Source organism: Procambarus clarkii, chromosome 65 (genome assembly GCF_040958095.1).
Source record: "Procambarus clarkii isolate CNS0578487 chromosome 65, FALCON_Pclarkii_2.0, whole genome shotgun sequence".
NCBI classification, from domain to species: domain Eukaryota; kingdom Metazoa; phylum Arthropoda; class Malacostraca; order Decapoda; family Cambaridae; genus Procambarus; species Procambarus clarkii.
Window position 1 is genome coordinate 20,803,991 of NC_091214.1, and position 58,811 is coordinate 20,862,801.

At 41.1% G+C, this 58,811-nt stretch overlaps 1 protein-coding gene across 4 annotated transcripts; it reads right to left on the reverse strand.

The window, feature by feature from the left end:
- Positions 1-13,885: 13,885 nt before the first annotated feature.
- On the reverse strand, positions 13,886-57,057 carry LOC123771075 (serine/arginine repetitive matrix protein 2). Of its 4 annotated transcripts, none has more exons than XM_045763388.2 (4): positions 56,938-57,057; positions 17,596-20,339; positions 15,586-15,684; positions 13,886-14,641 (listed from the first exon to the last, which is right to left on the reverse strand). In XM_045763388.2, exons 1-4 carry the CDS (start codon positions 57,017-57,019, stop codon positions 14,447-14,449), a joined length of 3,120 nt encoding a protein of 1,039 aa, XP_045619344.2. In that variant the 5' UTR covers positions 57,020-57,057; the 3' UTR covers positions 13,886-14,446. The 4 variants fall into 4 exon arrangements, with proteins under 4 accessions (XP_045619344.2, XP_045619343.2, XP_045619342.2 ...); XM_045763387.2 differs by having other exon boundaries at positions 13,886-14,644; XM_045763386.2 differs by having other exon boundaries at positions 13,886-14,668.
- Between the last annotated feature and the right edge of the window lie 1,754 nt (positions 57,058-58,811).

Consider the following 58,811-nt stretch of genomic DNA (forward strand, 5'->3'; position numbering starts at 1 on the left):
TGGCTCTTGTGGTGACCTTTCTTGGCTCTTGTGGTGACCTTTCTTGGCTCTTGTTTCTTGTTATGGCTCTTGTGGTGACCTTTCTTGGCTCTTGTGGTGACCTTTCTTGGCTCTTGTTTCTTGTTATGGCTCTTGTGGTGACCTTTCTTGGCTCTTGTGTCTTGTTATGGCTCTTGTGGTGACCTTTCTTGGCTCTTGTGGTGACCTTTCTTGGCTCTTGTGGTGACCTTTCTTGGCTCTTGTGGTGACCTTTCTTGGCTCTTGTGGTGACCTTTCTTGGCTCTTGTGGTGACCTTTCTTGGCTCTTGTGGTGACCTTTCTTGGCTCTTGTGTCTAGTTTTGGCTCTTGTGGTGACCTTTCTTGGCTCTTGTGTCTAGTTTTGGCTCTTGTGGTGACCTTTCTTGGCTCTTGTGGTGACCTTTCTTGGCTCTTGTGGTGACCTTTCTTGGCTCTTGTGGTGACCTTTCTTGGCTCTTGTGGTGACCTTTCTTGGCTCTTGTGGTGACCTTTCTTGGCTCTTGTGGTGACCTTTCTTGGCTCTTGTGTCTTGTTATGGCTCTTGTGGTGACCTTTCTTGGTCTCTGATGATGCCTCTTTTGTTTGTGTTCAATGTCCTGACGGAGAGATGACAGCGGAAGAGAGGGGAGAGGGGGAGGGAGGGTGAAGGGGAGAGAGAGAGAGGGGGAGAGAATGAGGGGGAAAGGGGGGAGGAGGGGGGGGGGAGGGGAGAAAATTTAAGGACTATATTTTTAAATATTTCCAGAGTTGGAATTAAGTCTGACCTTAGTGACGGGGGTAAGTCCAGAAGAAGGGCTTGTATGCTCTTCAAAGGCTTGAATCAGCCCTGTTATAGCCTGTAAGTCTGAGTTTAAAGACTCAAATATAAGGAGTCTGCCCATTAAATCCGCTCTTCAAGACCTAATTCCCTTACCATTCAAGCTAAGTCATGACTACACACCTTACCTAACCCCCTAAGATTACCTTTCCAAGATCATACCTTAAAATGTAATATTTTCGAGCGGTCAGACATTAACCAGACCCTTGACTGAGTGACGCCCCCACCCTGCCTCTCCCCAGGCAAGATGACACTCCACATATCCGGTACCTCTGCCCTGGTCCACGGAAATCCCTTGTCAAGTGTCATGTCAGTTGTCAAGTGTGGCATGTCACTTGAGGGTATCAGAAATGGGTTGTTTACGTTCTAGAGTCTCTGGTGGTATCTGGCACTCGTCATTCTTATGGGTTGCCAAGTGGTGAAATTTACGACGTGATTTTGTTACTATGGTGCAAATAAAATAATAAACACACACACACACACACACACACACACACACACACACACACACACACACACACACACACACACACACACACACACACACACACACACACACACACACACACACACACACACACACACACACACACACACACACACACACACACACGACTGCCTTTAGGCAGTGATGTGGAGGCTAACTCCATACACAGTTTCAAGTGTAGATATGATAGAGCCCAGTAGGCTCAGGAACCTGTACACCTGTTGACTGACAGTTGAGAGGCGGGACCAGAGAGCCAGAGCTCAATCCCCGCAAGCACAAATAGGTGAGTACACACACAGGTCGTCGTAGCCTAGTGAACAGCGCTCCGGGGTCGTAGTCCTAAGGGCCCGGAGTTCGATTCCCGGCTGAAGCAAAAACAGGCACATTTTCTTTAACGTGATGTCCTTGTTCACCTAGTAGTAAATAGGTACCAGTGAGTTAGACAGCTGCTACGGGCTACTGACCATGTGTGAGGGAAATATGTAGCAGAAGATATGATATGAGAGAAATAAAAATAGGCCGGGAATCAGTACATTAGACAACCAACGGTCAGAAAGGCGGGGTCCAAGAGATCGATCCTGCAGGCACAAACAGGAAACACACACACACACACACAGCCACAGGGATGAGTACATAGATGCAGAAATGTGAGAGAGAACTTGTTGAGTAAGCTAAAGCCTAATACCTCCCACCAAACAAGCCTGTGTGTCAATAACAATGTCACAAGATAAATTTAAAAATTATAGAGAACATTACAAGTACTTCCCCTTCTCACCTCCTCCTTCCCCTTAACGGTATGGAGCCTAATTACCTCTAGGAGTGTCCCCAAACAGTAGGAAATCAACTTGAATTATGCCCCAGGAACCTGATGCCCAGGGTATTGAGTGATGTGACTATGATGCCCAGAAAATTGATTGATGTGACTCTGATGCCCAAGGTATTGAGTGATGTGACTCTGATGCCCAGGATATTGATTTATGTGACTGTGATGCCCAGGATATCATGTACTTTTAGGCGAGTACCCCCCGCCCCCCCCCCCCCCCACAAGTACCCCAAAGAGCCAGAGCTCAACCCCCGCAAGCACAACTAGATGAGTCCACGACTGTTTAAAACAATATATTATAATAATACAAACACAGCAAACATACACCCTGAGAAAAACCCCACTCGCTATAACACGAAACAGGAAAAAAACAAAGTCAACTCACCTCCAAACAGGTGAGTGAATGGTTGCTTGACGCAGGAGATGAGGAGAGAGAGGAGAGGGAGAGAGAGGAGAGGGAGAGAGAGAGAGAGAGAGTGGAGAGGGGGGGGGGAGAGTATCAGGAGATAAGGTGAGGAGGATACTCACTATCGCGTATACAGAGTATCCTGATCACGCCCACCTCATGTAAACACACACACACATTACTCTCCCTCGCGTGTGTGTGTGTCTCTCTCTCCTCCTAGGTGATGCTGGGGCGCGGTGCAGACCTCGGGGTATCCCGTGCCCACTGGTGATTGCTGCAGGGGCTCCTCTTAGATGCGTCTCCAAGCCCGAAATTTCATCTCCTAGGTTGGGGCGCGTCCTGCCTGCCATCCTGCCTGAAAGGTTCTCACAGCGCTCTCTCACATCCCCCTCATGCCTCATGGGGATTGATTCAGCGTTCGTATGTTACTCACTCACTAGCGGCCTTTATCCCCTACTATTTACCAACATAAAAGGCCATAACCACGCCCAGAAATGCAAACGCACATGGCTCTTTCACGGTCAAGGCAACTCCGATAATGCCGACATTGGGAGGGTATGTAAATCAACTCACGTCACATGTTTCCTAAGGGCAACGCCGCGGTAGCGAACACTAGGACAGGCTTCGAGGGTATTCTGTCATCGAGGTTTCCAGTCCCGCCATCAGACGGTGAAAAGCTGGCCTATTTAAGGTTGGTTTTTGTTATGACTGACCCGGTGCAGCCCAGACTGGCCGCGCGCGCCGACCCCAGCCAGCTGCTTTCCCCTCATGCGGTACGACACTTTGGGCAACCTACTGCGGCTAGGGAAAGATAGTTGTGATGCGCGGATACGAAACCGGTTTTTATCTCTCACTTTAAACTACTTTGAAAAGTAACAAGGCTCGAATGTAATAGTATGATACTGTGGGGATGTTCAGTATAATTAGGAGGAGTCAGTGGGTCGCCATGACGGGCTAACAGTGTGAGTGTAATCGTACAGCAGTCAGCAGGGTTGAGATTGCGATCTCGTACACAGACTGTTAAAGCAGAACACAAACTCCAACAGGACAACAAATCACATTGCCCGCAGTAATAACTGAAGCACGAGGCCAACATGAATATGATTTGCAGTTCCATCTCGTATTAATTACCACGCATTTATACTTTAATAACGAAATAATCAATACCTGCTACAAAATCACAGACAATAATTTGCCGTATTAATGTCCAGTCTTTCATTTAATAACTAACTGGTATAAGCTTAAAATTAAAATGCAATTGTGGATAACAAAATATAATGCACGATAGTTGCATAAAATGGTACATAGCTTTGAATAATTATGCAAATCAAAGAGGGATCCCTGGAAGCCCAAGCGATACCTGGCAACCCTTGGCTACGCATACGCAGACAGCAGACACATTGATCCGAGCCCAGTAGCCCGCCAGCTGCTGTGGGGGGTGTTACTCTTTTACTATTTCTTTCCTTCTCTTAACTATGTTAACATATCATACCTGAGTCGAATGGAATATATCAAATACAAAATTAGGTCAGCACGACATTATTAATAAGCCGTTTACGCTAATATGTCGATCAATATGATGATTGAGAGGAGAGGTACATTCCACCCACCAATTAGTCGACCATATGGATCCCACTAATAAAAAATAAGGGTTCGCATCCCGGCGCCGAGGACCAATGGAGCCAGGAGGCGATGCCGTAATATATACCCTCAATAAAGGTCCTATATATATATATATATATATATATATATATATATATATATATATATATATATATATATATATATATATATATATATATATATATATATATATATATATATATATATATATATATATATGTAATATATATATATATATATAATATATATATATATATGAGAAATGCGTTCTGGCTACTAGGTACGACATATATATATATATATATATATATATATATATATATATATATATATATATATATATATGTCGTACCTAGTAGCCAGAACTCACTTTTCAGCCTACAATGCAAGGCCCGATTTGCCTAATAAGCCAAGTTTTCATGAATTAATATTTTTTCTCTAATTTTTTTCTTATGAAATGATAAAGCAACCCATTTCATTATGTAAGAGGTCAATTTTTTTTTATTGGAGTTAAAATTAACGTAGATATATGACCGAACCTAACCAACCCTACCTAACCTAACCTAACCTATCTTTATAGGTTAGGTTCGGTTAGGTAGCCGAAAAAGTTAGGTTAGGTTAGGTTAGGTAGGTTAGGTAGTCGAAAAACAATTAATTCATGAAAACTTGGCTTATTAGGCAAATCGGGCCTTGCATAGTAGGCTCAGAAGTGAGTTCTGGCTACTAGGTACGACATATATATATATATATATATATATATATATATATATATATATATATATATATATATGTCGTACCTAGTAGCCAGAACGCATTTCTCAGCCTACTATGCAAGGCCAAATTTGCCTAGTAAGCCAAGTTTTCATGAATTAATTGTTTTTCGACTACCTAACCTACCTAACCTAACCTAACCTAACTTTTTCGGCTACCTAACCAAACCTAACCTATAAAGATAGGTTAGGTTAGGTTAGGTAGGGTTGGTTAGGTTCGGTCATATATCTACGTTAATTTTAACTCCAATAAAAAAAATTGACCTCATACATAATGAAATGGGTAGCTTTATCATTTCATAAGAAAAAAATTAGAAAAAATATATTAATTCAGGAAAATTTGGCATATTAGGCAAATCGGGCCTTGAATAGTAGGCCAAAAAGTGAGTTCTGGCTACTAGGTACGACATATATATATATATATATATATATATATATATATATATATATATATATATATATATATATATATATATATGTCGTACCTAATAGCCAGAACGCACTTCTCAGCCTACTATGCAAGGCCCGATTTGCTTAATAAGCCAAATTTTCATGAATTAATGTTTTTTCGACTACCTAACCTACCTAACCTAACCTAACCTAACTTTTTCGGCTACATAACCTAACCTAACCTATAAAGATAGGTTAGGTTAGGTTAGGTAGGGTTGGTTAGGTTCGGTCATATATCTACGTTAATTTTAACTCCAATAAAAAAAAATTGACCTCATACGTAATGAAATGGGTAGCTTTATCATTTTATAAGAAAAAAAATAGAGAAAATATAATAATTCAAGAAAACTTGGCTTGTTAAGCAAATCGAGCCTTGCATAGTAGGCTGAGAAGTGCGTTCTGGCTACTAGGTACGACATATATATATATATATATATATATATATATATATATATATATATATATATATATATATATATATATATATATATATGCCGTACCTAGTAGCCAGAAAGCACTTCTCAGCCTACTATGCAAGGCCCGATTTGCCTAGTAAGCCAAGTTTTCCTGAATTAATATATTTTCTCAATTGTTTTTCTTATGAAATGATAAAGCTACCCATTTCATTATGTATGAGGTCAATTTTGTTTTATTGTAGTTAAAATTAACGTAGATATATGACCGAACCTAACCAACCCTACCTAACCTAACCTAACCTATCTTTATAGGTTAGGTTAGGTTATGTAGCCGAAAAAGTTAGGTTAGGTTAGGTTAGGTAGGTTAGGTAGTCGAAAAAACATTAATTCATGAAAATTTGGCTTATTAAGCAAATCGGGCCTTGCATAGTAGGCTGAGAAGTGCGTTCTGGCTATTAGGTACGACATATATATATATATATATATATATATATATATATATATATATATATATATATATATTTATATATATATATTATATATATATATATATATATATATATATATATATATATATATATATATATATATATATATATATATATATATATTATATATATATATATATATATATATATATATATATATATATATATATATATATATATATATATATATATATACTGTATATATATTTATATATTTATATATACCTTCAGGGCAGACTGAAGGCATCTGCCATATTCCACGCGTGACAGATAATAGCAAATAAGACATAATGGGTTATTTAATGCACGTAAATATGGTAAATAAGGAGAGAAAATATCCGTACAGACACGTGCAGAGTTCATGACGGCACGCGCGCCCCAGCACGCGCGCGAACCCGATACCAGTTGTCTCTATGGAAAAAAATTGAATAGCGTAAATATAACATTAAATTATATAAACCACCAAATAACTTATCAATCATCTAACTCAAATACAGAAAAAAACATAGTTTACAACATCGACATGTATACAAAAAACAATCACCATTTATAATTAATTAAAAAAGATATATAGAGTAGGGGGTAACTAGCGTAATTCTTTTTGAAAACTGGCGTATATTTCAATTCAACACTCGAGTTTCTTCATATAGAAGTTTATTCTCTCTGCATGTTATACAATCATGGTAAAGTAAATGGATGTCTTTGAATGACTATGTCATCTTCAGAGTGTCTTTCCACAAGCAAGAAACTTGGTGATTTTGGACAAACAAGAAACATAGTGACTTCAGACAAACAAGCAGCAATTAACATTTCAACAAGTGGAATGTACTGGAAGAAGTGGGAAGCGACCTCCATTAACTTCATGATCACATACAAAACAAAACTTGAACGTCATTTAAGTTTAAAAGTGTCCCTGATTCAAAAAGTTTGTCCATTTCTTGTACGTTTTCTTTAATTTCAACATTTTTTAGATAAGAGAAAATTAAGCAAGTCATACATGGTGAACTTAACTATCATGTTTACAACTATATAGTGTATATATATTTTTTTCATTGAGTTTTTATTTACATGAATATTAAGAACAGTAAGTCAGCCGCTTGTCAAAGATTATTCCAGTTTCCAAAAAAATGGTTATAATAACACTACTGTTGTTTTGATTTGACACAGGAGTGAGGCTGTACAGCCTTTAAATACACAAATAAATAAATATAGTGTACACATGAGAGGATATGCAGTGACTTAATATCTATGGGTCCACTCCCATACCCATCCTGTGGGTGGTGGTGGACTCCCATACCCATTCTACGGATGGTAGTGGACCCCATACCCATCCTACGGGTGGCAGTGGACCCCCATACCCATCCTACGGGTGGTAGTGGACCCCCATACCCATCCTGTGGGTGGTGGTGGACTCCCATACCCATTCTACGGATGGTAGTGGACCCCATACCCATCCTGTGGGTGGTAGTGAACCCCCATACCCATCCTGTGGGAGGTAGTGGACCCCCATACCCATCCTGTGGGAGGTAGTGGGCCCCATACCCATCCTACGGGTGGTAGTGGACCTCATACCCATCCTACAGGTGGTAGTGGACCCCATACCCATCCTACAAGTGGTAGTGGACCCTATACCCATCCTACGGGTGATAGTGGACCCCATACCCATCCTACAAGTGGTAGTGGACCCCATACCCATCCTACAAGTGGTAGTGGACCCCATACCCATCCTACGGGTGGTAGTGGACCCCATACCCATTCTACAGGTGGTAGTGGACCCCATACCCATCCTACGGGTGGTAGTGGACCCCATACCCATCCTACGGGTGGTAGTGGACCCCCATACCCATCCTGTGGGAGGTAGTGGGCCCCATACCCATCCTACGGGTGGTAGTGGACCTCATACCCATCCTACAGGTGGTAGTGGACCCCATACCCATCCTACAAGTGGTAGTGGACCCCATACCCATCCTACAAGTGGTAGTGGACCCCATACCCATCCTACAAGTGGTAGTGGACCCCATACCCATCCTACAAGTGGTAGTGGACCCCATACCCATCCTACAAGTGGTAGTGGACCCCATACCCATCCTACGGGTGGTAGTGGACCCCATACCCATCCTACGGGTGGTAGTGGACACATCGAGTGACTAGTTGGTGGACCCAATACTCATCCTGAAGATACACTGGCAGTGTTGAAGGCAGCAATGTTCAGTGTACAGGTTCCCAAGTAGGAAGACTTGAGAGGCAAGACCGACGAGAGGCATCAACATCAGAGGCTCTAGTGTCACGTGACAGACTTGTCGTGGTGAGAGGCAATGTCTTGTTATGTTATCCCGTCGTTGTAGAGGCTCTTTAGTACCCCGAGACGGTCTTGGTGGCCTTCCTTACTGTCTGGCTGCGGTCGTCTGAGGTATAAGACAGTTATAACCTTATAAATCTCAAGGTAAACATACAGCTCTAACAGGCAGAAGAGGCTTGAGTTGTAGAGGGCGTGGAGGAAGGAGCTGGGAACCGCCTGACATCCTGTAAGACTCGACTTGAGACTTATACTCCAGGCGCTCGAGGAGTACCTTGGGGAGACGGAGACAGGAAGAGCGAGGAAGGTGACGGGAAGTTTTTGTTCTGAGGACGAGAGGAGCGTCGAGGACCCGCCCAGCGTCACGTGGTGATCGTCGAGGACGACACTTGTGCTGAATAATATTCTGAACAATGTCATCCTGGACGTTAATAGTTATTATAAAGCATAAATGTTCACACTTCAATAAGTTAAAATCACTTAATTTGTCATTATCGAGCAATATCTTAAGTCTATTGAAAGTAAATATTTAACATCATCCAGTGTTGTGTCAGGAACTTTGGGTTGTTGGGTTTGTTAGTCTGTTATTGTATATATTGTATATTGTAGTTGTCTGTTATTGTATATATTGTATATTGTAGTTGTCTGTTATTGTATATATTGTATATTGTAGTTGTCTGTTATTGTATATATTGTATATTGTATATTGTAGTTGTCTGTTATTGTATATATTGTATATTATAGTTGTGGAGCGGTCATTAACAGTTCTTGACTGACGGACGATTGCTACTTCACTGCCGATTATATTGCAAATGTTGCTCTGTTGTACCTGTTTCCTCCAAAGGATACCTGATCAACCAGGCTGTGACTCATACGTCAGGCTACGAGCAGCCGCGTCCAACAGCCTGGTTGATCAGCCTGGTTGGTTGTCCAGCAACCAGGAGGCCTGGTCGACGACCGGGCCGCGGGGACGCTAAGCCCCGGAAGCACCTCAAGGTAACCTCAAGGTAGGTTGCCATGGGGGGTGTTACATTACTCCTTCACTATTTCTTTCCTTCTCTTAACTATGTTAACATATCATACCCGGGTCGAATGGAATATATCAAATACAAAATACCCAATACCCATCCAACAAGTGGTAGCGGACCCCATACCTCTCGTTTTGGGTGGTAGCATGGACCCCATATACATCGTGTTATTTGCTGTTATTGCCCGAAAACGCTATGCGTGCTAGTGGCTTTACTAGGATGTAAAATCGTTATCATTACTATGTACTCTCTTAACTTCCAATGTACCTTCTTGTATATAAATAAATAAATAAATAAATAAATAGTTGTAGATCCTTTATCTATCCTGTTTGCAGTAGTGTACCTTATAGACATTACAACGTCACATCGTTTTCTCTTAACGATCCTACAATTCATTCTCTTTAATATTTTCAAAGCATATACTATTGTATATAATATTGTTTAGCGAATGTATCATTATTATATGTAATAATTTATAGTGCGCTTATTATAATTTACTGATAAGCACCAAGATTTCACCTAAGTGCTGACCTTTAACAGGATGCACTGTAGTATAGTGGTTTAAATTATGGGTTGAAACATTAGTTGACACCAAATGCAGACTTAGTACTCTATTTTAGTAATGAGATCATTCATCTGTCAACAGCTATCACCTTCGCTGACGACTTCACTACAATCTTAATTAATAAGCCTTAACAATCATCCAAAATACTAGAATAAGGAGCCATAGGTGGTAGCTATACCACAGGTGAGCTATACATCTTAATTAATAATTTTAATAATAATTATTATTATTCAACTTTGCCTCAAGTCAACTAGATTTTCTTTCTATAGATTTCAACTAGTAATTTTTTATCCATCCTCTGTGCTCAATCCCGCAAGGTCTCCATGCCGTCTCCTGTATTCTACAAGGCCGAATTACTGATCTAGGATGAATGAACTGTATAATTATTAAATTTATTGCGTTAGTAATTATTAGTTAATAATTATTCGACATATATTACCCAATACCCATCGGCTGTTTGAGGGTGTGGGTGCAGAGTACATGTGTGGGTACAGAGTACGTGTGTGGGTACAGAGTACATGTGTGGGTACAGAGTACGTGTGTGGGTACAGAGTACTTGTGTGGATACAGAGTACGTGTGTGGGTACAGAGTACTTGTGTGGGTACAGAGTACGTGTGTGGGTACAGAGTACGTGTGTGGGTACAGAGTACGTGTGTGGGTACAGAGTACGTGTGTGGGTACAGAGTACGTGTGTGGGTACAGAGAACATGTATGGGTACAGAGAACATGTGTGGGTACAGAGAACATGTGTGGGTACAGAATACATGTATGGGTACAGAGTAAGTGTGTGGGTGCAGAGTACATGTATGGGTACAGAGTACATGTATGGGTACAGAGTACACATGTGGTGATACAGGGTGCACATGGACGGACGGAAACGTCGTCGTTTCTCCATTGTTTGTGTGGTTTGGTCATTATATCTTCAGCCGCATTATTTTGACTTATCACCTGCCCAAGATGGCGAAATAATTGGCCGACTAACCTGTTTAACTCCGCCTGAGTGCGACTGGTAATGAGCGCCCATGTTAACGTGTGGGTCACCTGACGACTGATGACCTCAACTACCCAATTAATACTGTCGTTCCGTCACGACCTCCTCGCTACCACTCGCCTCTGATACATTCTTACAATCATTCTTCTCCTTTTATCAGACCTCAAACGCGTTCAAATATTAACGCCTCTTCTAGACTTTACATGTACTAGGTCAACATTTTCATCCTGTAGGTCAGTTATGGAGTTGAGCTTAAAACTTATGTTTAGAGTCATATCTATACAGGGGTAGATTTTTCACTGCTTAACTGCACATTTTGCATTTAATTGCATTGGTAGCTAGTAATAGGACACTTGTTAAGTTGTAACTGCTATGTATGACAATGAGACTGAGAAACCTTCATTGCTGCAGTCAGGGTTTTTATGGGAGGAGGCCAGCATTGTCTTTGGCACTATGCAAGACTCCATCAACCTTACTCACACTTTCAAGTAGATTTGTCCTAATGTTTCTTTAAAAAAATCGTATTTTACAGTATTTTAGCATTATAATTCACTTATTAATTGCATCCCTCTTAGTCTTTGCTGTATAATGTTCCAAGATTGCCACCTTTTGATAATTACTTGCTTACTCAATCTTTCGAATATAATTTTACATATTATTCCACAATGGAAGTCCCAAGCATCTACTTTTGCAAAGCCATAATGAGTAAATACGTTCTACTGCTCTTCTGTTTAAAGCAACTTTTATTACAACATCTTGGCAAGTATTACTGTTCTCTTGCCATTTTTACTGATGGCTCTAAATCCGTAGTTTGGATTTCCAGCTGTTTTCACTAATGCAACTTATATGTGTACACCATTCCTCCAAAAAATATTTATTTTTATTATTAAACCATATGCGAGTGTGTGTGCTCTTTAAGAAGTGTACTTTTAACCCCTTTAGTCCTCTGGTAATGATAAAGCTGTCAAATCTACCATTCAGATCGGCCTCCTGTTCTTGATGCATCATATTCTTTACAGATTACTACCCAATAGTACATTTAGCCTTATTGACATCATGATGAAAGAAATACATATTGTTATTTAATACATTAATAAACTCCACACCATGGTATGTTATATTTGCTACTGATGTTACCTTTGTGTCATCAAAACTGAAAATTGAAACTCTCTTAACCAACATGTACATTAGCCATAGTAAGTTGCCCCATGATGGAAAGGAAATCTGCCCATTTTTGTCTATATTGCCATGCTCCATTTGTCACATTTGATTCCAATTTGTATTTTTTAATTTCAGTTTCAATTTGTATTTTTTAGTTTTAGCAATTCCCTTAATCAGGCATCATTACATACATTCTTTAATAATCATTCTTTTCCTTAAAGTCAAGGATTCATTTGACTACCTGTATTTTTAAGGTTTGGTTGTTTTCTTATTTTTACTGTAGCTCTCACAAGTTGTGCAACTTTCAGTGTCTAGATCTTGACTCCAAGGTCCCTTTCTTCATCAATCTGCTGTAATGTAATGCTATTAATTTGGTAGTCGTGGTATGGGTTGTTATGTCCCATATGCATGGTCTTGCATTTGCCAATATTAAAAAGCATTTGCTAGCTTTCTGACCACTTGTGGAGTTCATGTAGATCTCTTTGTGAGCCTTTAATATCGTTATCAATTCCCACTTTACCATAAAACTTTGTGTCATGTGGAAATTTGATAATGTGGTTTGTAATATTTTCGTCTATGTCATTGATGTACTGTGTATGACAAAAAGGGTAGGTCCCAAAATCCCTTGTGGCACCCCACTTATCACATTTTGCCATTCAGATTCGTTTCCATTTAGCACGACCCTTTGTTTTCTTTCCTTCAACCATTATTTTATCCATTCTAATATTTTACCATTTATTCCATAGGCCTGTAATTTCCTTGCCAGTCTTTGACCTTATCAAAAGCTTTACCAAAATCCATGTGTACTACATCCACGAGAAGGCCTTTGTCTGAGTAGCTGGTTACCTTTTCCAAAAATGTGAGCAAATTTGTAAGGCAGGATCTGTTTTTAACAAATCATCATATAGACTTATAGATCATACAATGAAATTAAATTGTTCTAAGCATGTTATTTTATCTAATTTAGAGCAAAATAGACAGCTAAAAAGAGTAATAATACACAGTACTTCTAACCAAGGTGAGCTAAAGTTTTGTTTTCTGGCAGAAGACCCCAAATAAGGTTATTTGTTTTTATGTCATTTTTAATAGATTATTCATGCTTAATCATAGCCTCGCGATTTCAAGACAAGAAGTTCTTCTATTAAGCTATTGCCCCTCACATCAGTATTGCCTACTACCTACTATTAATAAAATCTAATTAATCTCCACTTCACTTTCACATTTTTCCAGTGATTGGTTCCATTTTTCTTGAACTTCATAATTGTATTTTCTAACTACATTCTATTTGAAATAAACTTTTTATACTCATCCTCAATGTTAAAAATGTTTTATTTTTAATGGGGTATGATAATTGCCGTCAACTGGTGGATCTAAGGAGTCACCTTAAGGTAAATAAATAAATAAATAAATATTTAACAATTAGTTCCTGGGAAGAGGGGTAGGAACCTCTTAAGCTTCTCATCAGGTGATAGACTTGAAGGATGTCATGGAGATTAAGTGCAAGTTCCACATTTTGTCAACTGTGAGGTTGAATAAAACAAAAGTTACACTTTGATCTGACCAAAGCAGATGGTACTGGAGTTTAAATGCTCCAATTTATTCCTTTCAATTTGTTTTTAATTTACACATTAAAACTTTGATTCATGAGCATATTACCGGTACTTGTAATGTCAATGCTCTTGTCAGAAAAAGTGTGTACTGTATGTACTGTAATTGAAATAAAGGCTATCCATGCTAAATTAACACTAACATTAGCTTTGGTCTCGTGTCGTCTAACATAATTTCACAACATACATTCATTAAAGCAAATAGTATGCAACATAGCAGAATCAATGGATTACACATCAATTCTGATATGACCAATTGCCCATTATTACCTGTTCTATTTTAAAGTGAAGGAATATATGTATTTATATGGATTATGCCATTCTGGAATTTCTCTTTAATACAGCACAGTCATTAAAGCTTAGTTGAAAATCTTGTAACGCCTGATGTGTTCATTTTTAATTAGCAATAAATGTAACACAAATCAATATATTACTGTAAAAAAAAATATATATATATATACTGTATATGTAATGATAAAAAAAATAGTCAAGTTCCTACTATCTGATTACCGTTTTCTTGATTTTATTTTGAACCTGACGGCAACTCTGTCGAAAATCTCTCTTCCACGCTGAAATCAAGCCAGATCTTGCTCTATTTCCATCAGCAACATCATTCCCCATTATCTTCTCCTTGCCATGTGTACTGTTCCTCCTGTGTCTTCGTCCGCTTCCATCCCGGCCTGCATCTGCCTCCTCCTCCCCAGTGAAAAGGACGGAACACTAAGAATGGGTAGGGACAAAGTATATATATTTCTGTTAGATATATTAGGTAATGCTTTATTAGATTTCAAGCTTGTAAGAGTAAGTTATGTTCCCCTTACAAGAAAATTAGGTATTTTAAGCATTAATGAATTGAATTTGGATATTACCTTCTAAATTAATGGATTTTATAAAAGAACCCAAATACTGAATAATTATTTGTGCATAACCAGTACATATTAATATTGTACAGATATGTAGCTTTATTATTTATGCTTCTTAAATCAAGTAATCCACATTATTTTATGAAGCTTTGTCTTTCTAGCTAGATTGTAATATTGAACAATATTTTTGTACTGCTACTGAATAACTTTGTTGATATACGATTGTTTTTGGTATTATATTTCAAGAAGTTGTGATGTATGTTCAGGCAGAGCATCAATATATACATATAAGTAATCAGCTTGTAAATAACGTTCATGTTATAATTTTTAGTACTGACGATCGATGTTTGAGAGAATACTGGAAATGTGTTAGAAAAACTCAAATTTAATCAATCAACATATTTAAGAGTCAAACAGTAGCAGTTTTATAGCTCCCGATTGAAATGATAGATTCCCTAGATTTGCCTAATCACCCCACCCCCCTAGAATGTATATTTAATATGGATGTATGAACAAATTATTTGCTCCATTCTAGCCCAAAGTTCAGCGGTGAGAAACTGCCACCTTGGCAAAGTACAGTATTAAACACAACCAGTTAAACAGATACAGTACAAGTACAGAACCCGGTAAATCATTCTTAATGTAGGATATAATTCCTATTGGCGGAAGTGCCTTAGCACTATGCCTTAGAAAAAAAAGTTCAAAGTATATTGCAGCAGGAATAAAGTTCTATAACAATTTGGTTCATATTGAAAAGTTAGACAAGGTACAAACCATGTAATGCAGCTCTCTCTGGTGGTTATGATTAGAAGTTCCCTTGGTGGAAGTGAATATGGGCGTCGCATATATTGGTTCATCTCCACGTCTTGATCCCTTTTCCCAAAAAAACATAATAGCAAAAATTAAGCATGAGAATTATCCTCAGTGAGTGTAATAAGTGGGCAAAAAAAAATGTTTCTTCTTAATATGATACTGTATAAAATATAGAAAATATAAATTTAAAATCTTAATGTTCATGAAAATCTTTTATATAATTTGAAAATGTTTTACTTTAGTTAAGGGTTGTTGTTATACAAGTTATGAAAAATCAGACTTTTGAATACAGTACAGTATATTGAAAAGCACCTTCCTGAGCAAAGCACTAAGTTGCTTCCTAAAGGAAGATCCTATTTTATCTTTTCAATGAATCTTTAAATCTTGAATAAACCTCAAGAGCTTTAGGATTACAAAGGATAAGAAAGGCCAAGAAGAAGAAGAACATGAGCCGATATAATGAATGAGCATGAAAAAAAAACATGGTACGAATGTGAGCAATGAACAAGAGAGAACAAGAGAACAAGAATGATCAACAATGAATTCAGCAGTGAACTGGGCTCAGTGGAAGCAGATTGTTAGGAGGAAATGAATGACTGACATATTGTGTCTGGTACACCTCACATGGTTGTATGCAGACCTCACATGGTTGTACTCTGCTCTTAGTCTGTACTCTGCCGAGATACTGCTTTCTTTGATGCTCGTGTCCGATTAACTTTACTACAACTTCAAACAAGTGGGAAAACAGGGTATTGTAATAATCCTCGTATTTATTGAATTTAGCTCTTCTAATTCTTTGGGTAATGAGTCCTTCTGTGAGTTTTGATGCATGTTCATGGAAAAACCGGCATCCCAATATTCATTAAGTTTTTTATTATTTATTTATTTATATATACAGTATATACAAGAAGGTTTAATAGGTTTATAGGAGTACAAAGCATTGATTTTTTACATTCTTATAAAGCCACTAACACGGATAGCGTTTGGGGCAGGTCCTTAATCTAACAGATAATTTTAAGTAAGTAATTTGTAGCAAAATTGAAAAAAGTTAACAGGTACATTGTTAGAAAAATTGAAGAAAATTAGTAGGTACATTTTAGTAAAATTTTGGGATTACCTGTATTGACAGGTGCATTGTAGCATAATTTGAGGATTATTTCAAGGTAAGGTAACCTCAAGGTAACCTCAAGGTAACCTCAAGGTAACATTGTAGTGAAATTTGCGTTCAATATAACAACCCTGATATAAGATGATGGCAGTGATTACAATGATGAAGTTATAATCTTAGACACATATTTTTGGGCAGCACATGACACAGTGACAGTGTGAAGCACTAGATGGAAAACTATGAGGATTATTTTCATAATCTTATCCACGTCTCAAGCAATATTTGTATTTACCCTTTTAATATCTGTAATTATCTATTTAAATATTTACAAGTACAATGGGTTTTGTAAGAGGCTTAGTGTGCAAATGTTAAAAGTCTTATTAAGCCACTAACTAGTATAGTCACACTAGTGGTCTCTATTGCAAATGACTTTAGTTAGGTTAACTCATTTCAGGTTTAGATTTTCAGATTTAAACATGTTAATCATCTTTAACTTTATAATTTGACCATATGTATAAGCTTTTAAGATTTTTCCAACAAGATTTGTTTAAGATTTTAATTTTGCATGTACAGTACTTGGAGGCTCTGTAAAAAAGAAGTGCAATTCATGTAATACACATGTAAACTCTGTGATCAAACCATTGTACCATTTACTGTTTACATATAAATGAATTGCTATTATAAATTTAGGTCCGGTACTTATTTTAAATATATTAAAAAATTTACATTAGAAATACAAAGGAATGTTGTTGTTTAAGAACGAAATACTACTCAGAACATAGCCTGTGCTACTCAGAACGAAATGTCCATGTAGCACAGGCTATGGTGAGCCCGTAAACACTACAAAGGGAAAAACTTCTCACCTTATATAGTGTTTCATCACTCATGCTGCGTTTCCGGTAGAGATGAGCAATGTCAGATGAGGTATTCACACAGCAGTAACCAAGTGAGAGTGGTTGATCTGCTTCAAATGATGTGGAGTTTGCTTCTAAGTTGCATGTAGATGTTGCTCTAATAGCTGGGATCAAGGACTTTATATCCTCGTAATCATTGGCAGAAATACTTTGACTTGAAGAGAGGGATTCGAAGTGTGATGTTCTTAATTTGAGTGAATCTGGAGGGCTATTCTCATCATGCATTTGTTTATGGTTGCTGTTCACATCCCAGGCATTTTTAAAGCCAAGATGACTTATTTGGTCATTCAAAGAAGACCTACGGTTTATATGAACATGTCTTGTGGCATCAGGGATGCAAGGGCTATTGACACAATGATTAGTAGCATTTCCCTCTATGTCTGTGCATGGAGGAGGAGCAGGTGGTGGTTTCTTTGGTCTTCTGAGGCTATAGCGAATATGTGCTTGCTTTTGAAATTCTGATGTTATGGCTGCTTCCTCATCTTTCTCAGTACTAGAAAGAGGGTCAACCACTGATGCTCTCTTGGCTTTAGTGATAATATGGGCAGGCTTAGGAGCAATGGATGGTTTAGAAATGTCATGGTCAGTCAAATCACTTTTACTTCTGATGGGAGGCTTGGGAGTAAAATTTTTATTGTTCTTTTTCTTCTTCAATGGAACAGCATAGATGGGTTGTGGGGGAGGTGTTTCAGCTTGAGAATTTTCATTTATTTCACCAGACTCTTTCTCCCCCTGAACTTCTTCACCATTAGAAGTTTTACCATTTCGATATATGTCATAAGCAAAAGTTCTTGGCGGCTTCCTAGGGGGTGGCCCAACTGGTATACATTCTGGCTTTGTATTTTCAGAAGTTTCCAACATTTCATCACTATTGACTTTTTCTCTGAGACATTCAGTGGATTTTGAAGTAATTCTACCTTTTCTGTGTGGCCTATGGTCTTCTGTTGATATATCTATTTCTTTATTAGTTTCTAACTGCACCGATTGTAGCTCACACTTTAATTCTGTGCTTCCCCACTCTTTATTGTATTTTTGGTTACTCAAAGGTCCAGGAATAGGACTATGGGCAATTGCAGACCTTTTACTTAAAGAAGGTGAGCTATCTTGATTTATCATTATCGGGGAATTTTCTCTGGTCTTCTCTAAAGATTGGGATGATAAAAGCGATTCAGAAGATTTACTGAGATCAGGAGACTCTGTGTACCTATGCCCATTAATATCTGGAGTCAATCTAAACTCTATGGGAATTTCTGTGCTGCTTATATCTGATGATTGCAAAATTTCATCAATAGTGCAACTTTTAGTTGGTGATTTATCGCTTACAATTTGATTTGGTGAAATTGGAGATGGTGATGATAGGCTTGGTGGTGATGGAGCTTTTCCTTTTTTATGTGGTGTCAAACCAGCACCAGAAGATCTACGTCTTGGAGGTCTTGCAGGAGGAATTACAAGTGTGTCTCCGCTAGAATGTGATGAACCACTGTCAACAATCGTCGAAGTTGCAGCTCCGGATTTTGTCAGTGCAACGTCTGCAACAGCTTTTGCAATTGATACTGTGGCTACTGCTGCTCCTGATAAAGGTGAAGTTTTCTGTGCATTAGACCTTCGTTTACTGTCTACCAGTAATTTAGGTTCACCATCTATCTTAATGTCTTTGGCATTTGTCTCAGTTTGTAGCTGTAAGTTGTCAGCTTTATCTGGCGAAGAAAGTCGGCCAATTTTCTTATCTTTTGAACGTGGCGTTATGGATTTTTCCTTCTTATTTTTAATTTCTTTCTCAGTTTTTGAAGAAAAACTTAGCTTTCTAAACACTTTTGGTTTTTCTTTATTCTTCATATTTCTCACTACATTAGCTACAATTTTCTGTTTGCCCTCAAATGTTGAATTGCTTTTAGAATCTTGATTATTAAATAAACTATCATTACTTTTCGGTTTTCTCTTTTGAATGAGCCAGTCCTTATTTAATATACCTGTGCTGTCCTTCTGCTTTATGTTACTGTCGCCTTTCTTTTCAACACTAGAGTCTCTTTTAATAATGAAACTTCCATGTGATCTGGAGCGGATATGCCCAAAAAATCTCCCTCTTTTCTCATGACATTCAGTGACAGGCTCCTCCTCATCCTCGTCTCTGTCTTTTTCTTTACTTAATTTCTTTTCCTGAGAATTAAGACCCGTGTCAACTGATTTGAACACGGGTATTCTTCGGACAACACTAGGCTTGACTTGAGTACCACACGTGTCTAACTTGTCATCCGCACTCTTATTCAGTATGCTTCTGTGAGTTCGTATTTCCGAGTGGTTTCTCCTTTCTGCTTGACTATCAATAGAATGTTTCCTGTGAGATAATGCCTTGATAGTCTTAGAACTAGGACGGAGTGGCGATATAATTTCAGATAAAAATGATTCATTATTAAGTTCTTTAGTTGAGCCGTTGTTGACACCAGTTGTCAGGGGTGTATGGTCCTGTTCACCTACCTTAGTGGGATGCAACAACTTCTTTTGAGGCTTTGTTCCATCACTAGATTTGTGTGTGTCCTGGACTGATGCTGTTCTTGCTCTAACTGGAGAGGTGTTGATCTGGGCAGAAGAATTTGCTAGTGGAGTATCTTCATGTAACTGCTCAAATCTTCCCCTCATGGCTTGGACACTTACCCGAGCTTCCACCTCCATCTTGCTAGTGATCTTTATAATATCTGTAAGAAGAAACGGCGTCACTTTCTCATACATTAAGAAGAATATCCAAGTCTACTAAATCATTCAACATGTAATAATTAAACTAAATAAAATATAAGTTGTAGATCTGATGTATACCTTTCTCTACATCATGAGAATTTATATTTGCAGTACTGAACTGCCAGTCTAAGGTCTGTGTGTACGGATATGAAATAGAAACCTATTTGTGTTCACCTAGCAATAAATAGGTACCAATAAATATCTGCCATAGGCTGCATCCTGGGGGATGTATGTGTGTGTGAGAATAGTGTAGTAGATATGATACAGGAAAAATAGGCCAGGGGTCAGTACATAGACCTATTTTTCCTGCTCTTGGACACGCAGTCACTTAGCATTTTAAAAGCACCGAATCACCTTCTGTGGTTGATTGTTCAATAAACCCCTGAACTATATGTTTAACACATCTCTAATCCTGTCCATGGAGGACAGAAGAAAATGTATCTATGCTGGTTAGCATTGTAAATGTGTGGCCACGTCTGTGGTAGAAAAAAAACTTGTTTCAAAGCATTATATGACAGTGCTGGGAAGACGGGACACCACGAGCTTCGCTTTCATCCTGTAACTACACTTTGGTAATAACACACACACACACGCAAATATGATATTTAAATGTATATATGATGGAGCCCAATAGGCTCAGGACTCTGTACACTAATTGAGAGGAGGGACCGAAGAGCCAAAGCACTCAACCCCCGCAAGAACAACCAAGTGAGTACACGCGCGCACTTACAACTCCCCACGCACGCACTCACAAACCCCCTCCTCACCATTCTCCCCTGAATTAGAGTTCCGCAGGCACAGCTTGGCCAGAACACCTGTCACACACACACACACACACACACACACACACACACATACACATACACACACACACACACACACACACACACACACACACACACACACACACAACAGCAGGAAGACTTGTCAACGTTGTTTGATTTTTCGACTTGCAAGTTTTTTCTTAGACTAAAGCCCTCAATGAACGAGTCTGTATTTTCAAGATGCCTTAAACTGAACGATATTTCCAAACCCGTCCTCTCAAATAATACCTAACACATTGACGCTAAAATCCCCAACGGACCAATATCGTGGTACTATAAAATATAACGGCTCAGGAATAATCATGTTCCCTATGCGTGTGTTGGTAGGTTAGGGCTGCGCGATTTAGTACATCGTTTGAAGTCCGTTGTGACAACGTGAAAGGGCAGGTCTGGATATTTAGTGAAAATAATAACTGTAAATGTACTACGGGCTATTCATGCCCGTGCCACCTCTTGGGTTGGATCTTCATCAATCAATCTGTATATATATACACTTTTCCGAGGTAATCAATAGGTGAAGAGAAGCATTTCACCAAAAGTCAACGTGCCCAACCATTTCTGTCCAACCCGGGAATTAAGAGTCGAGAACGACTCTCACTCTTGGGCTCTTATAACTGGAGAATTAAGTAGTGAAACTATTGTAATTTTAGAAGACTGCAAACCGTTAAAGAAAAGCCACTACAAAGCCAGGCCGTTCTCACAATTTAACAATGAAGCTTCCGGTTAATTATATACTTTTACTATAAGCTATACATAAGCGGATGAATCTACACAAACCTATCGTACCTGTCGTGGAAGATATAATAATAGTAATATAGTAGTTTACAGGAATTATATATTAGCAATTGTTGTTGATTTGTAGCCTGAGGAGTCAGTAATTCAACCTTCTGAGGACCTGGATACAAGCCTAACGTACAATAGAGTTCACACACAGAGATCACACTAACGTGATGCATCAAATGAACAAATCGTACAATAGAGTTCTCGACTAATAATCGGGAATTCCGGGGTCGAATCCCGGGTAGAACAGAAATGGTTGGGCGCGTCTCCTATCACCTAATGCAAATAGAGTTGAAAACTGCACGTGATGTCTGTGTGGGGAAATGTGTGGTGGTGTCTTGGGGGGGGGGGGGAGGGGGAAGGCTGTTGATGGGCCGTGTCTCCCCCACAAGAGACACCGCTACATCCATCCTTTACCGTGTGCACTAACAACACAGCCAACCATCTGCTGCCATCACCACAACTTCGCCTTATACACACACACACACAAACACATCCTGTGTGTGTGTGTGTGTGTGTGTGTGTGTGTGTGTGTGTGTGTGTGTGTGTGTGTGTGTGTGTGTGTGTGTGTGTGTGTGTGTGTGTGTACTCACAACTAGGTGAGTACACATATATATGTACACACTTTTATTTATGACATGCAACCATTCATACATCCTTCCTATCTATCTCTTCTCTCTCTCTCTCTCGTTCGTTTAACTAGGATTAGGTTTCTCTAGGATTATCATTAACATTTGTGGTATTTGCGAGATAAGAGCTACTATCTAACACCAGCTCCCCCACCCCACCCCCCCGCTCCGGTGCCAGGTAAGTCCACTACGGGCTCACCATAGCCCGTGCTACTTACAACTTTTGGTCCCCAATAGCTGAATCTAAAAAACAAAAAACACAGCTCATACGGGGTGAGAATAGCTTGAGCTACCTCATCCCTTTGTGTGTATGTTACCTCAATAAGCTTATTTCAATTTCAATTTCAACACAGCTCATTTTAAAGTCAGATTCCAGAGAAGAGTGAGATGGGCGTGTACAGCAGACTAACAAACAAGCAGACAGACGGCTACACGAGCAGACTCTGCCTCTGGCCAAGTCACTTAAGCGCACTGAAAGGATTAAGTGACAAACGGTGAACATTTCGTAGTTGTTATTACGACAAACATTTCTGCACCGTTGTCATTTCTGTTCCAAATTATATGACCCGAAAGTGATCTAATATGTTATTGCTTTCGTAATTGCTTCCATGCTGGAAGTCTCTCTACATGTTTGGTTATTATCAGCATTTTTTTGAGACTTTGCGCAAGATCTTCCCCTCCTACTGTGCCTACGACCCCAGTCACTTCAGAGTTCATGTACAGTGAATATAACATTTAATTAATTTGATATAACATTACGCCATGGACAGGCGATGGGTCACAATAACGTGGCTAAAGTAAGTTGACCAGACCACACACTAGAAAGTGAAGGGACGACGACGTTTCGGTCCGACCTGGACCATTTTCAAGTCGATTGAGAATCGACTTGAAAATGGTCCAGGACGGACCGAAACGTCGTCGTCCCTTCACTTTCTAGTGTGTGGTCTAGTCAACTTACGCCATGGACGTTTTAACTCGAATCATAAATAACTGATTTCGAGGAAGCGATTGCTTCCTTGCAAGCCTCACTCGCCTGTCGACCCGTCAACGTTCACAATTTACACAGCAAACGCTGAAGACACAGTGTTTACATCGTATCTTAAAATACCTCCTCTCGCAGGTCCACTAGGGGCTCACCATAGCCCGTGCTACTTGGAACTTTATGTTCCAGGTAGCGAATCTTAAACAACAAACAACTCCTCTCGCAGGTTACAGTCTTAAGACTGTGTGAAGTGAGTCTCAATACTGAGATGTTGTTGTTAAAGATTCGCTACCTGGAATGTAAAATTCCAAGTAGCACGGGCTATGGTGAGCCCGTAGGCCTTAATAATATACTGAGAGTGGAGAGGCTCAGAACTGACGTTACAAACTAGACACGACCCCAGTCAGTCCAGTCTAAAATCTGTACAGGGATGAACACTTGTCACTATATATAAAGCATTATAGTTTCTTATTTTCGTTAGTTTTGGTTTTTCTAATAGAGTAGTGATGACGTAGAGGGAATAAATACTTTTCTCAGATCTTGCACCCCCACTCCACATAACTTTGGAGTGATCTCATCGAGACCTTTAAAAAGTATTGAACAAATAAGGACACAAATCCTCTCTACTACTGTAATAGGTCCAATGTAACTCAAGGCGCCAACAGATTCAAGCTGAACAACCCGAAATACAGAGCAGAGTAAACGCAATCGTAGGCCTAATTTAATGCATGTGTGTATTATTATACTAGGCCTATGAAAAAGTTTGGTTTGGTCGTAGCCTTACTCTTACTCGTGCTCTCTATACAAAATTAATAGTACAAAACTTGGACGTTGTTTGAGTATCTATCCACAGTAGCAATAGGGACTAGCATCCACAGTAGCTATAGGTATTACCATCCATAGTAGCTATAGGTCCCTGCCGTTTTTTTGGATGATATTTTGCATTAAGATCTTGTCAAACCTTGGTCAACACAGGCTACAAGCTAACTTGTACGTGGCTCGACCAGAGAGGTGTTGAAATACATCACTGGTGTATGTAATATTAGCAATTGTGTAACTAGCTTCACAAGATTTGTCACTTGCTTAGCTAAACGAACTATTGGGGTTCAGTTCCTGGACCGATTACGTGCTCCCTTTCCACCACCGCCTCATGGGATGTTGTGTACTTAAAGAAATGAAATGAAAAATATGGCTCGACCAGCCATACGTTGCAATATGTGAGTGATGGTAGTTGGAAGGTCGTATATGGTGAGAGCAGTGAAGGATAGTGAGAGCAATTTAGTGTCAACACCAGCCTAGCCGCTTGACTCATTCACCTGCCCCGCCCACACCCAGAGAGTGAGGGGGCGGCTAGAAAGTGGACCTCACTCCACTCAACCTAAACTTGCTCATACACTTGTTTTTGAATGACAGGGCTAATGAACTGTATCCTCAAAAATGGCATTATATGCAGCGTTTCTCTTGGAGAATGCGTGTATTCCAGAATCTTTGCCTGTATTAGTCATTAGGCTACAGAGTCTTATCTCTACCGGCCATGTATATATATATGACAGTGTCAGACCACGGAGGAAGAATTGAAACGGGTTTCCTGAAGTACTTTCGTATATTAATACATCTTCAGAAGGAATGATGATCCTTCTGAAGAATGATGATTCAGTGCGGGCCATACTGAAGTTCATAGAAACACCTGATAAGAATATCAAGTCATCGATCGGACTGGCCTATGAGAAAACACTGATAGTTTCAGGCTTCTGGCTATGTTATTTTAGAAAATATGCAGATGACTATTGTGCACTTTAAAGTATGATATACAGTGAATACAACAGCATTAAATGTATGAATACGGTGGAATATGATAAAATAAATGTATGAGTATAGCAGTGAGTGGGTAAGACCAGCCCCCTTGCCTGTAAAATGCATATACTCTTGATAAACTAACATACACATGCTTGAATTACCATACATAAGCACACAAACAACCATTCACCCTCGCGCAAAAGTATGTCCAGACGGAAACAGCTTCAGACGCAAACACACACACACATTCTTGTACAAACACAGGATAACCCCCTCTCCCCCTTACGGGCTATTCATGCCCGTGCCACCTCTTGGGGTGGCTTAATTTTTATCAAGCAATCAATCTCTCCCCCTCCCCCCCCCCCCTTCCTTCCCTCCGAAACCACATCCAACCCTCCTACTTTCAGGAACAGGACCTTCCTAGAGTTGCCACTGTGGGAGAGGAAAGTACATGTAAATGAAGGAGAGGGCGAGTTAAAGTGGCAGATTTGTAGCAGGAAAATGAACAGGAGTTCTGCACAACTAGAGTGAGGCACACCACCTGTGCCAGATGAGTACGACGGGGGTCACCATAGCCCGTGCTGCTTGGAGCTTTTTGTTCCCAGTAGCTGAATCTAAAACAACAACAAGAGCAGCAGGAGTGGGAAGAGAGATGTGGATGTTGTTGTTATAGATTCAGCTACTCGGAACAAGTTCCAAGTAGCACGGGCTATGGTGAGACCGTAACTTACCTGGCACTGGCTCAGGGCAAGTAGCACGGGCTATGGTGAGCCCGAAGTGGACTTACCTGGCACAGGAGCGGTGCTGTGTGAGGTGGTGGTGAAGATTAAGCCACCCAAAATGTGGCACGGGCATGAATAGCCCGTAAGTGGTGGCTCTTTTCAGCCATTACCAGTATCAAGAGCTGATACTGAAGATCTGTGGAGGTGCGACTGTACCCTGCGTGACGGGAGATGTCTCCAGTGTGTTCAGTTCAATGGTTTTCTTTATTATGCGCCCCATACCCATCCCGTGGGTGGTGGTGGAAAGAGTTACAGAGGCACATAATGGGTTCAGTTCCATAGTTCGTTTAGCTAAACAAGTGACAATCTTTTGAAGCTTCTTACACAATTGTTAATACTATATATACACATGTACATACATTTACAATCATTTACACAAATACATATACATATCGATAATCTTTTTATATCACAAGTGATTCAACAATAGGCTCACAACAGTCACTATACAAGGCACTTTACATCTATGGTGAGTCACACAGTTACTAGTCTTGCTCCAAACCCACCCAACTGGGCGGCAGCTTTACAGTCATGTGCAGGCTGCACCTACAGTAAGCAAATTTTGGATACTTCGCTAAGATTCCCGGCAGTATATCATTATGAATGAAATACTTACACATTTCTTGGACTCCATTGATGATGTTATCTCTGAATTCCGCGATTTTTTTTTTTTTACATTCCATTATATAATGACGCAAAGTATACAAATAGTTATGCTGACAGAGTTTACATTTAGTCAAATCTACATCAGCAGATGTTGCATACTCCCAGAGGCACTTGTAGCAGAGCCTAAGCCTAGCAGTGGTAACATCTACAAGTCTGTCTACGAGATTTTGTTGATGTTCCCGAAATATTACTGTCTTCAGGCTGCTCAAAAGCAGTCCAAGATGGAAATCAATTCCCTCTTTATGAGCAAAAACTTAGGCTATCTCATCAGTTTTATCATGTATTCGGAGACCAATATAGGAAGGAATCCACAGGAGACAAATTCTTACTCCATCATTGATTATTTCATTATATTTGTGTCTAGCTTCAGACACAAGCACGTCACAATTATGCCTTGGGGAGCTGAGGGCCAGCTCACAGAGTCCACTGTCTGACCAAACTTCATTTCCATAAAACCCACGAGACGACTGCACGGAAACCTGTCTTTCTACTTTCTCTCCGGCTGCGATCGATATTTTCTCTCTCTCTCTCTCTCTCTCTCTCTCTCTCTCTCTCTCTCTCTCTCTCTCTCTCTCTACCTCTCTCTCTCTCTCTTTCTCTCTCTCTCCTGATCTTTCGTAAGTACTTCTCATTCATAAGTTTTTTTTTTGGTATCCGGAGCGCACTTCCTGGTGGTTCTAAGGTTGGCTGACTGCCTGCTAAACTCACCTGACTTAGTTTTATCTGCACTGTGCCTAAATTGTTTTGCTTATCTTCACACCTTTCTTCAACACAATCACTCTCTCTCTCTCTCGTACATAATTAAGTATGAACGAGGCAGCACACACGAACACAGCGCATTGTCCCAATCTTGTCAAACACAAAAGGAAACTGAATAATGTCCCACACAAGTTCCAGAGCTGAGAGGTATGAATTATGAGGAAGGACCCAGTGAATTAAACCGTACGTCACAGTAAAATGTAATAAATAGGGAAGACGTGATTACAGTAAGCAAAATTCTCATACGAATAGAAAGGTGCATATATATATACTGTATATATATATATATATATATATATATATATATATATATATATATATATTGGCTACTAGAATTCAATCCCAGCAAATGCAAAGTAATATTACTAAGAACAGGAGAAACAAGGTCAGAAGAACAACACGGCCTAAACGGAAAACAGCTGGATTCGGGATGGTATTAAACTATACCTGGACAAGTGCATACATATAGGACAATATACAAGTGTTGTATATTAGTGACAATATACAACACTGACAAATATAATGCAGCCTAGAAAATGAACCTAGAAAATGAAAACGCTTAAAAAGTGAACATCACATTAGGCCTGTATTAAAGTATGCAGCACCATGAACAAATCCACAAGGGCCGTGACGAGGATTCGAACCTGCGTCCGGGAGCATCTCAGACACTGCCTTGATCGACTGAGCTACGACAGGGTTAAAAGGGTTGAAACCGAAGTTCTACTGAACTTACTGGATCCCGTAGCCTCTCCGAGGCACAAACCAGGATTTTACACAACCCTCCTCCCCCCCTGAGCCATCTTGGAACACCAGTCTTAACCAAAATAATATACGGCTGGTCCCAGAGTGTCCAAGAGATCTGAACCCCACAGCACTAGAAAATAGCTTCCGAAGATCAGTTATGGTATTATGCCGCAAGTAACAGATCTTAATAGACAGCTGTAACATAATAGACAACTATGCCGTTAGCGATAACTATACACAGAGACTAAACAAAAGAACACGGGTTTAAACTGGAAGCAAATATGAGTCAGAGGGACATAGGGAAGTGTTCATCTGGTGTACACGGCTGTGGGGCAGGCGGGGAACAACTCCATACATGGAGGAGGTCGTGGAGGCTAACCTAATACATAGAGAAGGTGGTAGTGGAGGCTAGCGTCATACATGGATAGTATGAGGTTAGTTCCAGAAGGTGGTAGTGGAGGCTAGCCTCATACATGGATAGTATGAGGCTATAGTTCCAGAAGGTGGTAGTGGAGGCTAGCCTCATACATGGGTAGTATGAGGCTATAGTTCCAGAAGGTGGTAGTGGAGGCTAGCCTCATACATGGGTAGTATGAGGCTATAGTTCCAGAAGGTGGTAGTGGAGGCTAGTTCTATTCATAGCTATCAATGTAGGCGTAATAAAGTGCACGAGTGCACACACGGGTCTTTGTACTACACGACTAATGAAGACAAAAAAATCTGAACCCGCGAGCTGAAGCACAACCCTAGCAAACAAAGCTAGATCAACATACATGCGCGCACACCCTCTCTCTCTCTCTCTCTCTCCCACGGACGCTTTCATTCTCTTTGTTCTCCTGTATACACGTCCTTCATCCTCTTGACTTTCACATCTATTTCCACGTCTCTGCTTGCTGATGCTTTCATTCTACTTCTTCGCATGCATTATTCAGACTAAATATATGGAACTCGTGTGACATTTAAATTTCACGAGTATGGAGGGAGACTGAACTGCGCATCTAATACTTTCTTTTTCATGTCAATAGGCTTCAGTTGAAATCTATTTTATTCTCAATGAGTATATAATAACTCAATTCGATCTCTTCAGCTAAATAATATTGAGTTATTTCACTAACAACATAGCCAGTCACGACTTCACTAACAACACAAGTCAGGTGGAAAAGTTGCTTTGACAGAGAGGGAGGGAGGGAGTGGGTTCATGGCCTGCTTGCCCCTGCCAAGGTCAACACATGAGGTGCTCATGCGTTGAATTTCCTCACCTACGAAACTGACTCAGTGTTAACTTTTGCCGAATTCATTTCAGTAATTTACATGTTTTATGTGCAGATGAGGAGTCGCAATAACGTGGCTGAAATATGTTGACCAGACCACATTCTAGAAGGTGAAGGGACGGCGACGTTTCGGTCCGTCCTGGACCATTCTCAAGTCGATTGTGAGAATGGTCCAGGACGGACCGAAACGTCGTCGTCCCTTCACTTTCTAGTCTACAAGTTTTATTTGTAGACCAAATACAAAGTTGAAATTTTGTTGAAGTTTTCTGTTAAATTATGAAAGCTCTCTTGGTAAGCAATGTTGTTTCAGGTGCAGGGAATGTATTATTCCCCCGGTGGAGGCGGAAACATATGGGCAGAGTTTCTTTCACCCTGATGCACCTGTTCACACCTAGCAGTAAATAGGTACCTGGGCGTTAAACAGCTGCTGCGGACTGCTTCCTGGGGGGTGTGCAACAAAAAGGAGGCCTGGTCGAGGACCGGGCCGCGGGGACGCTAAGCATCCCGAAATCATCTCAAGATAACCTCAAGATAGATGGATACAATTGCGTAAACAATTACAAACTAATAGAGTATAGAAACCTTTAGATCAACACGTGAATAATGCATATTACACATGCACAGGTGCCTAACGCCCAGTTAGGGCACATATCGTACCCTGTAAACCCAAAAAACTCAGCAGGGCTGACTAAATGCAGGCAGGTTGGCTAGTCTAGAGCAGGAACGTGCTGACGGCGCGTGCTGACGGCGCGTTGGTGGATGGTTCTCCAGTAAGACTAGACAAAAGCAAGGTGGCCTCACTCTTCTGTGACGTTCAGGGCGGCCACGATAACCGCTCGCTCAAGCGGCGCGACAGCCATCCACGCACACGCCTCTTGAGCACAAATAGACACACGCACACGCCCGTCAGCACAGGTAGAGAGGCGGGACCAAAGAGCCGAAGCTTAACCCTCCCTCCTCCCCCATAAGCGCAAATCTCCTGGTGTGTAGTTTGCCCATCATACCTTCAGCCACGTTATTGTGACCCATCGTCTGCAAGAAGAACAGTATTGGAGCGGCGAGAGGACAACCCGTTCTCGCACTTTCTTACAGTCAATATTGACTTATTAAATAAGTGCATATGTGACATACTAATTTATTGTGAATATTTTAGTTTACCTTGAAAAGCTTCATAGAAAACACCGACCTTACCTAACCTTCTTAGTATGTTAAGATAAGCATCTTATTACTTCGTAATTACAATTATTATTTAACCTACACCTATATATCTCTCTCTCAACACAAATGGACGTGGCAGCATTGATGGATGGAGCACCACACAACCTTTAGCTTGTCTAGACACAAATTGGAGTGTGTCTCACTGTCATGCCTCACATTCCCCAGTAATAATTGTAATTACGAAGCAATAAGATGCTGATCTTAACATACTAAAAAGGTTAGGTAAGGTCGGTGTTTTCTATGAAACTATACGAAAGTGCGAGAACGGGTTGTTCTCGGAACAGCAAGACATGGAAAAAATCATACGAGACATGAGGCTACGTGTCGCGACGCCCTTCAGACCCGTTCGCCAGCAGGCCAGAGAGAGAGAGAGAGAGCGTGTAGTAATTTTAGAACCTGTTGACCGGTCAGGGTGAAAAAAAATAAACTGTGAGTAGCATCATCAGCCGAGAAAGAAGTTCAACATCCTGTAGAGAATCTTAAAGGCTGGGTTGTGATGGATGCAGACACAGCATGTGTGTTTCAAATAATTATCAGGAGGATGCGTGTTTTGCGGGGTTCAGCTTTAGCTCTCGAGCCAAGCTAAACGTGTTATATCCTCTTCACGCAGAGGAAGTAACGAACGTATTATGTTTTGGCCACTCCCATGATAAACATGTCTCGTTGTCTCCCACGGTAAACAGTCCATTGCTGATTAAATTGTGATGAAGTATCTTCTAGATAGATTAAGCCACCCAAAAGGTGGCACGGGCATGAATAGCCCGTAAGTGGTGGCCCTTTTGAGCCATTACCAGTATCAAGAGCTGATACTGGAGATCTGTGGAGGTGTGACTGCACCCTGCGTGACGGGAGATGTCTCTCGTGTGTTTGCTAATGTAAGGTTTAGGTTTTTATAGCCTGTCCTTATGTCGCAGCTCGACTCGTTCTGGGACAAAATGTGTGCCACTGGGACCAGCTCCACCCGTGGATGCTGCGAGCGTTGATCTTTGATTAATCTCTCTCTCTCTCTCTCTCTCTCTCTCTCTCAACACAAATGGACGTGGCAGAATTGATGGATGGGGCACCACACAACCTTTAGCTTGTCTAGACACAAATTGGAGTGTGTCTCACTGTCATGCCTCACATTCCCCAGTGTCTCAGTAGTCTCTCTCACTGTCATGCCTCACATTCCCCAGTGTCTCAGTAGCCTCTCTCACTGTCATGCCTCATATTCCCAGTTCCTCCTGGAAATTGTAGCTAACGAGTGTTGTGGAATGATATGTAAGACGTAAACTCCAACAACTGCTTTCAATTGTACATTCTTGCGAACATAATGACTAACTAGATAACCAGAAACTCTTACCCTAAACCCTTGCCTCGCAAGTAATTATGTACATCCTCAAGTACAAGTTCTGATTAATAAAAGAACAATGCACGTTGTGCTGTGGGATGTAGGTTCATTTCTCTCTGTTGACTTTGAGTGACAAGGAATTTTTGCAAGAGAGGCAGACTGACTCACCGGCCACCGGGGTTAGTGCAATGTCATCTAACCCTTTCAACCCCCCACCACTCTAGTTCCAATACAATTGGCTTAGTTAATAATAGGCAATCGTGTTCCTTCCGTCAATAAACCACCCACTGCACTTGGCTTGGGTTGGACTCTATAGTTGCTAGGCTGCTGGGGGGGGGGGTAGAAATAGCCTACGCTACTCTATCCCTTTGAGATGTATTTATTGTTTATCTCAATAAACATACTTGAACTTGCTGCGACTTTCTACCACAGAGCGAGGAGTTACCTGTGGTAACTGTTCTCGCTCTGGGACAATCGCTCTGTTGCTTGTCACGATATAAAGGCTCATTTCATACCTGTGTGGAGCACCGTTTTGCTCCTGTTTACCTTCTGTTTAGAGTGCAAGATACGGTGGCTCATTTCATACCTGTGTGGAGCACCGTTTTGCTCCTGTTTACCTTCTGTTTAGAGTGCAAGATACGGTGGCTCATTTCATACCTGTGTGGGCACCGTTTTGCTCCTGTTTACCTTCTGTTTAGAGTGCAAGATACGGTGGCTCATTTCATACCTGTGTGGGCACCGTTTTGCTCCTGTTTACCTTCTGTTTAGAGTGCAAGATACGGTGGCTCATTTCATACCTATGTGGAGCACCGTTTTGCTTCTGTTTACCTTCTGTTTAGAATGGTTCTCTTGTTTATCGTGAAGCGCCACTTCGTCGTCTCTTCCTTCAGCCTGCATTACTCCCTGACTGATGCAACTGACAACTTTCCCAACCAATTACCAATTCCTAGACCTTGATCAGTCTGAAGAACTTCCCCTCCAACGCCTCTCCTTTGTGCCTTTGGCCCAATAGGCCGTCTATAGCTAACTTTATTCGTATTTTCAATCCAGTGTGTTATACAAATATTCCCATCTCATCTAGAACACCAGCTGTGTATTATTTACAATGTTCGGGACATTTACGTGAATGTATTTCCTTTGTTCGTGTCTGTTACCATTGTAGATCTATGTGTTAAACACAGAAATTTACAATAACGTAATGTATCAAATAAACAATAGTGCATGGGGGGGGGGGGGATTGTGTAAAATCCTAGTTTGTGTCTCGGAGAGGCTGTTTCTAAGTGAATTCAGTAGAATTTCTGGTTGCAATTCTTATACCCTGTCGTAGCTCAGTCGATTAAGGCAGCATCTGGGATGCTCTCGGACGCAGGTTCGAATCCTCGTCACGTCTTGCCCTTGTGGATTTATTCATTAGATCCATGTGTCTTAAGAGGGGTCAGTCGTGTGTGTGTGTGTGTGTGTGTGTGTGTGTGTGTGTGTGTGTGTGTGTGTGTGTGTGTGTGTGTGTGTGTGTGTGTGTGCGCGTGTGTTGGGGTCTTAGAAAGTGCCAGACCGTTGCACAGAGAAATCACCTTAACGTGATGCATCAATGTTTCTCACGGATACATTTTCTTACCAGAGCGTTGTTCTACCAAGCAGGCCACGGAGTGACGCTGTTCTGCCAACCTGCGACAGGAAGTCTGTGTCTGGTATGACGTTATATCTTTGCTGGTGCTGCTGCTATGAGATGATACTTTCCCTTTCTATGCCACACACCAGCCTACACTTTCTCCCTCTACTTATTCCCCCCCCCCACACTCATACACACACACACACACACACACACACACACACACACACACACACACACACACACACACACACACACACACCAGTCCTGTCTGCAAACCACACCAACTCCCTCGCAAAAATGCATTCTGCATCCTGTCTAAATATATTAGTACTGTCAATTTTGCGCGCGCGCGTGTGTGTATTCACCTAGTTGTGCTTGCGGGGGTTGAGCTCTGCTCTTTCGGCCCGCCTCTCAACTGTCAATCAATCAACTGTTACTAACTACTATTTTTTCCACATACACACAACCAGGAAGCAGCCCGTAACAGCTGTCTAACTCCTACCAGGTACCTATTTACTGCTATATAACAGGGGTTTCAGGGTGTAAGAAACTCAGCCCATTGTTTCTCGCCGGCGCCGGGAATCGAACCCCGGGCCACATGATTACTTGCAAGCGCGCTGTCCACTCAGCTACCGGCGCCGGTATGCGTGTGTGAGTTGGATAATAAGGTAATTTACAACAAAGCTATTAACATAAACTCAAGAGAAGGAACAATACCTCCCAAAGTTACATTATCGTTCATCTTTACTCTTGTCATCTTTTCAAAACCATCAAGTAATTATTGGTTACTAAACAAGCGTGACCTAAGAGGTCTGCTAATTTGCAAGCGTCTCTTTACTTTCGGCCAATTCTTTTAAAAGCTATCCCATTTTTGGTTTAAGCTTTCTCGTTGTTTTCTAGTTCTCCATTTGCTTGTCAAACGTTCGCTATTTAACTTTTAAAACTTTTGCTCATATTTTTCTAATTTTTTTTACTCCAGGTGTACCGTACTTCAACGCATGCCAAGCCCCCAGAGACCTAGGTGTGCCGTACTTCAACGCATGCCAAGCCCCCAGACCCTGGTGTACCATACTCCAACACATGCCAAGCCCCCCAGACCCTGATGTACCGTACTCCAACACATGCCAAGCCCCCCAGACCCTGATGTACCGTACTCCAACACATGCCAAGCCCCCAGACCCTGGTGTACCGTACTCCAACACATGCCAAGCCCCCCAGACCCTGATGTACCGTACTCCAAGGCATGACAAGCCCCCCAGACCCTGATGTACCGTACTCCAACACATGCCAAGCCCCCCAAGACCTAGGTGTACCGTACTCCAACGCATGCCAAGCCCCCAGAGACCTGGTGTACCGTACTCCAACGCATGCCAAGCCCCCAGAGACCTAGGTGTACCGTACTCCAACGCGCCGCCATGTTTGTGGGGGTCATGGTGTCGTTGCTGGTCTACGCACGCGCAGTCCTGACTCTTGTCACTATGCACTAATCTTACTTAATACCACTCGTCAACAAGATCATTGTTGGCCTCATTTATACAGCCGCGTCTATTTTTACCTCTCATTTGAATTTATCGTCAACTGCTCTCAAAATCCTCATCATTCTCATACAAAAAGATGCTATGAAATGAATTAATTTATTTGTATTTCAAGTGAATTCTTTGAAAGAGCCGCGTGTCAGTCCTGTGGCATCATTCTGAATATATTGTGACAGTTTCCAAGCTAAGAACGTTTTACTCAACAATGGCTTGGCGCCTCTTCAGCGTCGACACACACACACACACGCACGTGCGCATACACACACACACACACACACACACACACACACACACACACACACACACACACACACACACACACACACACACACACACACACACACACACACGCACACACACACACACTGGGTCAGAGTAGTTTAATGGATGGAATGCATTAGGTAGTGATGTGGTGGAGGCTGACTCCATACACAGTTTCAAATGCAGATATGACAGAGCCCAGTAGGCTCAGGAACCTGTACACCAGTTGATTGACGGTTGGGAGGCGGGACCAAAGAGCCAAAGCTCAACCCTCGCAAACACAAATAGGTGAGTACACACACATACACTCACTCTCTCTCTCTCTCTCTCTCTCTCTCTCTCTCTCTCTCTCTCTCTCTCCATAATTTGTTGTCGCTATGGCGGTCAAACTGCCTGGAGAAATTTAATCCCATCACTGCATATTACTTGGATATATGACAAGAACACTCTTGTCGTCTCTGTGGCTGTCACTGATGCAATACTTCATACACTTACCTCTTTCCTGCTGTCCCATCTTTCTCCTCTTGTCCCTCCTAGCAGCTAGGAAGGGCTAGGACAGGTTGAACTAACAGTTAAGAACTGACACAGGAGGCTAGGAGGATCCTAGCCCCCTGTGTCAGTTCTTTGTGCGAAATGATAAATATCAGCCAATATTTACTTATTACATTTAATTAGTTATATTTAATTCTCCCCTCGTTTTGTAAAGATAACGAAACGTGGTTAAAGGCTCGCTATCATTTTGCTTAAGGTGCTATATGGTTATCTTCCGTGTTAAACGTGCTGAAGGTTTGTTATCTTGTGTGATAACGTGCAAAAAAAGGATTGCCGCGTTGTAAATTAAGGTCCAAAAGTTTGTATTTTTGTAAGTTAAGGTGAAAACGGCTTGCCATCTTGAAAGTTGCACAATCATAACACCTTTTCATGTCTTTGTGGATCGTGAGGTATCAGCCCGAAGGTGAAAAAAAGGCAAGTAATAAATATTATTCTAGTTATTACGAAATAAAACCTAACAAATATAATTTGTCCATTCCGTATTAATTTTTTATGATTTTTTTTTTGGTAGGGATATTCCTGCGTGGGACGTAAGTCTTGGCCATCGAGTGCTACGTATTCAGTCTTACTTAGGGACTGGATGAGTATTTAAGACTCGTTAGTTGGCTTCAGAAAGGTTCAATGTGTTTAGCTATTTCTTTGGAGTAGTTAAATTTCAGTGGACATTTATTTAGATATTCACAATACTGTATATAGGGGTGAAGGAACCCCTGACGCACTCCGGTAGCAACCCTCTCTTATATTTTTGACACAGGTGGGTACAGGAACAGAAGAATTAGCCCCTAGTCAATCCTCCCTGGCCAGGACTCGAAGCCTATCAAATCGCTCACATGCGCGGGGCGAGTATGTTACCACTGCGCCACTAAGGACTGACACTTTCGCTTGATTTGCCACAGAATACAAAGTTCTAACTGAGATTGGTCCACTCTACCGCGGGACTGACCTACTAGTGCCAAGCCTCAACATTTTCTGGAATGTTTTAGTACTTGGTTGATCCTTCCAGTACAACTACATAATTAAACATTAGTGTATTTAAAGAACACGTATATGTAGATGTAAATCCTCTTGTAACAGCTCAGAAATATGTAGAGCAGGCTCGCCAGCTCGTGTTACCAATACTGACCAGCACTGCACCAGCACCTTTGAGTGAATAATAATGTGTTCATTCACTGTATTCCACCCCCACCCCGCTCGCACAAGGGAAAGTGTGCACTGTCACGACTATTGTGCTAACTTGAGCAGACTAATACACTCGTAAGGTGTGGCCAAGACCGCACTAACATGCAAGGTTCGCACAGGTGCTAAAGTTTCACCAGCGGGACTGGCTGGCTGGTTCAGCGTAACCCAATACAATTCCTTCGCCTCCTAGCCTAGCGTGCGACTGCAACTCGTCCTCTTTAAAAATAACGTCACTTTTGGCTCGTATGCGCCGCTATGGCCAAATTTGGACGTAATTTGAAATGAAATCGACTCACAAAAGTGACGTACTGTCCCGTTTTCTGTTTGAGTCGTCCGGCTTACTCGGCCAGCTTAGAAAAGGAAACTTTCCATTAACGCTCTTCATACCGTTTTGAAATTTTATGAGAATTTCCTGCCTACCTAACCATTAACGTTTTGTTTTGAAACTTTATAAGAATTTCCTGCCCACCTAACCTATCAGAGGACCCTTAACTTACTGTTGTTGAAAAAAAAAATCCCAAAATTTATTTTCATTTTGAAATTACGTCCATATTCGGCCATACGGACAAACGGCCAAAAGCGACGTTCTTTTTAAGAGGACAGGTTGCGCAGCCCTACCGATGTTGCTAGCCAGCCCGTCCTCTGAATAGAGGCGTCGTCGCATTCTGACGCATACTTTACCTAAGCCCAAAAATCGTCGTACTAGAAAATGGAAACGGTTCGCGGAATTGACGTACTGTCCCGTTGTCTGTTTTGGGTCCTCTGGTAGGTTAGGATAAGGGTACTTCAGTACGTCAGTTTCTTGACGTTGGGAAACCTTAGGAGGATGGGTTGTGCTGCTCACGTCAACCTCAATAATGATACAAGACGTGTAGGTCGCTGCTGCGAGCCACCATCTATATAGATAGGAAGCCGTCGGCTTGTCAAAGGTCCCCACCCCCTCCATTTTTCCTAAGGATTTGTTCCCGTTCTCACCAGTGGATTCACTCGCTAGCAGGCAATTCGAGGACATATTGTCCCCACTAAAGTCAGAGCTATAAATACAAGTACAATGTTGACAGCGTAGAACCCCGCTCCTGTGCCAGGTAAGTCCACTATGGGCTCACCATAGCCCGTGCTACTTGGAATCTTTTGTTCCCAGTAGCTGAATCTAAAACAACAACTGACAGCGTGGGCTGAGACTCCAGTCCGGTGAATTTTCCCAAGTTTACATTACCTAGAAAATGTCTTGTGTAACTGGAGCCCCGCTCCCAGGAAAAGAAAGAAAAGGAGGGTAGAAATAGCCTAAGCTACTCTATTCCTTTGAGATGTATTTTCTTGTCTTAATACACGTACTTTAAGAAAGAAAATAATAGGAGGGGGATCTGGTAGCTGAGTAGACAGCGCGCGGGACTCGTATTCTTGTGGCCCGGGTTCGATTCCCGGCGCCGGCAGAGACAAATGGGCAGTTTCTTTCACCCTATGCCCCTGTTACCTAGCAGTAAATAGGTACCTGGGAGTTAGACAGCTGTTACGGGCTGCTTCCTGGGGGTGTGTGTACGTGAAAAAAAATGTAGTTAGTAACAGTTGAGTGACAGTTGAGAGGCGGGCCGAAAGAGCCGAGCTCAACCCCCGCAAGCACAACTAGGTGAATACACACACATAAGCAGGAATAACAGGAAAGGCCCTGTACTGGGTACGGGAGTACTTGACGGACAGGAAACAAAGGGTCATAGTCAGAGAGGATATGTTAGGCTGGAGAGGAGTGGAAAGTGGTGTTCCACGGGGCTCTGTCCTGGGACCATTGCTCTCTTTAATGTATCTCAGTGAACACACAGAGTGACCTCGTACATGTCGATGTTTACATATGATATAAAGTTAATGAGAAGAGTAAGAACATATGATAAATGGCTGCTGGAATTCAATCTAAATAAGTGCAAAATAATGAAAATGGGTATGGGAGACAGGGGGCTTGTAATTAACTATAACATAAGGAGAAAACAGTTACTAGAAACAATTAGAGAAAAACCCCGAAATAGTGCGGTTATAACAACTCCCACGACGCACAAATACATCATACACATATACTTCTATCATAACTTCAGATAAACGGTAACCGGACCACTAATCCGAACACAACCCGATTTCCAGCAACGTCACACACCTTCCAATTATGACGCAAAGGCAATCAAGTCATTACGACAACAGACTTCTCTGACCCATAGGAGCAGCGTAGCCTCAACCAGAGCGTTCCGTCGTAGCCTCAGTTACCAAAATAGTCACAGCTATCTACCGTAGTCACTACTATTGTAGATAACTTAAAAGCAGTTACTCATCTCGATATCTTCACGAAGGAAGCACTCTTTTTTATTGTCATTCATATTGTGTCTTGTTAATATATATATTGTTTGTTACCACGAAGGTGTCCAGATATGCGGACGAAACATTGTAATTGTATTAAATTACTGGATAAATAAATAAAATCTCGAACTTTTAATATATAAACGTTTCTACGATATAGTTTAGACCTATTGTCTTATGTATGACCCTCTGTCCTGCGTGACAGGGAATACCAGCATTATGCTCACTTTAAGACTATCAAAATATCAAAATCCTCAGATTAGGCAAAATTGTAATTAATTTTGTCAATAAAGATGTTAATAATAATAATAATACGATATATAGGTCACCTTAGCCTGGTACGGCTAAGATGACTAGTGACCGATCCTCCACGCGCAGGAACTCACATCCACACTTGTGCCAAGTGCCACAGTATCTCAAGGAGCGGTGGAGAGGAATTCTCGTCAGATCGTCGCCCTAAGACAACACCACGCCACCCTAAACATAACCAGGACAACGCTAGAATACATACGAGGTTTGGTCCTGGCGAGAAAGGACAATTCCAGCGGCCATGTTTGTGTACATGTATATATAACATTAATAATTTTGTAACTAGCGTCAAAATTTTTTATTTGCTTAGCTAAACGAATTAGAGGGTTCAGTTCCTGAACCGATTATGTGCCTCTGTAATCTTTTACACCACCGCCCACGGGATGGGTATGGGGTGCATAATAAACCAATATGTCTTGGAAGGGATATAAGGGAAGCACTTTGAAGAAATATAAGGACAAGGATCTGGGGATATGAGGACGGGGTGAATTGACGGTGCCCAACCACTTGGACCATAGGGGATCGAACATCGACCCTGTGCCATACAAAGTCTTCGCTGTACCAACCAACCAAGGTGATAAATAATCCCACTTGGGGGACCACTTAAAGGATATATAGATGTGGGAAGAGAGGGGTTGAAACGTTCACTGAAACATCAGAATGATAAAAGTGGAATCTGATGCTGATATGAAATTTGATTAAGAAATATACACGAGTGATTTAGTTGTAGATAGGAATATTGTCAGTGTATTGTGGTGATGAAAACACTAGTGGTGGTGGCTGGTGGTGTCTGCGGCAGTAGTGATGGTAGTGTCCGTGGTGGTTGGTGTTCACAGGGGTGATGGTGTTCACAGAGGTGATGGTGGTAGCAATAGTGATGGTCGTGACGGTGGTGGTGATGGTGGTGGTGGTGGCAGCTAGAGAGAGACTGAGACACCCGCCCTAACTCGCCACAAATGTAACTCGAGATTAAATCCTCTTGTGTAATAGACTCAGCGACCCACCCGCCTATTTTTTTTTCCACTCTACGCATTATAAACTCTCAGCATTTTCCGTGTGTGTGCGAGAAAGAGAGAGAGAGAGTAAAAGCAAGGAACGGGAACTATCAAGACAAAGCGCCAAGTCATTACGACTATATAGCACTTGGAAGGGGTCAGGATAAAGATTTGGGAAGGGACGGAATGGTGCCCAACTACTTGTGGACGGTCGGGGATTGAACGCCGCCCTGCATGAAGCGAAACCGTCGCTCTATCGTCCACCCCAAGCAAGTGAACTCATATACAATGAAAACCAATCAACATGAGCTCAGTAATACAAAGTTTTTTATTTTAATTAATTATAAAATCGAGACCAAACTGTGAAGACTAAGTTTTATAAAGATATAATACAGAATTCCAATATCAGATTTATGATCGAGAATAAAAGTAATATACATCATTTTGTTTAGAAACTGAGGGAGAAATACATATAAATACTTTCGAATAACTACAAAATGTAACGCCACCGTGAGCTGATCTACATAGCAACACAGTTATGTAAGTACCATGCATCGAGCCACTACGGGCTCACCATAGCCCGTGCTGACTGGATCTTTTTGTTCCAGGCAGCGAATCCTAAACAACATTCCACGAATGTCATGATGTTACTCTTCCAATACCTTCTTTTCTTATAGAACCTTTTTTTTTAACTGTAGAATTTCTTTAACTGTTCATGCTTCAAGTTGTAACCACAAGGGAAGACTAGAAACTACAAGAAAATAATAATAATAATAATAATAATAATAATAATAATAATAATAATAATAAAAACATCACATTTAAGACAAATTTCTTGGATGTTGTCGGGGTTAGTTTAAATATATATAAACTGCCTTATCTGATATCTCGTAATCACAATTTGTCTCAGAGAGTATACACACAATTTTTTTTAATGAGGGAAGGGGTGTTGCATAGCTGTAAACTGGGTGTACAGTTGTACACCCTCTGACTTGGTAGAAACCTCTACTTTTATCGCAACATCTACTATAGTATATTTTGATGGTATCATCCTCCACATTATAATTTCATAGCATCATCTACATGATATCGTACATCCACATCATATTTTATAAAATCATCCTTGTCATACTTGTATCGCATATCCACATCATATTTTGTAGCATCATCCTCATCATACTTGTATCGCACATCTATATCATCATACTTTTATAACATCAGTCACATAATGAGGTGCACGTGACAAAATAATGAGGTGGGGCGCGGCTCCAAAACTAACATTTTGATGTGAACTGCCTTAACTAAATAAATGTTAACTTCATTTCTGCAATTCAGTTTATCTCTAATAAAACATTTACCGAGTGTTTATATAACCTAAAAGTTCAGTTCTCGGCAAATCTTAACCAAAACACAAGGTCTCAGCAAATGTTGGGTAATCACTCAACGTATGAGGTACCCAAGAGAAAGAAAAAAGACAGGAAAAGACGAGGATATTGGCAGAAGCAGCACGGGGTCCTCTCAACTAACTTTGTCTTCTCAGTTTTGCACATTATGGTCCCCCAAACGTACATAATATAAGGGTACTATGAAAAAATAGTAGCTGACAAATATCCGCGTTTTCTATGCCTTGGTAGCCATTAGTTTGTATGCTGTGGCAAATCAAGAGACCGGGCTGGCGGAAGGCCTGTTGGCCCATGCGAGTCGCATCCTATTTATAACCAACCACACCCACTTTCGCATTTGTCTGACTTGAACAGGTGTTTGAAAGTTTCCAAGGAGGTTGTTGCTGGGAAGGAGGTATTGGCAGTTACCTCTAGCTACCATGGGGGAATGAATGATTTCCATTTGCTAAGGTGATTCGTTAATAGCTCCCAACATTTCAGTATGGTACCTACATGAGTACTTTTACACTACTAGACATGTATGAGAACTGAATTATTCATTACCACGCGACACCAAACTCCAAATTACTGGATCTAGATAATTTGTGTTGGTTCGAAAGCATATTATGGTCTCAATTATAGTCTACTTGTAAACTGGCAAGTGAACCTTTGTCCCAAATAGAGAATATTCTCAAGTTAAAACTTGGTTATATATTGTTGGTTTAATATGTGACATGTTGAACTCGTTTTCTTTGAAACGGTTCGAAGAAGTTAATTTTCTGTAAATTTAATTCTAGGGAACACTCAAATAGTTTTTTGAATTCCATATTTCACATTTGTATCAATAACACACGGTATTAACGTGATGAAACCCTAAATCATTCCTTGGATAGAGCGTATATAATAGCACTAATCACGTAGCGGTTGTGAATCCATTACCTCCAGGGACTCTCCTCCCTGGAGAGGAGGGCAATGAAACAATGGGCAGAGTTTCTTTCACCCTATGCCCCTGTTACCTAGCAGTAAATAGGTACCTGGGTGTTAGTCAGCTGTCACGGGCTGTTTCCTGGGGGGTGGAGGCCTGGTCGAGGACCGGGCCGCTGGGACACTAAAGCCCCGAAATTATCTCAAGATAACCTCCCTGAGGACAGGTTGTCATATCGAAGTTTGCCAAAAACTTACTGCAATAATTTTGTCCTGGGACACAATATAGTCATATTGGCTTAGCTCTTTCTCCCAGTATTTACCGTACATTTGCATAGTTCATTTCCACTTTGCGAATAACACTTATAATGACAATTATACAAATGCCATAAAAGTAAAATTACTCGGAGCAACACGAGAACCAATACTTCCGGGAAGGTTGTCGATATTTATTTATAAATGACAAGGGTGTGTGGGATGGGTTCAACTGGTGTTTATTATTGGTCTGGACTACCTCAGGCGCTAGATACGGTTAACATGATAGTCGTGAACAAATCCACAAGGGCCGTGACGAGCATTCGAACCTGCTCCCGGACGCAGGTTCGAATGCTCGCCACGGCCCTTGTGGATTTGTTCATTTGATGCATCACGTTAGTGTGATCTCTGTGTGTGATGATAGCCGTGATGGAGTAATGAAAAGCAGTTCATTTATGATCCAAAGAAAATGTTCAATTTTGCCTTAGAGGGGGAATGACACGCAGCAGTTGTACAGACCAAAACATGTTCCACTAAAGAAGGTTTGAAGCCCACAATGAACCTCCTACCCTCAAACCCTATGTGCAATTCTAGCAGAACTAGGCTGCAGCGGGGGGCTCCTTACCAGATCGTCTTGATTACATAGTTAAACCTACCGGAGCTACACACACACACACACACACACATGCTCAGACAACTGGAGTTGTTTACATTGATATTAATGTTCCCTTGCAGGGGAGTCAAAATTTGTATGTATATAATAGCTGTATTTTTTTGCGTAGTAACTATTACACAAATTGCTAAGTAAATTATGTGATAGAATATATAATAGAATAAATATACATTGAACAATAACTGAAATTGAATATATATACTCAAACACGAGGTTAACTTATGTAAATGTCCGAGAGATAACGAATTACAAGACCAATTATGTACTGGCCACATGTGATCATGCAAGAAAGAAGATAATATCCGACTATGATAAATAGCTCTAAAGGAGACAGATCATACAAATAGAACACTTAAACTTCATTCTTATGACTCAATTTTCTTTAAATGTAATGTAAATAATAAACTGTTAGGTGATCAGCTCAATATTCTCAGCTGTCGTGTGTTTAGAGAGAGAGATATTTTAAATTTAATGTTGCCTAGGTCGGTTTGAAATTAGTGTGATAACACTAGGCTGGTACACAGCCTATTACTAATTTGAATTCGACCTGCACACAGTGTAACCCTCACCCCAACCCAGGATTTTAAATTCACATTTATATTAATAATCCGTTTTGGACATTAAATGCAAAAAATTAATTTAGCCAACTGGTAAAGGCATAAAAAATAGTATAAAATGTGGCTAAGGCAAAACCAGTCAGGAGATGGCAACCATCAAGCATGCAAAGTTTCCTGGTCCTATTGCATCTAAAGTTTCTCAATGCTAGCTGATTGCATCACAAACCATTCTGCGAGATGGGGGAGTGGAGCTTTAGCATCACATTAATATTTATAGTCTAGGGGTAGCCGCGTAAATGTGCATGTATCTTAGCAATCAAATTTAATTGTGGACGTGGCGCCAAAGCCTCGCCCATAACGTTATTTTTAGGGCGTCATGTCACTTCGAGTTCTCTACCAACCATGGGATTGACGTAGAGTTAATAGCGAGCACTCGAGGTAGCAGATATATATATATATATAGTTTGACTCTTCATCACTAAGCATCAGGCGGGTAGGGGTTCAAGTGGTGGTGACCGTGGCCGCCACTGAAAGTGGTAGGATAGTCATTGACTCTTCCCGTACGGCTATATATGTAGTTCAACTGGCACACACTACCGCCGCCCCCATTCACTGCGGCTACCACCATCAACGCCCCTCCTTCACCGCTGGTCGACCAGCTGAGCAAACTGAGGCATCTATAAAAACGCGTCCGATGAGAACACTAGTTTTTGTTCAAACTTCTCATGCGTAAAACTCATAGTCACTACCGAGCTTCGATTGGAGCACACATTGCGAAATCGCGTGTTAAATCTATAATAGACTAAAAATGGCTAGTCTAAGCGCAGGAGTCATTGTGTAATGGTGTTAGAGCAGGAGGAAGCGAGTCCTCAGGAGGGAGTGAGGGAGCATCGCCTCCCCAAGATGTACTCATCTTGACAATGAGTGAAAGGTTGTTGGTGCAAGCAAACTCCACCCACTGCCAGAGTTCATCACAGCCTGGCACAGCTTGTGTATTTCCTGCACATTACATGCATGGACATTTATGCAGCTACCCTCATGTGACTCATACGTCAGGCTGCGAAGCAGCCGCGTCCAACAGCCTGGTTGACCAGTCTAGCAACGAGGAGGCCTGGTCGACGATCGGGCCGCGAGGTCGCTGAGCCCCGAAATCACGCTAGAGCAATTAGCTAGAGTTAGACTATATGAATGTGTAACTCATTCATATAATGTATAAATGATCAGTTGATCATTTGTGCAGCTGTCCCTAGACTATATGAAGGGGGAGTACAGTGTCAAAAAGCTAGCTACGTGATGCTAAAAAAATCCCCATCACATAGGATGGTTATCTGCACTGAGAAACTCTGGGTGCATTATGAGGATATCATGAACACAAGAGTGAATAAGGTAGGAGTGATACTAAACGTCCCCATCACACAGGATGGTTAGTCATACAGAGGCATGTGATCAGTAGTGTGCACTGGCAGACTCTGGGTGCATTATGAGGATATCATCATCAACACAAGAGTGTCAGATAAATTCGTACGAGATGAAATAAAAAAATCGATCAAAAGTAAGGATATATAAACCACACAAGGCATCAACAGCTAAAGCTCCATACACCGCAACTGACACACAACACCAATAACCCCCTTCCCCCCACTAACACCCCCCACCACCACTACCACCATCCCCTCCCCTTTCCCTATATTGTAACCACAAATTGCTCTTACGGAATCAACAGGTTTACTTTCTTACAACAAAATATATTGCGCACGGGAATTGGGAACAATTTGACAGATTTTGGGGTTTGAGAATGAGATTATTTTGGGGGGAAGGGAAGGGGTGGATGTAGATCAGCAGTTGGATGTCACCAAGAGGTACCAGGTGGTGGAATAAGAGCTGAATGTCACTAAAAGGCGGAGAAGCAGCTGGGTGTGGCTAGAAGGTGGCAGCTGGGTGTCACCAACACCCCCACCAGCAGGCGGTCGTGCAGCTGGGCGTGAGGCTAGCGCGGGAAGGGAGGCCAAGGTCAGCGCTGGAGATTCAGAGACCCACACACACACATTGTCACTTGTGTTTTGCCCTGCTCATTCACCTCTAGTGAGAGAACACTCGTCTAATTTTGCTTGCGGCGAGCTCTATCTTATGGGTTCCGCCTCCCAATCTTCAATTGAATGGCGTACAGGTTCATATCTACATTTGATGCCGCGTATGGAGTATGCCTTCAGCATTTTACTTCATCAGTTTCAACAATCCATTTATTCTCACAATTGAAACTGACCATATTATTTGTTATGTCTCTGGCTCACTCGACTGCTTAGTTTCCGCCTATACTTATCTAATTGTCCAAACATAGAGAGGAATGAGTCTATTTCCTCTGGAAGATCGTTTACGTAAATGAGAAACGGGATAGGCCCAGAAACTGAACCCTGTGGGGACTCCGCTAGTGACATCTCGCCACTCTGAGATCTCATTTCCTCGCAGTAACTCACCGTCTTCTGTTGCTCCCTAATTAGGATTAGGGAGCAACATTAGGATTAGGGATTAGGGAGGATTAGGTGCTCCCTAATCCTCTGAAGCATCTTCCCTTTCACTCCTGTCTGTTTCTCCCACTTATGAAATAGTTTCTTATGGGGTACTGTGTCAAAGGTTTTCTGGCAATCCAAAAATATGCTGTCTGCCCTACCCGTTTTGTTTAACGAAATATGGTTTTCACGTTGGTGTCACATAGTCCGCAACTGGTCAACCTGCGTGTTATGCAGGGACCTGAACAACTTGTTCCACATTCTGAGCGAGAGAAAGAAACGTATAAACAGAGAGGGAGAGCTAACAGATGAGGGATGGTGGGGAGGATGGATGAAGTAACACAATATGCAACATACGACTGGTAAACCAATGGAGTATTACAGCGCGCCAGACACCGTGACTCTTCACCTTTGCTCATGCAGTTATAAGTCTCATCACCGAGCTCATGTATGACTATCATCATCCCAGATGATCCCACTACAGCACCACGCTCCAACAACCACAGTCATGTCGAACAAACACTAATACCTGAACTCAAGCAAAAGAGGGTACCTAGACCAGTGCATATACAATAATTTACAGCTTTAAGTACAACATCCGCTAGGGTGTGTCAGGTGAGGAAAGGCTAGGCTAGAGTATTGAACGTCATGGCGGCCAAGGACCAATGAGCGAGTTGTTGTTGTTTAAGATTCAGCTACTGGGAACAAAACGTTCCAAGTAGCACGGGCTATGGTGAGCCCGGAGTGGACTCACCTGGCACAGGAGTGGGGCTGTAGGAATGAGCGAGGGGGAGGGGGGTCATTCCCGGGGATCTGAGCTGTAACTTTTACTGTTAGACCAAAACTATTCCAAATTTGCGTCATCTGCCTAATACCCAAAACAATCTGTGTACTATATTTGTGGGCGTATAACTATTTTATTTATAAACGTGCAGACAAAAAATTGAATAGCTTGGAAACCCCAACTCTTATTATGTAACCCAAGTTGTGTATATATATCCAATATCAACCACACTAAAACTTCCAGAACAATGAATGGTTGCTAAACAAAAACTGTCACCTCAGTATATTTTGGCTTCACCAACGTAGATATTTAAATAATAAAATCAAAGGAATGCAAACTTTTTTTTGTATCGAGCTAATGCAATATCAAGTTGTGTAATTAGGTCAAACTGTTCTATTTCCAGTATATAAAACAGAACTTGATATCACTGCAACTGACCTCACTAAATATTTTTGGCGATATTTTCGAAATAATTATAAACCATCACATGATGAAATGACTCGTTTTGATATTCAATATCGAATGTAACTACACAGTAATCACCGCTATATTAAAAAGCGAGCAAGAAAATGTCCGGTGACGTTACAGAATGATGCGTACTCAAATGATACGTACTCAGAATACGTATACCTCTACTCAAGTCAAACAAATCCAAGAAAATATAAGACAGTCATCTCTCTGTCCCTGCTACACGACATTCAAAAAGGAAATTTATGAAAGTGGGTTAATCCTGGCCGTCTGACAAGATAAATTATCTCATTACAGCCTTCTGAATGAACGCCTTGTAAAACCTCTAGGCAAGGAAATGTTTATGTTGGGATTTAGGTCTCAGATAAGAAAAGTATAATTATTATGAGATCGCTTGCTAATTGCGATATCCGTTTTCAGTATCAAGTGTAGTCTAATTATTACGCACCATAAATGCATTCTGTTGCAGAAGTCAAAAAACTGAATTCAAATATTCGTTTAGCTACAGAAGCTACAACATTGATGAGTTAGTTACAGAGTTTGTTGAAGATACAGTGCAGGTTATGTACTCTATATCCAGTCTAATTACAGCCTTAGTTGGTTTAGTTTGGAGTATTAATGCTCCATATCCATCCCGTGGGATGTCTCGTCAGAAGTCATCAAAGTATTTCAGATACTGGACGCCAAAGTTTTCACGACAAGGAACTTTCACTTGCGTTGAACTGTGTACATTTCCCCTTCACGCCTCTGCCATTAGGCTACATCAAGCACCTTACACAGAGAGGTGTATCCGCATCACGGTGGGTATACAGAGTTTATTATCAGGGCTAAATCAAGTTCAAGTACGTTTATTGAAACTCTAAAGATATCTAGGGGTGGTTCTAGATAGAAAACTGTCACCTGAGGACCACAAAGCAGTGTGCGAGAAGCCTATGCTACACTTTCTAACTTCAAAATTGCTTTTAAATACATGGATGGAGAAATTAAAATACATCTCAAAGGGATAGACTAGCTTAAGCCATCTCTATCCTCATCAGGGTTAAAGTAATATTGGTGTGTGACCAGTAAACTATTGTGATAGCCTTAAGCCCAACACAAAGAAACACCACCACTCACCCAGCGAGTGGCAGGGCTTGTCACGCAACGGGCTCAATGCTATATACACGTTCAAAAGTTGTGTTTGAGCATAGAATGTATGTATGTAACCTTGCAGGTTCCCATGGCTTGGTACCGGATGCCAGTGGACAGTAGGGGCTCTCAAGGCTATCTATCCACTGAGCATGGAAATTGTTGGGAAGTGGGACACATCACGAAAAGAGTGGAATAAGTCATGGAAAACCCTATATAGACAGCTGGCAGGTTGGTAAGTCACCCGGTCACTATTGATATTTGCATTTGTGCAAACTTCATAATTTGATACTGGATTATGCCTCATTAAATCGCACGATGGACGCATACGTTTACCAAATAGCATGTGAGAGCACGACTTACCAAACGATATGTAAGCGTACGTCTTACCAAACAATGTATACGAGTACGTAATAATTATTGCTTCTATGAACTTCCACTTGAGCTCTCGCAGCCTCACTTACACTCGCTAAAACGTGACGAGGCTATCAACAGAGAGCCAAAGTATCTTATAAAAGAATAGTATGTTTGGTAGCGGGTGTTGGGGGGGTTGGGGCAGCTGCTGTGTGGCAGCCATGTTTATCTACAGCTGTAGCAGCGGCCTCGGTATCCTGTTTCCCAGCATGTGTAACTAACACACACACACACACACACACACACACACACACACACACACACACACACACACACACACACACACACACACACACACACAGTAGTAGACAAATGGAATGCATCAGGAAGTGATGTGGTGGAGGCTGACTCCATACACAGTTTCAAGTGTAGATATGATAAGAGTCCAGTAGGCTCAAGAATCTGTCCACCAGTTGATTGACAGTTGAGAGACGGGACCAAAAAGCCAAAGCTCAAACCCCGCAAGCACAACTAGGTGAGTACACACACATACACTGCAGATACATATTCTGCAGACACAAATAATAAATACACACACTCAGCCATCAGGGGGGAGGGGGGGTCGTGGGAGAGTGGACAGCACGCTGGATACGTGATCCTGTGGTCCTGGGTTCGATTCCCGGCGCCGGCAGACAAATGGGCAGAATTTCTTTCATCCCTGATGCCCCTGTTACCTAGCATTAAATAGGTACCTGGGAGTTAGCTAGCTGTCCACGGGCTGCTTCCTGTGTGTGTGGGGAGGGAACAAAAATTAGTTAGTAAAAGTTGATTGACAGTTGAGAGGCGGGCCGAAAGAGCAGAGCTCAATCCCCGCAAGCACAACTAGGCGAATATACATACATCACCGCTAGAACATTCAAAACATTCACCAAGCCTGTCTAACTATATACATGCTAGTAAAAGAATATGTGAAATATCCACCTTAAAAAGCAGCAAAACTAGAAAAAAATCCAGAGGATTCCATCAAGACTGGGAACTTAGAAGGTTGAGCTATGAGGAAACGCTGAGAAAGAAAGTAGGCCTGCAAGGAAGTCCTTCACAGTTAGTATATTAATCAACAGGAGAGTTGGCAGCCATTGCAATAGGCGACCGGGGATTGAAAGAGTCCATGAGCTGATTGCTCGCCCGGAAAGCAAATATAGACGAGTATACAAAAAATAATTGTGGTTAAGAACTGCTTGGTTCATTCCCTGTTTACCAGCATATGGCAGTCGGAAATAATAGTCGCTCGCGGCCAGAACCATCGAGTATTTAAGCCCGTTGAGCGAGGAACGGCAAGGAGGGGATGGTGAGGGAGGACTAGAGGATGGGGGGTAGATGGCGGCGGCCGGTGTGGTCGCCTGTCACACGATACGAGCTAGCCGAGCCAGACCCGCTTACAGCTCGTCTTGCTTGTTGCACATCCAACACTATACCCCACACTTACCCAATGTGCAGTCACGCTGCCCAAAACATCGCGTTATGAATTAGGTGAATATATTTACAGCATTCCTGACAGATTTGCGAACATAGGACATACTGTGCATATGATTCGCTGTGTATGAAATTGGCTAACACTTAAAGGATTGTATAGTTAACGATATGAATTGCAAGCACAACTCGGAAAGCAAAGTTGTCAAGCCATGTTGCCAATCATTTATTTATTAATCTATGTTTTTCAAGATGTAGACACGTGGCTTTTGTGATTACTGATTCAAGCAAATTTCTCACACTAGGCGTTAAGCTAATTGGCCAATAGTTTGACGCAAGTGATTTATCTCCCTTTTTTAAAATTGGGTACCACATTAGCAACCCTCCACGACTCTACTCCAATGAAGTATTAATGTCTTCTTGAAGACTGCAAGTATAGCTACATAAGCCAAAGTAATAGTTAAGCATATAGAAAATTATGTTTGATGAATCTTAGTGAGGACAGAATCAGGACGTATTTTGCAAGATTGGACATTAATATAATTTGGCATTTCATGCAAAGGTAGTGCCCGATCTGCCTATGACCATGCCCACACAAAGACCAGGCACCCTGCAAAGTTTGACGAGGTTAGCCCCTTGCCCCAAGTGTTTGACCTCCAACCTTGGACATTTAGACAATCTCTTATATACTGTAATACACACAAATAAATATCTATCGACTCTTCCCAGGACGCAACTGTGCAACACGCTTACTGACTCCTGGGTACCTATTTACTGCTAGGTGAACAGGTACATTAGGTGATAGAAGACGCACCCAACCATTTCTGTAAGCCCACATAGTATGTCCGAACTTGAATATGAGCTTACACATGAATTATGAAACTGGAAAGAAAAGAACGAACCTTCAGAAGCTTGCATCCCAACCGTGGAAGGTCACACTGACATCCTGTAAGTTTCTCTACCCCCTGTTCTCGAGTTACGCTACACACCATGCTTTTGTTTATCCCAGATCCCCCCCCCCTCCACCCCCGTTTCCGCCCAACCCTTAGGCAGGACGATAGAGCGACTGTCTCGTTTCATTCAGGTCGGCATTCAATCCCCGACCGTCCATTGGGCACCATTCCTTTCCCCCGGGTCCCATCCCAAATCTTTATCCTGACCCCCTTCCATGTGCTATATAGTCGTAATGGCTTGGCGCTTTCCCCCTGATATGTTCCTCCTTTAACCCAGGGCGCTGCGTCAAGTTCCATAACCTGGGAGACGCTAATTTCCAGCCAGGGAAGGTAATTGTTCCAAGCACTCATAGGCTACAAGCACATATGTGCAGGTGAACAACAACATACCACTCTACATTAGCAATTCAAATCCCGGAGATTTAAACTTTTTGACTTTAAAGTGTTCGTTTCCCTTGAAGTATAAAACTGTATTATATATTTATTGTCCAGCTACAGGAAAGGTGGAATTCTATAACCACTTTTGTGACGAATAAAGTCAAGATTCGTATTTTATTATTTATCTCGCGAATGTAATGTCCGCCAATTCCCGCAAAAAGAGAACTTTAGAAACTTCGAAAATACATGAGATTGTATTATGCAAAGATGTATTCACACGTTATACGTGATACAATTATTACACTCATAAAATCAGCACTAAAATCTCCCACTGTAATACAATATGATACAGGAACAGCCGAGCCGACCCTCTGGTCAACACCCTCAATACAAAGGAAGTCAAATAACAACAAACCAATGGCTACAAACCAATTGCTACTCCAAGAGGAGTTTTCTCTATAATTCAAGCATGAACCCTAATTAATGCAGCTGACGTTGAGCGAAAGTTTCAAGACGTTGTAGCCTGATGATGCCATAATTTTAAGCTGTCCCATTTGTTGGTCTCTGACTACTGTATATTTAACTAACAGATGAACTCTTGTGACTGTATGAGTACAACTTTCTTGCATTCTCTTCATGTTTGTTAATCTTGAATTTCTTGATGCTGGACGCTACGATGTTCAACTTCTTGTGAATGTTGTATACAGCAAATATTTAATTTGAGGAGGTTGATAACCTCTTGCCCGAGATCAGTCAATTCTCTGAATTATTTTCCAAAATAATAAAATGCAGTTTGGATTGCATATGAATGTTAACTCCGGTTATACCTGGGGGGCCATCAACGTAAATTCCAGACTCTGATAAACTACCAGCTGAAACACAGTATTTATTTGAACAAATCCACAAGGGCCGTGACGAGGATTCGAACCTGCGTCCGGGAGCGTCCCAGACACTGCCTTAATCGACTGAGCTAACTGAGCTTAATGAGACTGATTAAGGCAGTGTCTGGGATGCTCCCGGACGCAGGTTCGAATCCTCGTCACGGCCCTTGTGGATTTGTTCATTTGATGCATCACGTTAGTGTGATCTCTATGTGTAACAGTATTTATTTTCCACACATTTACAGGGTGTAAATATATTATAACATAGAGTATTTAAAAAAGTTTGCAGTTATTGTGAACAGATATTTTTTTGGATCTTGCAATATTGACAGCCTTACAAATATCCATGTTTTCATTTTATTATGTAATAAATAAATGTGCATGTTTTCGTTTGATTATATAATAAATACGACTGTATACTTGTATTTTCTTTGCTAATATCAACTTTCAACTACACTGCAAATAAATAGGATTAAATACACAACTAAAGATAATAGTTGAATAAGATAATGGACGAAAAATAGGACAAAGTTCCCTTTCCATGGAGTCAAAATTAATTGCTTGCAGGACCCCAATCAAGGTCCAGAGCGAGGAATATCATGACTCAGGAATTGAACCTCAAAATGCATTTAGCTAAGCAAGTTAGTTGTCTTAATAAGCTAGTTTACATGGCTTAATGCATACATCAATTTTATTTTAATTGGTTCACTGGACTACAACAATCTCCAGGCTAAGCAATTTACATTTACGGCGAGCTAGTTACATATCATTTTGATTTGCTTATCATGCACTCTACACCCATCCAGTGGGCGGCGGTGGAAAATTTAGGGAACGCAGGGGGGTAATTGTAGGCGTTGGTTCAACAATACCCAGTTGTTATGTGGGCGGAGCCGCTGGGTTGGACAGCCTCAAGGTCACCATTGAACCTTGAGGATCTACCATAGGCAGAGTTTGTATTAATTATCTGCCCGAAACGCTTTGCGTAATAGTAGCTTTAGGCATTGTATGTACTAGCTCTATCTATAAATCCATCAACTTTTGTTTTTCACCTTGTATGTATGTACTTTACCTGAATAAATATTTGTATTTTTTTGTATTCGTGTTAATACTGTATTGTCATCCAGGTATGCTGATAACATTTATGAAGAAGTAGCACATGTGAAATAGAACGAAATGCTTAATATTCATCCGTCTTAAAATTCACATACGAGATTACATTTAGGAAAATTTCATTCCTATATGTTGACTTCAAAGTGTACGATAGCCAATATATTTGTATCTATAAACCGCAGACCTAGAAATATGCTGACATGCCAACAGGGAACATCTCCAAAAAATGAAATTTCATCAAGCAAAATAAAGATAAGGAAACTGGAATTTTTTTAATGGTAAAATTAGAGGTCAGACAAATGCTGCCCAATAGTGGATATTCAAACTCTGACATAACCCAACAAATTAATAAATTCTTGCTCAACATTAACAAGCAACCTTAATAACACAATTATTAAAGCTCAGAACAAAATTCAGACATGCTAAGCTCCTCTCATATATATATATATATATATATATATATATATATATATATATATATATATATATATATATATATATATATATATATATATATATATATATATAACTAATACAATCACTAGACTCCTAAATATTACTACTGCTCGGCTATAGGTATCGGTTATAGGTATCTCTGGGACTCTGCATCACACGTAAACCTTACCAAACTGTGTCAGCAAAATTATTTGCACACCGTCCATTACAACGTGATGAAGTGTGAAAAGATGCATGACTTTAGCCAGCTCTGAAACAAATGTTCAAGAACTATGTAAATATTTAATTCAAAATTATCTTTAGCCAAATATCCCGTTTGCTATGTGCCTATATAACTTTTTCGACTACCGTCCACGGGATGGCTATGGGCCGAGGTGTATAATAATTGAAATATAGTAACTAAACACTCGTGCCTGCAAAGTTCACGAAAATATCTTGCAAGACATCAACATAAATGTAATCTACTCCCACATATGTAACACACTGAACCTAATAATTTATATAAAAAAATGTACCCTGAATTATGAAATATGAGTGCGCAGACGGAGGCTTTAAACATTGCAGCGATATGAATGCACCATTGTCAAGCCACGCCATCATTAAGCAGAAGAATCACTATATATTATATACAAAATATAGCACTCAAGAAATATATATGACGAAATTGACACCACCACCACCACCCACGCAAGACAGATTGTATTACACATAAAGATATTAATCCTTGCAATGAAACTGCACCAGTTACTCAATTATACATGCATGCATACTCCTTGGTGCTGGCAGTAAACTAATGAACTTTAGTTTACTTTGATTTGTTATGCACCCTATACCCATCCCCCTAAATTTAATGCTCGGAAAACTGTGAGAAGATTAATTTTTAACTCGTCTGAAGCCTATCCCATAGAAACAAACTTATTTGATGAGATTATCTGTACCCATTAAGAAATAACTATCTTTAATGCTAAGTAGTAGTAGTAGGCATTCATCAGTCTCAGGAGACTATTGAGTTGCGCTCTAATTGTCGTTATCAAATAAGGAACAGGTGAATGAGGAGCTAACATGCTTTCGACCTCTCCACTGAAACGAATGAGAACCCTGGGCGTATAACTCATGGCATAAGTGTATTCAAGGTGCGGTTTACCTGTCGACAAGACAAGTCAACGCACTAGGGAAACCTCAGCCTTTACAGTAAACCGGAAGACTGGAAGCCAGCCTACCTTAGAGGGGGAGTATAACCTCGTTATGTTGAACATCAACCAGACTTATGCTTAATTAAGCGTCCGAGACACGAAAGAATAAGAGAATTCTCGTCTTTAACTCGTTGAAACATAATACAAAAGTTACAATAAATAAATAAATTGCTTACACAATTATTAACCGTAATGCTTTCCAATTGCATTTATTAAGTCCCTCGCCCACACACACCAGTGCAAATTTTCCACTTTCTAAAAGTTATTTCGGAACGAAACAGGTCATTTACATGTACTATATACAAGACCTGTCAGTTATATTCCTTTAATTTCCCCCCTAGAGCACACAAGGCAGCGGAAATACTGGAAGTAACTGTACACAAACCACAACCACTCAACTCCAAGCCTGAACACCCACTAAAGCATGGTTTAAGAACCGTCCCAGGTGATTACAACACTGTATGGGGCCGCAGGTGTAGCTGTAGGGGGAGAGGAAGGGGGGGCAAGGTTGGCACTGTACCTTTTACACGACTACATGTTGCTTCACTGAGGGAGGAGAGTAAACCCACACACGTCCCCCCGCTCACTGGTCTATGTGTCATCTGCGGCGGCTGGCTGGCCTGGTGCTGCTCCACGCTCCCCTCCCACCACTCTCTCTCCTGTCCCTCTCTCTCTCTCTCCCACCACTCTCTCTCTCCCACCACTCTCTCTCTCTCTCTCTCTCTCTCTCTCTCTCTCTCTCTCTCTCTCTCTCTCTCTCTCTCTCTCTCTCTCTCTCTCTCTCTCTCTCTCTCTCTCTCTCTCTCTTTCTCTCTCTCTCTCCCACCGCTCTTTCTCCTGTCCCTCTCTCTCTCCTGTCCGTCTCTCCTGCCCGTCCCTCTCCTGTCCCTCTCTCTCTCCCGTCCCTCTCTCTCTCCCACCCGTCTCCCCTACAACAATCATGGTCCATCCCTACCCACCCCTATCACGGCACAACCTCTCCTGCTTCCCCAACCATTGCCTCTCCCCTACCATACCCTTAATAATTCCTTTTATTGGGGACAGACAGCCTATGTAAGTTAGGCTTATACTCGCCCTCTTACAAATTACATCGCTTTTCGCTCGTATGCGCTACGCTAAAAAAAACGGCCATAATTTGAAAATAAACAATAAATGAAAATACATTTTGGATTTTATTTTTCCAAAACAGTAAGTTTAAGGGTTCTCTGGTAAGTTAAGAGGGCAGGAAGTTCTCCTAAGCTTTCAAAACGTCATGAAGACCGTTAATTGAATGTTTCCTCTCCTAACCTAACAGCTTAAGCCAGAGGACCTAAAACAGAAAACGGGACAGTACGTCACTTTCGTGAGCCGATTTCATTTTTAATTGCGTTCTTTTTTAGCCTAAGTGCGCATACGAGCGGTCTCGGGTGGCTTAATCTTCGTCAATCTATACCTTTAGTACCGGACTATAGCCACTCTAGCTGACAGCTCGTCCTCCTATAATCACGTCGCATTTTGACGTATACTCTACCTAAGGCTAAAAATTGTCGTGGTAGGAAATGGATAAGGAACTGATGTGGTGGCAGCTGACTTCATACAGAATTTCAAATGTAGACATGATTGAATTGAAATTGAAATTGAAATAAGTTTATTGAGGTAAAATACACACAAAGGGATGAGGTAGCTCAAGCTATTCTCACCCCATTCAGTACAACGTGTTAATACATACATAGACACACATCACAAATAAACATATTACCAAACATTCTGAGAGATAAATAGACATGATAGTCTAATAATCTTGGAACCTGTATACCAGTTTCTTGACGGATGAGAGGCGAGATCAAAGAGCCGAAGCTAACCCCCCCCCCCCCACAGCAAACACAACTAGATAGGTATCTTTACATTAGTCCTCACCACCAACAGTTTAGCTTAGCTGCCAACACACACAGCTGCCATCCTGGTGATGGCAGAAATAAAATGGGCAGAATTTTTTTTTACCCTGATGCTCCTGTTCATCTAGCATTAAATAGGTACCTGGGAGTTAGACAGCTATTACGGGCTGCTTTTTGTATGTGTGTGTGTGGAAAACAAAATTAGTTAGTTAGTAGTTAGTAACAGTTAATTGATTGAGAGTTGAGAGGCGGGCCGAAAGAGCAGAGCTCAACCCCCACAAGCACACCTAGATGAATACTACTAGATGAACACACACATATCGTGTCAGCAAAGGGGACAGCCAGCCAGCTATCATTACTCACACAATATTTTCCCCCCATTTCTAAACTTTCCCTTCACCTGTGCCTCTCCATCCTCTTTACTAAAACAAAAAACAAAAAATGTCTCAACCCCCTCCTGTAACAGCTGCCATAGCATGAACCTCCCCCTCCCACACCACCTGCTTCACCGATTTCCCCT

Bases quoted from the DNA above. Each gene is read 5' to 3' on its own strand.
- LOC123771075 (XM_045763386.2), bottom strand. From the start codon at position 57,019: ATGACACATAGACCAGTGAGCGGGGGGACGTGTGTGGGTTTACTCTCC. The intron at 20,340-56,937 runs GTACAGTGCCAA...TTCTTCTTACAG, and splicing joins AACATGTAGTCGTGTAAAAG to ATATTATAAAGATCACTAGC. The intron at 15,685-17,595 runs GTGAGAAGTTTT...TTTTGGGAAAAG, and splicing joins GTGATGAAACACTATATAAG to GGATCAAGACGTGGAGATGA.